This window comes from Ostrinia furnacalis, unplaced genomic scaffold (assembly GCF_004193835.3).
Source record: "Ostrinia furnacalis isolate ACB-3 unplaced genomic scaffold, ASM419383v2 OfSCF0723, whole genome shotgun sequence".
NCBI classification, from domain to species: domain Eukaryota; kingdom Metazoa; phylum Arthropoda; class Insecta; order Lepidoptera; family Crambidae; genus Ostrinia; species Ostrinia furnacalis.
The window spans coordinates 4,078-76,166 of NW_021130962.1; the positions used below are offsets into that span (position 1 = coordinate 4,078).

The 72,089-nt window shown below is 35.0% G+C and overlaps 1 protein-coding gene across 1 annotated transcript; it reads left to right on the forward strand.

Moving 5' to 3' along the window:
- The first annotated feature begins 15,478 nt into the window (after positions 1-15,478).
- LOC114349909 (glutamate receptor 1) lies at positions 15,479-54,763 on the forward strand. Its single transcript, XM_028300499.1, has 14 exons — positions 15,479-15,558; positions 19,673-19,804; positions 25,514-25,714; positions 35,316-35,423; positions 39,937-40,165; positions 41,308-41,402; positions 46,820-46,984; positions 47,141-47,275; positions 47,926-48,014; positions 48,377-48,527; positions 48,607-48,797; positions 48,964-49,066; positions 49,137-49,403; positions 53,203-54,763. Exons 2-14 carry the CDS (start codon positions 19,676-19,678, stop codon positions 53,269-53,271), a joined length of 1,932 nt encoding a protein of 643 aa, XP_028156300.1. The 5' UTR covers positions 15,479-15,558; positions 19,673-19,675; the 3' UTR covers positions 53,272-54,763.
- The last annotated feature ends 17,326 nt before the right edge of the window (positions 54,764-72,089 follow it).

Below are 72,089 nucleotides of genomic sequence, written 5' to 3' on the forward strand. Positions count from 1 at the left end.
TAATTTTAATAATTTTAAATAAGAATGCAATTTACGAGTTCATTTCAAGTGTTTATTATTTAATCAAAAAATGTAATACTTCTATTATTGTTTGGCTGGCATACATTTAGTATGGAGGCTGAAAACATTAAATTTTCGGATAGATCCAGTTAATTCTGTAACCTAATATTGGTACCGTTGGATAGAGCTTGTGAAGCACTTTCAGGATTAGTAACCAGTTTTTCGATATCTTGTATAGTTTAAAATAATCGAATGAGATCACTTATCGTTTCCACCCTGTATACATTCCATACACTTATTAATTACTAGCGGCCGCCTGCGACTTCGTACGCGTGGATCTCGTTTTACCCCCTTCATCTATCTTACGCGGTTTAGATTTTTTTCATACAAATGTTTTTTCCCGTTAACTCCCGTTTCCGTGGGAATTTAGCAATATCCTGTTGTAACTAAGCTTTAAGTTCACTATGGTACCTGCATGCCAAAATTCAAGCGTCTAACTTAAGCGGTTTAGATTTTTCATACAAAAGGATTTTCCCGCTAATTCCCGTGCCCTTGGGAATTTTGCAATAGCCTGTTGTAACTAAGCTTTAAGTTTACTAAGATACCTGCATGCCAAATTTCAAGCGTCTAACTTAAGCGGTGTAGATTTATCATACAAAAGGATTTTCCCGCTAATTCCCATTCCCGTGAGAATTCTTGAGTATACTATAACCTGCCCAGGAATACGAAGAGTAATTGTACCAAGTTTCGTTAAAATCCATCAAGTAGTTTTTGTTTCTATAAGGAACATACAGGCAGACAGACAAACATTTTAGTGATTGCATTTTTGGCATCAGTATCGATCACTAATCACCCCCTGATAGTTATTTTGAAAATATATTTCATGTACAGAATTGACCTCTCTACAGATTTATTATAAGTAGGTATGTGTATAGCTTATGAAATTAAACGCTTACCAACAGTAATTGGTTTATTGTTTGTATTATTACTATTTTCTATTTAATAAAATTTAATTTAAAACCTTATTGTACGTAACCAAAACCGGTTACCCACAAAAAAAAAACTTTAGCTATCACAATACTTATTTCAAGTGTTTTCACATCAGCAATATGTCTTACAAAATGCAGTAACGGTAAAGTAATAAATATTCCGTGATTTTCAAATAGGTAAGTTTTCACGTGGATCCTACTAGAAATGGTTCTATCGACTTCCAATTTATTCAGCGAGTTTAATGTATAAAGCCCGGATTTTCCGCTCCTAACCGCTTACCGTGGATTCCTTGCTGGACCCATAATGAATTTTATTGCTTTCGCATTAAAGTTATTCCTGCGCAATTTTATTTTGTAACGAATATGATGCATGAAAATGTTACTAATCAGGATAATTCCCGCTGACCTGATTTGCATTTCCAAGAACTTTCTTGTACTAAACACATAGTCAACTCGTCACAGAGAAAAACATGGTGTTTATCACACTTCATGTATTTTTCGTGGCAAGTTTCTTATCACATAAAAACAGAAACTACAATAGCCGAACATCGAAGATGCTGGACTAGGCGACACGAGATCCGAAGAACGCTGGTTCTTGAAGAATTGTGGTGAACCCACTCTTAGCTCAAAAATATTTTTAACTTAGTACGACGGGTTAAATCTTAATAAAAATACATCGTATATTAATATTCATTAATATTTGAAACAGGGTCAATATACCCATGTCATTAATACATAGAAAATATAATAAAACATTTGATTATAATAGAAAATTCATAAATGAATTGCACATTATTTGTTATTCAATGGTTAATTTACCATTAATGGATCTCATGTGCATCAGTTCCATTCTTCAGAATCACTGTCACTCGATATATTATAGGATGACTTAGATTCTGTTTGTTTGGTTGTAACTTTTGAGGGTGCAGGCAGGGTCATTTTTAGCATTTAACTAAGGTCCCGTTAACTGTGGAGTTGGTCTTGGATTAACTTCACGACCAGTTCTTTTAAAAGTTTCTGATTTTAAGAGTCTTAATGTCTCATTTATCTTGGCCAAAGCAACATTGATCTCAATGGTAGGTCGAACAATTCCAGATTGATCTTGATTTAATTGATCATATTTTTGATTATCCATTATTTCCCTTGCGGTTGTGTCTAAAATTTCTCTCTTCAGATCATAAATGTTATAAAATTCAATAGATGTCTCAGCATTATCCACAATCAATCCTTGATTACTATATTGTGAATTCATAAATCTTAAAATAACGGGACTTTCTTTAAAGAAAAAAGAATGCTCCTACTTACTCGTCAGAGATCAAATATCACTGAACGAACGCAAGAAGGCAGATAGTATTTTAGGGGAAAAGGGAATTCGTTACGTGATAAGATTAAGAGATTAGTGCGAATACTCTCAACAAAGTGCTAGAGTCTGTCTGGGGACGGAGGTTTTGCGCAACAAGGGGTAAGCATTAACATTAGACAGATCTTCTCTGACGAAGAATATTATTTACTTATTCATAAAATATCCACTTGATTTGGGAATATTCTTCGTATTCTAGCGATGAGCTTGTACTCGTAGTTCTGCTGTTTCTAGCCTTTACTCCTATTTTTCAAGTCCTCCGAAAATGTGGTAAAAATGCAGCACTTTTACATCGGATAGAATAATACTTTCAATTTGTTTGATTTCAAGTAACATTTCAATAACTAACTTCCCATTTACCGGAATAATACTTTCATCTGGTGTCTCTTTAATGAATACGTTTTAAATAATGTTTAAATGACTTCATATTTTTCTGTTTTAACACACACACAAAATAATTTTGTAATGTGAAATGTCTTCGTCAAACATCAGAATATTTAAAAGTGGATACACATTAATTCGAATTTATAACGAAATTATAAGATCTTAACATTACCAAACAGACTGTTAAAAGCTACAAATTGTAATTACTGCTTAAGTAATTATCATTTCTTTTTGTTACATTTTTGTCATTTCCTACCTGTTAATTTTGTATCACAACATTTTACGTCGTAAATTATTCTGCATTTTGCTTTAGAAGCAGAGGTAAAACAATTGCGTTCCATTTCATAATCGAATTTTATTTCTTTCATTCTTCTGTAGAAAAATTAAAACGAACCAGTCAACAGATTCCAGGAATCGTCGCGTTCAGTCACCTCCCATCCTATTCATTGAAGGTGCGAAAGTTATTCTCATCTACAGTAAAGTTAAAGTATTTTCTTATTAACTATCGAGTTTTAAGAACGACTCAATCTTTCTGTGACTCTGTGTGGTATATAATTGCGCTACCTCAGAAGACGAGGACACAACGAGGATTTGATCTTGATGTGTTTGCATGACAGCAAGATTTTGTATGGTCAAAGCGATTTTGGGTGTAAATAGGTATTTTCTAAAAATAAAATAGCATTCCCACTATGCGTGGTACAGTCAGCGTCATAAACTTCGTGACATCCAAAGTAGCCAAAAAGTTGACAACACAACTCCAATTGTAACAAAGACGTGTTGCAATCTTTTTGGCTACTTTGGGTGTCACGAACTATTGGACGCTGACTATACACATTACACAAAGCATTGCCTTGTTTGTGACTCTACGATGTCCTGTAAATATCCGAAATAATAGATGACTGTTATAACAATTTAACTATTTATTAGATTAATGTAATTTGAATCTAAGGGACCGATTTTGATTCTCAGACGGGTCAAATTAGAAACACGATATTTACTAAATTATCTAGTGTCTGCGTACCCAAGTATAGGTAAACCCCAGAGTTTACTACTTAATCATACCTTGTAATTTTAATACACGCATTAAATAGGTTTCTAGTTAGCTTAAATTTTAATATGGCCTAAATATAAACCTTTGTCCAGCAGTGGACGTCTTTCGGCTGAAACGAACGAACGAACGAATAAATCTTTTTGTAATTAAAACAGGCGTAATATTTGAACATAACAAAAAAATAAATCCGATCAATCATGGTTCGTCCTATAAATAATTAGTAATTAATTATTATTTTACTAATTAGTGCATGTTTTTTGGAGTCGGTTTTATTTTTTTGTTAAAATTAAATTATTTCTTGCTTTTTAGTTACCTTGATGTTACCACTGAAGATAGGCAGTACATTAGACTATATTTTTCACGTTAAGTGTAAAATAATTTTCCTTACAAAATACAGGTTACTATAAATATCGGCAACCTAAAAAGACCTTAAACCGTCAGCCCACCTTAAGAACATGAAAGAATACAACTGTCGGTCTATTTGTACCTACAACTCCTCCTCCAACTCCTAAGCGTTAAAGAGTTGTACCTACCGTCACCAGTTCATCATGATGAGCTGATAACTACCTGATGCAAACACTTGAATAACTTTAGCAACTATACGCATCTATAAAATTAAAATAATTATCCTCTAACTCCTAAGCATTAAGGAGTTTTACCTTCTATCATCATCATTTCAATATGAGATGGTAATTTCCAGGCGCAAATACTTGAATAACTTAAAAAAAACATGAAAAACGATATACGTGCCTATAGAATTTAAGGGTTTCCCTCGATTTCCCTAGGATCCCATCATCAGACCCTGACTTGGTGACAGTGGGATCACCTCGGGAGTACACCATATCGAACAAAAAAAAATTTTGAAATAGGTTTTTTTGACGGAGTTCTGCGGTAACATACCTACAGACATAAAAACATAAACTCGAATTGAGAACCTTCTCCTTTTTTTTAAAGTCGGTTTAAAAAACTGGTAAATGGCATAGTGATTGTGCTCATAGAATCATAGATGAAAGATTAAAGAAACAGTTAAAACTAAATTTTATTTTTTTTAAGAAAATATTTCCTAGGCCCAAAGATAGGACTATTCTACTTTCTAAAATGCCATTTTAAAATCGTTCCATAAAATGCAGGTGATTTACCTAATAGTGCAATTATTTTAATGTACATTGCGCTCGTACACATTTACAACTTCCTTTTTAAAACTAGGAGAAAAATAAAATGGATGCAAGGTTTCAGTGAATGTAAGTATGTATATTGCAAACGTATAGGGTGAACTCATCTAATTTCGTGATAAAGGTATTTGATTAATTAAATATCACTTAATTATTTGTTAATTTCATTCAGACTGCATAAGTTTTAGTCGGTCTTGTAAGGAATATAGGCACAATTAATCACAGCCTTACTTAAATACATACTTTAGAGTTATACCAGATTTACTAAAGCAAGTCAACTAGCAAGTACTCTAATTCTGATATAACAGGATTAGATAAGTTAACTTGATTAAAGTTATAAAAATTAATGTCATTTAAAAATACAATTGAAAAATATTTGTCTTTAAACTTCGATGAAGCAAATACCAGTGGATTTACAACTGCTCTATTCAATGGACAGATACTTACCCGCATTTTCGAATCCAGCTCGTATGTTTGATGGCGTGAAGCTTTTTTTAAACGCTGGACGAAAAAAATTATGAAAACCATATCGAGTTGAGGTGTCGCAAGGATTTTTAAATTTGGTAGACTTCGAGTGTCGTACTGCTACTTTCAATGGTCGATGAACACTGACATCTAGAGATTGTATTTTGTGATCTAGCGTACTCCAGTACAGATGGCATACTGGAGTGCTGCTAATTGTACTAATTATCAATAGAACAGGTCTTGCTGGAGAGATACACCGAACAAATAATTTTAAGTAATCTAAGAATAGTTCACCCGTGATCCATCCTTTTGAAGAAAAACGTACTTGGGTGTTTGGCATAAAACCATTTGTCAGTAGTGGCATGATTCTTACACTTTTAAATATAATAAAAGCAGAAACGTAACACCCGGTTGCATCTATGCATGCCAATAATGTTGTAACCTTTTTCTGCGTATGTTCTGTTACAAACATATTTAATTCCAACACTCTTGTCACTTACAGTTCCATTCTTTCCATATTATTGTTTATTTATTATTATTTATATTCTTTTAACGTCGACCATGGAATCTCATTTTTCTTAGAAGCTTAGTATTATTATATGTGTTGGTTGTCATTTTTGAACTCAAAACATTTTCAACGGCGGTTTCGAGATCGAGAACCGAGTAATTTCTGTTCTTCTTGTTGGATTTGTCTTAAACTTTAAAGACGCATTAAAGCTTGATTACCGAAGCTTTAGATAGTATTTTAAGTTATTGATTTTGCTCATATAGCTTTATATTAGCCCTCAAAGCAAGTATCACAAAATTAGGTGAGTCACAGAATTCAGTACTGACATATTATTTTTATCAGCCTAGTAGCGTTATAAAAAAAGCGGAAAATATTACAAATACATTTGCCATTATTACCATACCAACCTCATAGACATTGAGTCTAAAATAGCAATATCTCCCGCTAAATATTTAAAGTACCTAAATGAATTTATTATTAATACATTATTTGTTTGAAATATTAAATTGTTAAAAATAAATGACGATTACGAAAAGGTATCATATATGTATGTATATGTCAACGTGACGATTACATGAGTGACCTAACCCTTAAAAAAATGAAAGAGAATGTGTCAATATCTTTAAGAAAGTAAAATGTAATATAGTGCAATATCCTACCTATAATACCTAATAAATAATATAATATATAGTATATAATTGTACAAAATAATATTATAATTTATATTAATATTAAGGAAAATTATTACCATTAAGCATTATTTTGTAATTGTTAATGTTAGATGTTAACTAAGTATTAAATGTTTGTGACTTTGCTACACCCTCACAGGGTCAATGTATGAATGCATGTATATCTGTATGTGCTGAATATGTTAATGCAAATGAATAAATAAATAAATAAATTGTGAACTCTGTCAGTTTATAATATAACGCGTTAGATTGTAAACTAACAGTGGGTTAGGTTAGGTTAGATCATAATCTGACGGAATTCACAATTTTACGGTGACATATACATTGTATCTTTTCGTTATCGTGATTTCTTTCTACGTTTAAAAATCGTATTACAATTTGCGCTTGTTACTAATACGTATTAACAAAATATCATTCTTGGAACTACGAGTAAATAACAATTCATAGAACTAATTCTTAACACCTAAATGAAACAATAATATAGAGACATAATACAAGAATTATATATCCTGTTTGTTTCATTGCTTACACAAAGAGGAAAAATAATTCTCGCAACCGATTATCTGTTATCTACTTGATTTTTTCCAGTGAATCCTATATTGAAAGTTAAAGTAACAATATCGTTTATCTTTTATTATTTCCTTTTCCACCATGGGTACCTCAATATTTATTTACCTGGTATTAGTGACACTACAATGAATTGTTGTTTTTATTGTGCGCTCTGATTCACTGGTGTCCACTGTAAGCACGATTCGGGCAATTGAAATTTATTGACTATAACACAAGTGCGGGCTGCAGCAAAATCTGTATAGATAGAAGCATTTTCTGCCCCTGAGTCACGATCCATGAGCAATTGACTTCTTGGCCGAGACGGTGGCACCATTCATCGCACACAATATAAGAAAAGACGTAATCATGTCTGGAGAGGAATCACGTCCTACGAAGACAACGCCGGAATTCCGTCGACCCGACATCCTCTGCAGTCGTCTCAGATAATTTTCTTTAACAAAAAGAAACGGATTTCTTGCTTACGTTTTTCTCTAAAATTAGGATAACAAGCCGAAACAGTTTATTGCTTTTTCTTGTTCGAACGGTGAAACGTATTGGAGATAAAGGGACAATGTGGGGGAATCGGTGAGTGAATCGCTGAACATAACGAAGATGCGTGCGTAGTCGGACCTATACCTACATTGTTAACTATAGCTCGATTGGATTCCAAATGCCAGAGAACTGTCACAGGCTGAATTTGCTGATTGGCATTATATTAATTTGTATTTTACCTGGACATTTAACAAACCATTTCTTTAAATTATAGTATGCATTATACAAATAAAAGTCTTAGTATGTGTGTACTGATCCCAATACAACGCCCTTAATTTAGTTAAATAGCAGTAGTTGTAACACTTTTTTTTGGCGAGATTGAATACTTACCGATTTCCACAAACAAACATTCCAACGAACCGTAAGGTCACATATTACAAAGTGCGCAGTATTTCCTTTGTCACTTGATTGTGTCATTGTNTTTTGCTCCGGCAAATTTTCATATTTACATAGTTCCACATAGGAAATTGTTATTTCTCCAACATTAGAGTAGGTACGGTAGAGTAGAATAGATTTCTAAAACAAATCGTACTTATTCGAAAAAAATCAACAAGTCAAACATTCTTTACTTAGAACATAAACTTGAGCCGGTCTCGAGATAAGCTCCTGAGTCGTTACCAATCTGGACTTTTAAAGATAAAGAAAAACTTTTCGATTCGAATTTGGCAGATGCTGCAAAAAGACGTTCCAAAAGTTAGTGCAGTAGCGACGAACGGGCAAGTCCACCTCCAAGTCCAACTCCAAACATCTAAAGACTTTACAGAATGAACGCTTTTTAAATGTAGCATGGACAGGGAACACACGATGTTCTGAAATAAGTATATTATTTTGTGTATCATTAGATACGGTAAGGATTATTTTTTGTTAACTGCAGGTTTACAGTACACCTACCTAGTAATAAATCACGTGGGTTGTAACAACTGACTTCAACTGACTGCTCAATGTGCTGTCTGGTTTCCAAAATAGTTTTCTTTTGAAAGTTAATAAATATATGTATAATCATAAAAAATCATGAAAGGGGTTTTATAAAAATATGATTCACATTCAAAGTTGAGTGTCATTGTACTTTATATTGCTGAATCAAAAAATAATACTGCGAGGTGAGAGGTGGGGCAACTTCAACTCTTCCGCAATTGCCGACACAAATTGAAAATCCATACTACCTACTTAAAATAGATTCAAAGATTTAAAACTTACAAACTATCGACGGTCGTCAACATAAAGGCTAGTCAAACTTGCAGAAGTTTCAGATTGAACATAAAGTAGATGCAGAGAAAATGCTTTCGAGGATATCAAGAACCATTTCTGAACAAAACGTTCTAACATCTAAAATACGTGACCTAAACCCTTAGAGAGCTCACAGACGAGCGACATTACTTGCGATAGTAGTAGGCGACGGTCAGCGACTGTAGGCGACTGTCTCCGACTCGCTCCTTTCGCAATCATGATATGTTGACGCTCTGACTATACGTTAGTGACTGCACGTCTTCGATAGTCGCGATGCATCGGCGACGATTGTCTTATTTGAATATCTGTCGTCGGCGATTATCGGTGACTGCCGCAAGCAGTTGCCGATATACTTTCGTTCCCTAAATTCCCTGAGCGGGAGCGGATAGGGATAACCCTCTCAGAAAAATTTGTAATCGAGAAACAAAGAAACCGATATACTTTCGCTCGTCTGTGAGCTCCCTAAACCTTACAGAGAAATATGTAACCGAGACACAAAGAAATACCTGATAGTCGCTCATAAATTGAATGCTAACATCTTCATACGGGATACATGGTTTGCTTTAGGCATTAGTTTAGTTAGGTTTATTTTGCACATAGGTAATTTTACATAAAAGTATCTGAAAACTTCGACAGAATTTTGTTAAAAAACGAATGTGTAGATAAAAAGAAAAATGACTAACCGCATATTAATCGGGACACGTAACGTTAAAAGTGTGTGAAATATAGACAAGGAGCGTTTGACGAGATATGAAATTGCAATGAGAGGCCAGCCGTCTCGGGCCGCCCGACAAATCCCACTAACGCCTTCATTACCCACACGTCAACCCTCTTCTGCCGTCTTCGTCACGGCCTCAATCTTTTCGCGGATATTACCCTTAAATTATGACAAAAGCGCCACATCGGGAGCTGCATAATGAATCCCGCCAGTGATGAATGGCGTGTTTCATCTTCCATTGACATTTCCATCAAATACTTTTTACGTCGTTACAACCGGGCGCTCCGACGCTGCAATTTGAATGTGATGATACGGACTGGACATAGAAATAGGAAAAGATACATTGGCTTGGATAAAAACTTTCAGCTTCTTTGTCGAGGTTCCGCATACTTATTATGTAATTTATATAAACTAAGAAGAAAATATCTATCATGGATTTATATTCATAATTAAGTAAGTCTGCTTGACCTACAAGCGCTGGTGGTAGCCCCGTGTCAACACTCTCCATGCCAATCCAGACTTATTTAAATAGTAACCTCCGACCGCGACCCCGCCTCCGTTCCCGCTGATCTAGAGGCTGTAAGATTTGTGATTTCGTCCGGTAACGTAAGTCCTCATCAAATGAAACTGACAAATTTTTTACAGATAAAGTCAGCTTTTTTAACATTATTACACAAAAAAAATTGACATTGTTATTTTGTAATTTGGGTACCTATACTTAGACTTTATTGCCAATTGAAGTGATATTAAAAGAAGAAATTTTAAGTGGGGCAGAATCATGAGTACTTACAAATATTGAGTTAACGCGGTTTATAAAATCCACATCTAACTCGCACATCAGGGTTTAACATCATATTCTGTCAGAAGCGCAGAAATATGAAACATATTATTGCAAATCTTCATTTCAGTAACATTTCAGTAAGTCACAAATTAATTTAAACTACACAAACGGATGGACGCCCCAAGACGACAATCTGACTTGACAAGTGTAAACGTCACGGTCTCGTGAATCCATTCAACATTTAATAGCGCCAGTTACTGTTTTCGGGTAAACTTGCCGACACGTCGGCGTATTTGCATTGAAATAAATATTAATATTTCAAACAATTTTATCGCTATTTTAAAAGCGACGATCACTTCATTCCTTGCGCCTTATAAACAAATTGATATAAGTAGTTCTTTGGAAGCTAAAGTTATACAAGGTTATTTTTAGTAGGTATATACGAAACCTTAAAACTATTTGTTCAGAAACAGTAATAGAATCCATCGCAATATTTTTTATATAATTTTTTTTTAGTTTTAATTGACAGGATGCAAACTAGCAGATGGATCACCTGATGGTAAGTGATTACCGTCGCCCATAGACAAACTTAACAAACATTGCGTTGTTAACAAAAAAAGTGCCCCGCGTTGTACGATGTATATGTTACAGGAAATGTATGAAATCTGTCATTGTATACAATTCCTAGGAATTGTGTATAAGTCCTAAAATCACCCGGAAATGTGTGATGTAAATTATATTAGACACATTTCCTAGGAAAATTACACATTTCCTAAACAGCAATCGGAAATGTAATTAAGATATTTTTTTTACACAAAATTATTTTTATTACGCCACTTTTTGTTCTCCGAAACTTAAATGGCGCTACCGCGCCGCGGCAGCTGTGTATGTGTAAGGTCGCAAGTCTAACCTAACCTAACCGAGACTTTGTTATCCAGCTACAGGAGTACTAAAACCTTCATGTCAATAATAGTTTAATAAAAGAGATGTTAAAATTAGAGATTTCCAATACTTCAGCGTAATATGCGTGATGCCGAAAGAAAGGTATAATAGTGCGAAAACAACTGTCAGGCTAAACAATAATAATTGTGAGTTAAAAGTACCTATCGGCCAATGTGGTTTGGCTAAATGAAATTTTAGGCGTACCGAGGGACACCCGATCACGCGACCGCGCTTGTGCCGCTTAGTTTTATACATTTCCTAATACAATATTGGAATTCTATAAAATTCCTAGGAAAAGTATACATTTCGTAGGATATGTGCGTATTAAAAAATCTCTGAAGCAATATTTTATACATTTCCTAAATAGCTTCGGAATTGTATACATTTCCTAGGAATAGTATACAATTCCTAGAATTCATACATTTCCTGTAACATATACACTCGCGTGCGGATAATGGGACAACAAAAAAAGCTTGAAACTTCGTGAGTTTTCAAGGTATCATTTTATTTTTTTATATACTGATTCTAAAGATTGAAATACGTGACACGTGTTTCGGCTTTCGTATATACAAAAAATAATGTTGTATAATTCGCAATTCATGTAACATAATTGGATATTGGTTTAATTAGAACGCTGGTAATTACTACGACACTGTCGCAATTTGTGCGAGTTTCATTATTACTTATCAGTGAGCCTCAATGAAATTATTGCTCCATTAAGGTGAGGTATAATAGCTCACGAGTAGTTTCCAGGCCACGTTTTGGCAAACTTTGAGATTATATTTACTTTAGAACAGACTGTTTGTCACTAGTAGAAAACTGTAAATATCTCTTTATCCGTGTAGAGATTAATCTAAGGTGATTGATAACGCCTAGAATCCTAAATGGATTGTCTTGATACAAGTGCTTCGTCTATTGTAAAGTGAGGCAAAAAGTCATATTAATTATTATGTCATCCAATGTCTTAATATTATTACGTGTAGTTGTTGCAATTCACGAAGGCGAGTGAGCTTTACATGTGTGGTGGCTCGCTACTGTTCGTTTTTCAAAAGTTTTGATAGACATTACACTATCGTTATTTGCATGTACACGTACACACACAGCTCATTCGCCTTCGTGAGTTGCAAGACTATACGCTTACGCTAAAGTTTGACATATGTCAAAGAACTGTCAGAATCAATAGGAAAAGCTAAGCCAGTTTGAAGTGACCCACCCCCTTTTCTTGCGCTAACTCGGTTTCTAGGCGTTTATATATACAACTTAAAATATTTCCTTAAGTAGCTCGTAATGTAGCTACATTGAAATTAAAATTAGAATAAAATTATTACGGTACGACTTTTACTCATTTCGAAAATTCAATAGACAATTGACTAATCTATGAATCCATTCAGCTTACTGTAACCATTCATAAATTTTGTGCTGACGAATGAGCTTCAGAATTAACTCTTCGAGTAGGTACTTTCTTGGAAACATTGAATTTTCATAGAAATGAAGAAACTGACAACAATTCGGGAGTATGTTTTTATAAATAAAGTTGAATGAATACAATAGGCTTACCAACGTACCACTAGGCTTCATTAAATAGGCATACATTGTAATGTACCTCTTAATTAAAAATAATCATACCCAGACATACTACATTAAACTATGATATCGCGACTAAAACGTCAGCATGACTTTTCCGATTGATTTTTTTACAGACGACAGCAAATCAAACTAAACGATGCAAGTTTGCATTAAAACTGGATAGGACGATGTGCCGTTGACAACTGTACGATGATTGCTTAGGCCGAGTTGTATCACCTTAACTTTAGCCGTAAACTATAATTTTAACCGGTGTTTTTGTATGGAGTTTTACAGAGATTTGTCATGATTAAGATGGTGCAACCTAAGGTAACTTTATTACCTACTTTGCAATAAAGAACCCTTTATTAACACCAATACAATAAAAACTTTCAAGCTCTCGTATGAAGCTGGGATAAATTCCCGATATCATATTTCGCGTCGTGTATTTTGTAAAAGTTGGTAGAAATTTATACTGACACCGCCGACGACTTGAAAAGAAAACCGTAAACTTAAAACGAGCTGTCAAGAAACTTGTTGGTCGACAGATGTACCTGCTTTTATTTTGTACTGCAGAAAGTTGTCTTTAATAATTCTTCGTGCATTTCATCAAAGAAAAAGTTTTTTGGTGGCGGGGAAATTGCATTAAAAGGTGGTTGCAAACCGATATAAACTCAAGGCCTTCGTTTATCCTACTAATATTATAAATGCGAAAGTTTGGATGTCTGGATGTTTGTTAGGCCCAGAACACACGGTGAAACGCAATTTACTATTTTGTTACTTTTAAGTTGCAACTAAGTTTCTGCCATAGATTCCGTTGAGAGACCACACATGACGCAACCAGTTTGAAACCGGTTTGAAATGGTCGAAAGTAACTAGAAGTTGCAGTTTCGTTGCAGTTGCGTTTCACCGTGTGTTCTGGGCCTTACTCTTTCACGCTTTATGACGATCTGTGACAAACGAAATTTCACGCGGGTGAAACCGCGGGCAAAAGCTAGTATTGTTATATTCACCAAAATGCATACTAATTTTGGATTTCAGTGATTAAATAGTGTTCATTTAGTGCTCGGAACAAGCTCCTCTAACTTATAGTTAACATGAAACTACTAATTACGAGTATTAACGTAGATATTCCGAAACCAAGCATACTTTTGCTTTGAAGTATACTACGTCTACTACTAACTCTACTTAAATTAATCACTTTAAAACAAAGTTACACATACAAAGTAGGTATAACTTTCGACTTGGACTTCGGTCTTATAAACATTTTTGCTTCTAAAATACCACGAGCGTTTTGTGTTAAATACACAAACATTTATTGTAACAAATCTGAAACGAAAGTAAAAGATATTATAACGGCATCCAGCTGATGTTTGAAAAGACAGCGACCTTTAAAAAAGGTGCCTATCATAACAAAGTTTATAACTTTTGGAATGAATAATTTCGTAACCCTCGAGGGTCGTCCATAATGAATATTATAAAATCTGATATCCTTTCACGATGAAAAATAAAGCCCGTTAAGTTTCATCGCGTGTGTCTAAAGCAATGGTTTAATTTGATATCACACTTTTTATTTCCATTCTGTTAATTTGGGAAGAAAAATATTAGATACCTACCTACATTACTTGCACAGTGAAATGACAGAACAAAAGGAACAATCTTATGCTCTATCGCTTACATCTATCTACTTATATGTTCCATTTGAACACGAATTTTGAACTGAGTGACACTCAAAGGCATTTTATAATATCTTGTACTGCTTTTACCCTTTGGCGGTTGCACTGGGACGAAAGCTCTCAGCTCTTTGCGGATCGCGCGGCCGGCAAACTTCCTGCCTGGACAAACAATTTCATTCTTGTTTAAAACTCGTTTTGTTACCACTTTTTTTTTTCAATTAACGTAATATGAAAAACGATTTTTATTTTGGATGCTGTAGTATCCGAATTCCAATTGTTCTCAATTATTATGGCTACCTACCGCTTTGTTAGTTCTTCTTTGGTATATAAAAGCTGCAGTTGCGTGTTTGAACCCCGTCAGGGACAACGTTAAAAACATTTTATACGTCCTGGAGTCATAGACTTTATATTTGTTATTTATTTATTTAAGGATAGTACACAGCACTTTGGGGGAGGCCTTTGTCCAGCTATATTACAATGTATTTTAGTGAGATTTTGTATAAATATTCATCCCCCCTGAACCCACTGGCGGGTAGATCAGTAGGTGCACGGACTGTACGGGTCGTGGCAGATCATCGTGGCAAATTTATATTTAAGGCTCGCAATAATTTACACCTTCAAAATATAATTAATATATTCAGTCGATGAGGTTAATAATGATTGTTCTTTTGTTCACAGGTCTGCTCCGCCTGCAACAGCTGTACCAGAGCCTTCAGCCCGGCAACGCCACCTTCCGTATATCGAACGTGAAGCGCGTGTCGAACTCCACCGACGTGGTGGACTTCCTCCGAGCCATCGAGCGCCTCGACCGCTGGAGCAACAAGCACGTCGTCCTGGACTCCGCCACACAGCTCGCCAAAGACGCGCTAATTCTGCACGTACGCGACGTGCACCTCGGCCGAAGAAACTATCACTATTTTCTCAGCGGCTTGGTGAGTAATCCCCAGACTCCTTGTTAGTAAACTGAATTCAGGCGCCCCTACTTTCTCCTGTAGCGCCGCGTTCCGTTGGATTTGGAGCGCACTAATTACCTATAAAGTCGGCTCACTGAAACACTAGCGCATCTTGACTTCTTGTTTCCGATGCTGGTAATGAGAAATAGTCTGGAGGTCGTAACCTCGATAACTTTAGTAGTTAATTGCAAAGTACCTGTTTGGAATAAGAGTATGTGCAGATTAGTTTTAATCTTAATTTTCTTCTATAGTATATTATGAAAGCATCACAGGAAATCCAAGGCCCCAAACTTAGTAAGATACAGAATGTTTTTTCAAAACATTCAACACACTATAAGTTAACTAAACTAACTATTTGCGCAGTACGAAATATAATTAATTATCCAAATTAGAGTACTGAAACTCTCTAAAAACTTGGTGACAAGAAAAACATATCAACTCCACCGACGCAGGTTTGAAGCTTTTCAAACGAATACAAAGTTGTGAAATGGCATGCGGAACTATAATTTTCATAAACACGCTCACACCAGCATCTAAAGTTAGGGCACTAGACGAGGTTTTGCTACAAATAAGTTAGGCAGAATACTGTGGTGTTGAAAATGTACTGCAATGGGCTTAATTTAATTAAATACACTTACACGTTCATATCGCGGAACAATAAACTGTAACCGCCTGTAAACAATATTTTTGTATGTATACATACAGGGTGGAAACGATAAGTGATCTCATTCGATTATTTCTAAACTATACAAGATATCGAAAAACTGGTTACTGATCCTGAAAGTGCTTTAGGTACTAGCTCTATCCAACGGTACCAATAATAGGTTACAGAATTAACTGGATCTATCCTAAAATTAAATGTTTTCAGCCTCCATACTAAATGTATGCCAGCCAAACAATATTAGGAGAATTTTTTAAAATTAAATAATAAACACTTAAAATGAACTCGTAAATTGCATTTTTAATTAAAATTATTCATGGAAATCATTGGTTTTAGGCTTGATTTGAAACCAATGATTGAGTGCCATGACTGTGGCTGTACTAAATGTATGGAAGCTGGAAACATTGAATTTTCGGATGGATCCAGTTTATTAAGTAACCTATTATTTGTACCGTTGGATAGAGTTCGTGAAGCACTTTCAGGATCAGTAACCAGTTTTTGAATATCTTGTATGGTTTTTAATATTGTTTGGTTTTACTAAATGTATGAAAGCTGGAAACATTGAATTTTCAGATAGATCCAGTTTATTCTGTAACCTATTTATTGATACCGTTTGAAAGAGCTTATGAAGCACTTTCAGAATCAGTAATCAGTTTTTCGATATCTTGTATAGTTTAGAAATAATCAAGTGAGATCGCTTAACGTTTCCACCCTGTATAATTACTAGCTGTGTGACTAGGTAAGTACGCGTGAAAAACTTATCATTTCTAAGGGTATGAAAAATTGTTTACGCTCTATTGTCAGACCTACTTTTCACGGTTTTAGAGTACGGTACACGGTATTTCAAATTCTATGTAAGAATATTCAGCAATAAAAATGCAAACAATAGTTACAAATACAATCCAAATAGACGGAAAATTAGTTTTCACAAGTGAGCAAACCCAACATCGTGTTTTCTCAGAAATACAGCTTTTTCAATTTTAATATCATTATTACAGCCTTTGTTGAATATCTTAATAAAGAAATTCCGGTTGTTATGATCATAGCCGAGAGTAATTTAATTGTATCTTTTAGGTTTTAAATGGAATTGAAATATCCGTCGATAAACGGATCACTTGAACAGCTGAACCAATTCGTCTATTGAATGTTTTAAAATATTCTTTATTAACAGGTTTAGTTTTTACGAATAGGAAAATTGGAAATGTTTCCTGGAAATTCTCAATGTAGTAAAAACTGGACGTCCTCTTCTGTACAGTACATTCTTGTACGAATTCAAGGCCCACCTTTCTATAGATGGATATGCTTGGTTTTTTTTAAGAAATACCAAAAAAAGATCGAATGTTAAATTCTATAAGACTCCGTCATTATGCTAATACACTTAACTTTACACAGGTAGGTATCATTTAATTGGTATTGAACAACACAACGTCTGTCGTTGAGTCTGATTAAAATATCATCGAATGCAGTCGCTAGTAGTAGACATTTCGTTGACAGTATATTTGAACGGCAGGCAGGATAACTATCAATATTCACGTGCATGTTTGAAAAGCTACTATAAATGAAGAGGAAATGAGGATGTCCAACGTACTCGTATGCTGCAAGCGCAGTCCTCGCATGTGTTATTACGTATCACGCTTCCTGCGCTCTGTCATCACATTAAAACACGCGGAATGTTAAACAGCATTCAATGAAATGCTAGCTGTGACGTAGCTAGTTATTATTCTCCGCGTCGAGTTCGTTGTATGAATACACAAGCTTGTTCTTTGAAAATAGCCTTATGTGAGAGTGTATCACTATTATGGAACAAAGGTTTTCAAGGGATACGGGGAGAGTATGACATGTTGTGACCCGTTGTCCTAGCTGAGCGACGGAACGCGACATGAAGCGAAGCAACTCGATGTAGTGCGACCAATACTTCACGTGACGTGTGTCATATCCAACGTATAAGCCACTATACAACGACTTCGCAATGGGTCGCGTCGCGTTGAATTGCGTTGCATCGCGTTGCCGCGTTTGTTTGTCAACGGGTTTAGCAACAAAACCTAAATTCACAAGAATAGTAAATAAATACACTTAGGACTATTATTTTTTAATTATTTCAAAGCATCTAGCCTTGTGCTTTCGTCTTTTCCAACCGATAATACAATGATCGGCCAGTTATTGTGCGTTATCACCACAGTCACTCCAGGCATAGAGGGACGCTCGACCGTAATAAATGGCTCTCCGCTCCATACCGAATTCTGAATATTGGCTTTAAGCCCGTTGCATTCAATGGAATAGGTACGTATGTTTTGACTAATCGTTCTATACAATCCATTTATTTGCAACGTTAACTTCAATAAAAGCTGTCCAGCTGTAAATGCTCAAAGTTAAGGTATACAATAGACATGTATTTCTTCTATGTAGTTGTTGATATTTTAAATAATTTGACCTTACTTAATTAATACAGAACAACGCAAATTCTGAGAAATTTCAATTTGTATTTGAAATGTCCAAGGATATTTATTATTATTATTGTTAATTAATTGAAAGACTTTTGTGATAGGTAATGGGTGTTATTTCTGCACAGAATAAACTTAATATTGTTCATAATTATATTTCTTTAAATACTGTCTAATTACTAACTGTATCACTTAAGCCCAATATTGTATTAATATGGACCATTATGGGATACATTAAGTATACATTATGTACTAAGTAATCCATCGGTATTTACATAATTAAATCGAATTAATCCAATAAATAGTTAAGCGACTATTCACACCGACAAACAACCATTGTACAACAGCCAGTTTTTTTCATTTGAAACATTTAACTACTAAATATACAGTATATTTTTAGTCAAAAATAATGAATAGCGTTGTATAACTTTCTCCCGGGACAAACTTGACCTTCACTGGTTGGGTTTTTGGCAGTCAAGCTGTAGAACCTGGCTACACAGGAGTTGCAGCGGTGGGAAAGAGAGGTGGGCATAGTCCCGTGTTATGGAAATAGTTAGTTTTAGCATTTTAATGTAAAAGTCCCAACCAACTAAATCTTAGTTTGTAGAAAGTACTGTTCTGAATCACCTACGCTCTGGATTTAGAAACTACTAAAAAGAATTATAGATTTGCTATTCAAAAGTGACTTAGTATAAAACCAACTGTACAAGAGCGCGGGTTTTGTAAGTTTACTTATCTTTTGAACTGAACGAAAGGAGCGCATCTAAAAATACTCGTAAAAGGTTAGTTAGAAAGTTAAGTTAGATAAGTTGTTTTGTAGTTATAAATTATATTTATTACTTATTACATAGACTGAGTTGCACCACCTAACTTTGACCGTAACTCTGACGATAACCGTTGTTTTTCGTATGGAGATTGACAGATTTTTGACGTTTGTTAAAGTTGATGTAAGATGGTGCAACCCAGCCTTAAATATTTATTATTTTCGCAGGTAATGGACGATCGCTGGGAGAAAGAAGTAACGGAGTTTGGCGCTGTCAATATAACCGGATTTCGACTCCTGGACACTTCACGGAAAGTTGTTCGAGACTTTATTGATGTCTGGAAAAAAGATTCTATCTCGGTAAGTTTAAATAAGAAGTATTAAGAAGTTCTTTTTTATTTTGTTCCTACAAAATGGAGTAAGTTCGAAATCGACATTTTGGGTGTATTATAATACCTACTTCTACTAGGCTATAAACATTCTAATCAGCTGCGACAAAAATGACACAGCTTGGAATCATAACATGAAATGAAAACAAAGCATTTCGATTACGGATTATCGATATACGGACTGGTTGTTGTTACATATTATTATGGAACAATGCCTTAATTCATCTGCCAAGTGTGTAAACAGATGCAACAGAAAATCAATGGTCTTCAGCCGCCAGCAATGCAGTGCTTAAATGACCTATGACTGTTACGGCTGAGATGCAATAGGTACATCCGGGACACGGCTTAGCTTACTCGAGTATTGTAGCTCGTATATGCCCCGGATCATTTGTTAGGAAGAGAATCTGCAATAATTTCCGGAATGATCCACAATACGCCAGTTACTGCCAGCTACGAGCACTAAGTAAGTACACAAACTACTATCTAGTAAATTTCTCATCTCGATCTTGTCTTGAACCTGAAACTTGCTCAGTCGCTAAAATTCAAACAGCAAAACGAAACTAGCGTAAGCGATAATAATGACTAGGTTGGCAAAATTAAAAACACGTTAAAATTCATGAAACTTAAATAGCGAAATATTTAGTTTCGCGTCATCAAAAATCTGTATTTTCAGTGATAGTGACCTAATATTTTTGCAGATTTACATGCATAAAGTTCTGAGTTTCCTCAATAATGCTTCTTCAAAACTGAATTCAAAACCTAACCTAAAAACATCGCGACTGACACTATTGATATTTTAAACTATTATGTTGCATTTTTACTATAAAATTATCATTTATTTTTACTATAAAATAGATATTGTTGCAATAAATCCCGTGAAGTGATAATTTGACACTATTGATGTTAGATATAATAACCGAAGGTATTTCCTTATTCCCAATTTCCCATATTATAGTAAATAGACTCCGTGTAGTTTATATTTTCACTCAATGCTGGATACAGAATATTTTCCGACTCAATTTTACTGGTTGGATGTGAAGTGAAAAGATATTTTGAGCACTTTGACTGTGAGGATAATTTCACCCCTATACTGTAAAGGTATTTTTAGACTCACTCTTTAGATTCAAGCTCTAGCTAGAAAAAGTAAGAATACCTACACTTTGACCTCAACGTACCTAATTATCAAGGTATGCTATTTCACTACACTCGAATGTCATTCATTAGTGATTTAGGGTCCTAATTAGACAAGAAACTATCAGTAATAGGACACACAAAACAAATTATAGTTGTTGCTACAGTTATGAGGCTTCATTGCGCGTTATTTTTGTTTTCTCTTCTAATTCTTTCAACGAGACCTCATGAACCGTTAAATTTATTTGTCTGTGATTAATTACCGATCACCTCATAAAGGTAGCAGGAAGGTGCTGTATGAGACCGCCAAAAACCGGCCATTATGGAAATCATTGGGGGAGGCCTATGTTCAGCAGTGGACGTCCTATGGCTGAAATGATGATGATGAGTAATTAAATACGAGTACTTATAACAAAAATCTGACGCAATTCAAGGACCTTAATTGGAGCTGGTCGAAAAATGATTTCGTTGGAAAGTTGCTAAACATTTGCAAAAACCGTTACGAATGCCACTATTGCTTCGCCCGCCATTGGCCAAAAGCCTTATCAGCACATCTGCGAGTTTCCTTCATTATTCTTCTCCATTGCACCCTGGAAGTAACCGAAAAGGTTTTTCATTGAAATTCGTCAACTTGAGACGTCAGCCTCCGACTCCCTCGTAGCTCGAAGGGGGCGAAGTCCGCCATTACATATTTACGTGATGGCAATATCAAGTCCGCTGCAAACGGGACGATTTCCCGTCGAAGCACGCCCCCGAATCATTATGAATCTCTAATTATACATTCAGAAGACGAACTTGTTAAACCCTCCTTTTTTAAGAAAAACATCTTGTTGGCGGCTTCGACACGGCGATCGCTATTAACTTAATTTTGTAAGCAAATCGCCTCATCTCGTTTAATAGCCTTTTATAATTCGGTATTTTATAAGTTTTTTTTTAGAAAACCAGCGTAACTAATGTCTAAACTATTTAAGTATAATATTCAGGTTTAGTGTACGCTTGAGTTCTCCACATAAAGTTTATTTGCTTTAAAAAGTGCTTTGAGTAGGTATGTGAAGCTTAAGTTAATGAAATCAGGGAGCTTGAGCTAAATGAGATCATATCTTTACATTTTGTTTGCTTAGTAGCTCTTTTGCAGTTTATTGCAGTTTCTAAAATGCAGCTTGATATGAATTTGTTCAACATACGAGTTACAAGATTTTTAATTTTAATCTAACAGACCAATGTTGCTTACTTTCATTTCATTGTGACATACTTGATGTAGTATGTATGTATTAAAACATATATTATACAAGAATCAATGCATTTTATGGATAGTAATCAATTATGGGTTTTCTTTGGCAGAGCGCAGTTCAAATAACAAAAATTGTTTGGTTGAACTGTTGAACATGTTTAAATGAATAACATATTATTATGTATTTGAAACAAACAGGATGTGTTGTTTCAGTAACTAGTGCAAATAAGTGTATTTTTATTGCATTCCAGGTAATTTAACTATGCGAGTATGTAATAAATACTCGTAAGTGTTGAAGTAAACAATTGCCAACCATTAAAATCATTGGTGTAGGTTAACTTTATATTTATTAAGCCCTAACCACATTGTGGGCGGACACAATGTTAATTATAACAGTAATAATTTTATTGGTCTCATAAAATTAAGCGATTTATTTGCAAATAACATACTTAGAATAAAGTTGTTCATTACACAAAAATAACATTTAAGTAATTTAGCTTATAAAGAAAAATAAAAAATATCCTAGCGACAAAGACCGCCTAAATTGTACCGTTTCGATTTAGTATTTCTTTTATACTTGTGTCTGTGTGTGATGTAAAATAAAACATAATAATTACGAGTAAGTAGGTATCTATCTCTCTAATTCATTTAATATGAATGACATCCCAAAAACAATACAAATACAACGTCAAACCAAATAAGATTTGAAAGAATGATAGCGTTCATGAGCTGTATTACGAAGGCCAGATTAAATTAAACTCACTGTGCATAAGTCATGACCTGACGCTGGTTTTTGGTGGGCCCTGGAATGGAATGGACCATGGCATAGGTACTTGGCGTAAAATTATTAGACCATATCCGAAAAATAGCACCGCGCTTCGGTGCCTGAAAAAAGCTGCTCAGTAAAAGTAAGGGATTAATCGCAAATCTAAAAACCTTAACGCCAAAATTTACATGCGGGTGTCCCTTTGCAGGAAACGGACATGTGGTAGACCCAGAGTACGGTAGGGATAACTTTAAAAACATCTTAGGTAGGGATCCCTTTCCCTACCTATATTGATAAAGCATAGTGTAGAGACTTCAAGTTATCTCAAGGTAGCTTCTCATAGATTTTGATGTCCTTGTTGACGACCACTAGAAACTTTTATGACGACTAAGAATAAGAAAAGATAAAATTGTCACCGTAGTCAGAAGAACAATTAATTAAATCTGATTTTAAAGGCAATTGTAGATCAATGAAATGCGTTATTATTTACAATAATCTTACGTTATAACACCGAGATCTTACAACTGAAGTCTTCTATTGACTGTTCATACAAATTAATTTATTTACACGGACGATTTAATATGAGGTTACCGAATTTTTAATCCGACTTCAATATTAGTCCCATGCTAATAAAATAATTCCTACTGGTTTTTCCAATTTCGAGGCACATCTTACATACAGTAAATCATACAGTCTTTACGCTGTTTGGTCATGAACATTAGCTTATATACTATATTTGTTACATTTTATTTATATTAACCTGCAGACAGTGGTGACTGAGTTTGTTGCTGCGCTTCTTCTCAGCACTTGCCAAATGTTGGTCTCGAAGCGCTGGTAGGGTAAAAAGATTATGAGACATGTAGAGGCTCCTTAAGAGCAAAATGACGATTTGTAAGAACTATTTATTCATCAACAGCCCTTTACAGTCCACTGCTGGACTATGAGCCTCCTCCACTATAGTGGAGGGTTTTGCCATAATCTCCACGCTTGGCAGGCGGGTTGGAGATCGCAGTTTAAAAGATTGATGTTTTTCAGAGAGCGCTGCTGCCCATTCTCTGTTTGATGTGTAGTCCCTAAGTCGCCTCTTACGACACCCGCGGGAAGAGTAGGGGTTGGTGACAAATGTATTCTACTCTGCCGTCACCACACGGCACTAGATAAGAATAAGAACTATTTATTAGTCTAAACAAATAAAGAAATTTTGACTTTGACTTTGACTTTGATCGTTGCATATTTCTAATGTTACTAAGACGTGACAATATTTTATGCCACGAACGTTATTTGATGCAAACGACTACTTTCTGAGTATTTATTCAACCACACATAGTGCACGGTTGGGTCACATACTTGTATTTGTCAATTGTAATGTTGACAAAGCTCTCGCGGTCACGCGCCCGTAATAAGTTACGGGCGGAGTTATAATACTGTGTGTTGAACATATTTGCTTTACACGAAATCAAATTTAATGATGGTTGAAAATGAATTTATCAAAAACTTTTGCTGAGAGTATATTGAAGTGAATAAATACGTCTTTTAATGAGTTTGAGGGTTCAGCTAATTTATTTTAGGATATGAGTGGGTAAGTTCCCCCTTCTTTGCACTATTTGCTAGCTTTTGTCTACGACCTCGCTATTATCTATTTCCATCAATCCCGAAGTTTTCCATGAGAACAACAAAAAAACCGACTGATGTAGGTATTCATATTATATCTGTGTCAACTAAAGACCAATATAAAATGCTTGATTGTTTGTAATATAATATTCTTGAGATACATAGCCCCATTATCAACAAAGGCAAATCAGGTGTGCACCTAGGATCTAAACTTAGGAGACTGAAAATTTTGGATTAGGGTGATCGCTATAGTAATTAGCCAATACATAGTTACTGACCAACTTGCCTAAAATAAAAAGAAACAAGCCTAATGGAAGTGATTAAGAGAGGAAAAGAGACAAATATTTTTTCTGAGCAATACGCAGTCCAATGTAGTAAATATTTTTGTCTCTTACTTATTAACAATCCAATATACCAATAACTATGTATAGGCTAATTACTATAGCAATCACCCTATATTTAAAATTGTTTTTAAGCACCTTTTCCGAATACAAGAATGATCGCCTTATTGAACAGACTGGTTTGAAACAGTTAATGGAAGTATTAGTAGAGATTGACTTTAAAATTAGTGAGAGTGGAATTAGTAATCATCAGGTCATTTCATCAACACAGTGATGATTAAAGGTGAAAGCTTCATCCAGAATCATCAACCACAGAGGAAATGGCAAAACAAATGGAATTGTTATTATGGCAAAAGACTTAGAATTGTGATAGTTACTCAGGCGAAATTAGAACAAGCTGTTTTGGGCTGACACTGTGTAGGTTTGTTGTCGACATGAAAAGAAGAACAAGCCGTACCACCAACCGAACCGAAACGAATAGAAAATATTGCCCCCACTAGGAATCGAATCCGAGACTATTAAAGCAAGTGGTCTTTCAACTAAGAAGATCATAGAAGTTAAAGTTAAAATGGCGGTTTTCAATGTGACTTCTTGTTCCAGGCTCAAGCAGCTCTCATGTACGACGCAGTGCAAGTTCTGATAGACGCAGTGATGAGACTCATGCGCAAGAAACCTGATGTTCTTCGCAGCACCATCCGCCGCAACGCCAACCTGAACAGCAGCAAAACCATGGACTGCAGCCCCAAGGGGAAACTGACGCCATACGAACACGGAGACAAGATCTCGAGGATGATCAAAAAGGTAATGTTGAAGTTATTTACTTATTAGTTTAAGAGATTGATACTCGTAAATTCAAAACAAACATTTTCTATCTGTCTATAAATCTTCTAGGATCTACATTGTCACAATTCTCTCAGTAAAAGAAGACTCTTTAAGTAGGTAATTAATTATGATCATTAAAATGTTAATATAATTAAAATGTATGATTTGAATTTATTATGTGGTCTGTTTAATGCAAACAACATTAAATTGAATGAGCATTTTTAACGCCTTTGTGATCAAGCTTATTGAATATTCTCGGAAAATGGATAAAGGGTGGATATATTTTTTTTAATTCAGTCTGCTTTCATTTTTATGACGTACTATCGACCATAGTTCCTGCTACCCATTTCCGTTTTTTCACTCGCTCTCATCAAATGGCGAGTGTCTGCGATAGAACGAGACGACATGACCGGAAATAGGTAGCTGTAACTGTGAGCGATAGTACACTTACTCCGCACATTAATTTCGTAATTTTCCCTAGTAGAATTAGAAGTCTCCATGCGATCTCTTTATATTTTTTTTCGTGAAATTCAATTAATTAAACGCTTGATCCATCCATTGCTCCGGCCAAAGAATAGTTTTATGCTTAAAAATACATAGTATTCTCTCTGTAAAACCTAAATTACCTGACATCAATTTACAAGCCCTATTGCCCCTGCGAGTGACTGATGCCAATTCATACATTCAATTACGACTGCTGGCGAATGCTTCGTTATTCATGCGTGCAGGATGTGTACAAATACTTTGTAGGTAGATGACGTCATTGTGAATATGTAAAATTTCACGTATCATGTGCGTACGTAAGCGTCGCTATTCGTTACGTTGATATTATGTCGGCGCGCGGCGCACGGGTAATATCGGGTTTGACGTCTTAATGGTGTGCGTCGAACTAAGTACCGTTTCTCCCTCAAGCGAGCCGCTAACTGAATTATAATATCATATTAATTAATAAACAGAAACCCCTGCACAATCTCACCAGGAACGTAGTGCAGGTTATAAGATATTCCGTTAAGGCGATTACATGGCCGAACGACCTTGAGCATTAGAGCGAGACAACGCGCCTCACGCCGCGCGCCCGCGCTTCTGCCCGATACCAAAGTGCGCTCAGAATACAGATGCNTAAAATCGCTTCAGCCGTTTAGGAGGAGTAGGAAATTTCTTTGGTGAAATTAGAAGAAAGTTAAGAATTTTTTTTGTCAAAACTAATAGTTGTAACAAAAAAAACGAACAACAATTTTTTAGTTTAAGATATTATACATCTCACACATATTTTTTTTTCTTGTTTGGATCATCCATTTAGGAGGAGTAGGGATTCAAAGAGAGGTCTATTTTGCAGTTTTGCCTCACCTATCGCCTTAATAGGATTCCAGCACGATTTAAGTCGGCATAAAACATCAAATCCAATTTGAAATAAATTAAATCTCTTTATAAATTTCTGCGAATGCGTGGCTTGAGGTCTTTTTATCTGTCTCAAAGTTAATTAAATCCCAGAAATGCCGTCCACCCACTGACACATTTTACTTTAAGCGTTGGAAATGATTCGCTATGGAATATTTGAGACGTTCTGCATGAAAGATTTTTTATTTATTGCAAAATTCACACATAAGTAGCTTTATTCGTCTATCGAAATTCAGTCGGCTGACTTTTCTGAAAGAGAAAAATATAAAGCGATAAAAATTACAAATAGAACGATCTCTACAAGCTATTCAGGGTGTTAGGTAAATGGGTATACCTATGAGCCGACACTAGCCCATGTTAACATAGTGATATAATAAATGGTATGGTGAAGTCAGAAATTTGATATCATCCTTTTATTTTTTTTAATTTTCATACAAAATAATTTTTATAAACTCCGATTTGAATGAAAATTAAATAATTAAAATGAAGATATCAATTTTCTGAATTCACCATACCATTTATATTACCATGTTAACATGGGCTAGTGTCGGCTCATATAGCCATTTACCTAACACCCTGTATAAAGAGGACACAAGAGTTCCTTCGTTGCTACATGCATCGTGTAGTAAGGATATAGCTCAACTCGCGGTTAATAGTGCGTTTTCAGTCAACCCACTTTTTCTGAAATCGGTTGCGTGACAAGTGTAACATTCGCCCTGTGTCAACTTGAGTGCTCGTTTTCAAATATTTTCGTAGATTTGACATTATTTTTTTTAGTATTTCGTTATGCACCACTTAAATTACCTAAGAAGTTAGGAAATATGTATCTGCTACTGACAATGTTAGGTATAGGAATTATCCTTAAAATATTTAACAGTAACATCCAAATTAATCCAGGATTTTCAACACATAGTTCTATACAGGGTGTTAGGTAAATGGGTATATGAGCCGACACTAGCCCATGTTAACATGGTCATATAAATGGTATGGTGAAGTCAGATATTTGATATCATCATTTTAATTTTTTTAATTTTCATACAAAATAAATTTTATAAAATCCGATTTGTATGAAAATTTAAATAATTAAAATGAAGATATCGATTTTCTGACTTCACCATACCATTTATATGACCATGTTTACATGGGCTAGTGTCGGCTCATATACCCATTTACCTAACACCCTGTATATTTCATACAAAATAAATTTTATAAAATCCGATTTGTATGAAAATTTAAATAATTAAAATGAAGATATCGATTTTCTGACTTCACCATACCATTTATATGACCATGTTTACATGGGCTAGTGTCGGCTCATATACCCATTTACCTAACACCCTGTATATTAATTTTTCTTTGGTGTTTTCGAAGTAAGTATATAAAATAAATAAATAAATAAATCTTTGGACAATTTCACACAGCGCCAGCTAGCCCCAAAGTAAGCAACTTAATGCTTGTGTTATATGGGTGCTAGCTTAACGGATATACTACTTATATACTTTTTTTTTTAAATACATAAATATTATACATAGTCACACCCAGACCCGTCACAGAAATTAAAATTCATCATTTCAATATCTGCCCGGCCGGGAATCGAACCCGGGACCTCTCGGCATAGTAGTCCGTTCTGAACCACTACACCAAACGGCCGACCGAAATATATGTGGGAATAAGGAGTTTGGTTTAGTTTTTATTTTTAATTATGTTCTTTATGGTGAGATGTCAGATTTGGTTTTAGATGACGTTAGCTGTCTGTAAAAAGATGTACGATTTTGTAAGACGATTTTATTAAAATGAAGAACGAATAAAACCATTATGATTTTCAATTGAACAATCTCACAATCCCACAACTTTTTTGGGGGCTCGTCCGGGATAGAGAGGTTAGAGCAGGTGATCATGGGGGTCAAGCTCATCATTGAAAATTAGTGGTTCAAGACGACGAAAGACGAAGATTCAAGACGTACAATACGACGAAAGACGAAAGATGTTGCTTTGTTAGACTTGTTACGACGGTGATTATTGATGGTGATTGATGATTTCAAGTAAAGTATCTTACTTACGACGACGACTTACGACGAAGACAATTAAGACGAAAGATATTTTNACAATAATCCTTAAAATACATATAAACTTGTGTCATTCTATAAAAGACGTATAGATTACATACCTTGTCACGCTGGCAATACACGCAAAAGCTGATAAATGAACACATGCGGCTCTGGAAAGATGAAAATTTATCACGATAACTACGATGACGATTCACTGAAGAGAGAGACAGAATTTAAAATGGATCTTGTACTCATAAAGACCGATAATTTTACCACGTGGTAAGTAATCATTGGGACGAATTTTTGATAAACACACAGTCTTACAGGGGTATTTAGTGCAAAAAGGAGTGGATTGGATACTTAAATGACTGAAACTAAGTTAATTTGTGCTTTGTTAATGACTTAATTACATCTAAATAAATGTATCAATATCGGTTTAAAATACAACATCGCCAAAAGCTTCGCAAAATATTAGCAACTAGACTTGCACAAAGATATCTACGTAGAAAATAACGTATCAATTGTTATATATTATAATGCGAATAAAAGCTTCGTGGAAGAATTAGGCATCTAGACTTGCACAAAATTACCAGCATAATGTGCACAAAAGTTTCGTGGAAAAACTACGCAACTGAACTTGCACTACGATACCCACCAAATAATATCCTAAAATAAGTATGCAACAATAGATACGCGAAAATGTTTTTTAAAGTCTTCGTGGAAGATNGAAGAATACCACGAGTGTCAACAAGATGTTGGGGTTCAGATATCGTTCCGAGACTTAGAGAAGTCAATGAATGTTTTTACTGGCGATGATACCTATCCTGTAACGGAATTTATAGAAGAATTTGAAGATGTTGCTGATTTGATGAAGTGGACTAATGTGGAGAAGTTAGTTTATGCGAAGAGATTGCTGGGAGGAACTGCTAAGTTGTTTTTGAGGTCTATTGGTAGAATTAAAGACTACAGTAATTTGAAGAGAGCGCTCAAGGAAGAATTCGCACCCAAACTAAATAGCGCGATGATCCACAAGAGACTAGCTGCACGGAAGATGAAGAGTGATGAAACTTACCAACAGTACTTTTTGACGATGAAAGAGATAGCTTTGCACGGGAAAGTTGAAGATGCTGCTCTGATGGAGTACGTTATAGACGGAATTAGAGACGTTGAGACGAATAAAGTTATACTTTATGGCGCCGCGGATATTAAGGAGTTCAGGAAGAAACTAGAGATATACAGCGAGTTCATGAAGAAGTTAGCGAAACCGACACCTTCGACGTCAAATTACCAAGGAAGTCAAAGTAATCGAAGATCGGGAAATGATGAGCATCCTAAGAAAAGGTGTTATAACTGCGGAGCTTTCGATCATCAATCCTCTGCATGCGAAAAGGGAATTAAATGCTTTAGGTGCAATGACTTTGGACACAAGCGTGATGATTGTCCCAATAATGAATCGAAGAAGACGTTGAATATTCTGAAGGTAAGAAAAGATGATGTACCGTTAGAGAAGATTAAGATTGAAGTAGTGGAAAAAGATGATCAAGTTTTAGTATACGACAAAGACGACTCTAAACACACGAATGAAATTCAGACAATGTTGGAAGACTGCAAGCCTACAAATGAAATAACGAAGAGTAACGACTGTCAGATTGAACACCGACCTGCACCACGAATGAAATACGCCGACGCCCTAAGCCGTTTGCCTACATGTTTAGTACTTACCGACACGACTGCACGACTGAAGAAGGCACAAGATGAAGACGAACCTATTCTGATGCTGAAAGAATCCTACCAGAATGACATGTTGCCCAAAGAGAGAAATGAAGATGGATTATTTGTAGTACCGAAGAAGATGCATGACGGAATTATAAGAGAGAATCATAACCAGGAAGGACTGTTTGACCCGAATGATAAAGGAGATGATGAACTTGTTAAGATGATAAAAGAGGAAAACGTAGAAAGAATGAACGAGACAAGACGAGAGTTAAGAGAAAAGGCAAGAGAATTTGTAGAGACAATTCAAGATGGAAGTGTTAGAGTTTATAACAAGAAAAGAAAGAAAGCTAGAACATACGAGAAAGGTGATTTGAGAATTGGAAATACAGAAGACCCTAATTTTATGAAGACGTGGATTGCCACCGAAGACGAAGGTATTTCATCTGGGACAGATGAATAATCAGGAAGGCCGTGTGGGATTAAGGAGTTTGGTTTAGTTTTTATTTTTAATTATGTTCTTTATGGTGAGATGTCAGATTTGGTTTTAGATGACGTTAGCTGTCTGTAAAAAGATGTACGATTTTGTAAGACGATTTTAATAAAATGAAGAACGAATAAAACCATTATGATTTTCAATTGAACAATCTCACAATCCCACATATACATAACTGCGACACCAGTCCATAAAATATGCATAAATATATGAACTAGATAAGAACTCTTAGTATCCAACATTTCTCAAAAGTCTACATCCTATTGTGTACAATATACACTAATGACGCTAAAATACGCGCGACGGTCACGCTTAATCACAATAATTACAAAGGCGTCACCGCACAATCTCAACGCATACGTAAGCTGGGAGAATTTAAACCCAAACGGAATTACTGGTACGCAGGTGTTGAATACCGGGTCCGTCTTTTATATCGAAGAGGACAATAGTGCCGCCGAAAATCGATACTGTCGATATATCGCGTACCATTATCGCAGACGATAATTGAAACTTGTGAATCGGTAAATTAATATTTTAATATAACATAACACATTAAAAGTACACGTAACTGGTCGAATCTGTTTTGTTAATTTATATCATTTAATTTACGCCATTTATTGTTGTATACTATGTAAATTGTTACTGCACTTTAGATGTTAAAGAAGATGCACCTAGCTGTACTCGTAAGCAGTGACTCCTCTGACATCAAAGGCACATATGAAAAAAAAACATACGGGTCGAATTGAGAACCTCCTCCTTTTTTGAAGTCGGTTGAAAAGCACTTTCTTGCTTCAAATCTGGACTGGGAGCGGTGTAACGTGAAAGTTTCGCACCCTTCCTGGAATAAGTACGCAAGTGAAAAATGCCAACTTTTCAGGAGCGTAAAAAAACTGTCCTAAAAATTTATAACCATTATTAAAAATATGTGTTATACATCAAAAGATAGCTAAAAATGTCTGTGAGGGGCCTATGTATTTATATTTAAAATACACTTAATAGGTTTTGAGAAAAACTTAAAAAAGAGCGTTGCGTACTTATTCCGCGAAACATATTTAACACCTTGTTGTTGTAATTATGAATATTGCATTGTTGACATGTAAAGGAATACATGCTGTTTGGTATTATTGCAGAGAACCACTTATTGGCGTTCAGATTTAGTCGTGCATTCAACGTGTAAGTGTAGTTTACGTAGTTTTTCCTCGAACTATTCGTATTGAAATAAATTCGTAAAAAGGATAACGTACTTTTACCTTGTGAAAAATTACATTACTTATGGTTGTATTTAAAATTATAGCTTTATTCAAAATTAAAAAGTTACAATAATTTTGCATAACTATATTATAATTTTCGGAAATTGCATTTNCCAAATAGTATCCTAAAATAAGTATGCAACAATAGATATGCGAAAATGTTTTTTAAAGTCTTCGTGGAAGATATACGTAACTATTAATATGCTATTATTCATACGGAACTTTATTAAACAATTAAGTGCAAATGTATTTACTTCGTTTTTGCTATGGAAATTTAGATGTTTTAATGTTGCAATATTTTACATATTTGTACATAATGTCTTCATTTTTAAGAGAAAAATTATGAAAAAAATTGACAATATGTATTACCTCCTCCTCGATTTTTTAGTGCAATAAAAAAAATATGGCACAAGTGGACTTGCATACTTCTTCCAGGGGGGGTGCGGTTTGTCCATTATATTTTTAATATTTAAGTCGCGAGCTCGTTACATCGGATGGTAATGATGTTCATTTACTTACACTAAATTCTCCACGGCGAATTCGAATAAGTATACATTAATACACGATTTTCGCCAAATCCATTTTTGAGGTGGATTTTACCTTACTTACTCATAGTGCACTTTATTTGCTTTTAGTAATGAAATCTTTTGATTAAAGACTTTTGAGTGCTTTAACGGAAAATGGCTTATTAGCACGATGATTACCCGTGATTATACCATACTACGCCATAGTTGAGGTGAATATTCTACTATGTAGGTACATGTCGACACCCTGAGTAATCCGAGCCGATTGAGTATCGATTCTTTTCTCGATTATCTGGCAGCCCTAATCCACACCCTTGGTTTCGGGACGCCGACGATTAATTAGGTTTTCTGGGTGACGCCTAATTAACCAAACTCGCTAACCGGCTCGACCTGTCGGAAATATGAGAACCCGCGTTTTCATAATTCATATTCAAATTTTTTACCAGCTACTTATTATGAATGGGGTTTGAAAGCTGAGCGTATTATGCCTTTAGATTTTTAGCCGTTATTTACCTCGTTAATATGTGGTTTTAGGTACTGCTGTTGGAACATAAGTGTTCTTAGTACCAGTATATTCATAAAAGCGCAAGCTGTGTATGAGTATTATCAAACTTTGTTCCGTACTTACTTACTAGTTTTTCTCTTAAACATACAAAATACTTAGTTATAGAATTTTAAACGTTAACTCCATAGCGAATAGTTTCTTTTTCCTGTATTTTTAAACTGAAATTGAATTGTCAGTCAAATACGTGGTGCTACGATATTTTACCAGCAGATTCTTTTGAAACTAACTCTGTCACACGCGGTGATTTCTATTGGACTCGTTTAAGCGAAAAATTATGAATTAGTTCTAAACCAGTATAATATTTTTTCATTTCAGCAATGCTCAAAAATTATTTAAAGTTAATTTATTCGTCAGAAATGTGTTAGTGGCTGACGTATTTTTATTGTCTAGAAAAAACTTATAAGATGTCACCATTTTCCACTACATTTCTTGTGTTTGCTCGTGAAATTCAGTAAACAACAGTACCTACCACGATGTGAACGAATATGTTTGATATATGTTGCGTCCCTAAATTCCACCGTATTGAATATTTTAGCAGTTAGAAAAAACTTTATATTAACTCGCAACTTTGCCAAAAAATACGGTGAGAGCAACCCACATAATATCGGTACTTACGAACGCCAAATACTAGCTACAAGGTAAATGCCAGATTTTAGGAAGTTTATGAATTTTTGATAAGCAGTTGACGTGTCTGTGGAGTTGACTTGTAGTAACTACGAGTACTACATTTTTGCAGTCAAATGCGTAATACAACTTCATAAGATAAAGCAGGGTTAAGCTTGATATGCCGTCGTATGTACTTACTTCTTCTTTGTAATTTTAATAAAAACATACTTACATAATAAGTAACGATTTAATACTGTATCCGTGTAAATCAAAGATTAAAGGGATTAGCGCAGGTTAACATGCGAGCGTTTTCAATTGTAATTGGGATCACAGCGTCCTCATGTCAAGTTGAATTTTTGTTACGTAAATACACTGCGGGCCTTTTTGTAATCATCCTCTACGCCTATTCGAAAGTTGTCAGGTAAACTAAAACTACAATAAAGCTGTAAATGTCAGCTATCTGAAACTTCATATACTTAAACCTACGTCTTTTACCTGAACTCTTAACTGTAACACGTCCACGTTTTCCTATACAGTGCTGCTATACAGGGTGGAATTTGGTAATGCCACCTGGATGGGAAGTACCTACTCCTAATCCTGTAAATAGAAAATTTTACTCAAAGAAAACATTCCTTTATTTTTGAAAAGAAATAGAACTGCATTCAAAGATTTCCAAAAATTTGCTTGTCTCACCCGGGAGTCGAACCAACTACCTAATTGATATTAATTAGTCAATAGTCCATGGTCATGTGAAATAAATTTCAGCATCTATTGTTTCTAAACACACTGTAACGTCACACATTTATAACAATCCGAGACCTTATGTAAAACAAATTGAAAGTATAAGTAGGTATTTTATTGAAAGTCTCCTGAATTTCACTAATCATAGATGAAAAAGTTCCAAAAAAAACCGATAAATAAGGCTTTCTACATACAATGACATTATTAAATTGAGAGACAAGAGTCTTTATTTGCTTCAGACGGAGATAGATGGTTTGACTGGCACCGTCAGGTTCAATGAGGAAGGTCACCGACGAAACTTCACTCTACAAGTCATGGAGGTCACTGTGGATGGTGACATGAAAAAGGTAAGAAAATAAGCTGCGTTGTACAGTCACGGAATGAAAAGGTTCGTCAGTTTTCAAATTGATTCCTTCAACGAATCGCGAGCACATATTACCTTTTGAAACTATGTTACAGAATAATCTCGAGTTAGAGAAAATAATCTTTAACTGTTCGTCAGAAGTTCTAAATTATTCGGATCAAAGTTGTTTGACGATTTATCTTGTCAAGAAGATTATTATGATTGATAAACTAAAACCTTCTTGTTGGTTCAACCTGCCATTATTATTTCTATAAATAAAAAAAACTATTGTCAATTGGTCAATGTCATCATTGCATTGCACTGATGGGATAGAAAAATAAACAATCAAAACCTTATTTGTTAGCAAACGTCATATTTATTTAAATGTTAGCAGCCCTGTTTCTTGCACTGTTATGTTGGCAGGTTTGACTCTTACAGTACCTAGTGCAAGCGAAAACCGACACTAAGGTGACGAACCTTTTCATTCTGCGACTGTACATCTTACTTCAAGTATAACAAACGTCAAAAGTCTGTCAAAGTCTGTACAATAACACTGTTTTATAGTTACGGTTAAACTAAGATGGTGCAACTCAGCCTAAGAAATTTTACAATATTATTATGTAATGGGTTTTCCATTAATAGAACACAATTTGTACCTACTTACTTTGCTGAAAAAGCCTGTTGCTCTTGGACAAAACATACAAAAAACTGGACACAGATGTTATAGTTCCTTGTCTGTGTACCTCTTTGGTGAAAAACCCCTTACTTAGCTTTATTAATTTACCTCCTTATGTAATTATAACATATTTAAAGAACCGTATGGATACGTAATTCCAACAATACAAAACTTATAAAACTTAAAAATATCTAAAAAGTGCCTAATTAACATTTTTGGAGGATACTCGACAAACTATGAGGGGTATATTTTACAAACCGCGTGTCGTGAACAAAATTGAAACCTTAATTAGTAAACCGAATCTGGTACGTAATGGCGTAGTAAAGGTCTATTCATAGCTATTAGCACCTTTTCATCTAATTAATGTTTTAATATTATTCTATCAAATTCTCTCGCTGCGGCACAAACACATTTTAGCTCAATCGGTGTTGCAGGAATTTTTAAAACAACAATTTTATTATGCTGCTATAAAAGTTTATGGTGTGATAATGAACTTTTTTCTTTTGCTCCTTGAAAATGTATTTGTCAGTTTTGGCCCAAAGATTAAAGATCAAACTAATTGAATTGAAAATACCGACATTATATCCACCTCACACCAACACATAAAAAACGACAAAGGAATTCTATACCCTGCAGAAAGCAGCTTCCAGAGCTGAGAAATACTTGAAGACCATTATGACAGCCTTAATAAAAAAAGTAATAAACGTTTTAAGTATTATCCAAAAATAGCATAGTCAATCTTCTTGGAAATAATGCTTTATTATTCCTGTGTTTCCATGAAGATAAGTCGTTTCAATTTGCGGATCTTAAATGGTTTTTGTAAAAAAAATGCCGCCTTTTTCATACTAAACTGTTCTTACATTAACTTTTTGTTGCCTTGTAAATCAGTAGATTTACCATGAGTTTACATTAAACGTCATCGCAAGCAAGTGCGTCAAAAATTTATGAAGTCTTTAGTGCTTGAAAGTAACTGCAACCGCTAGGCTGTACAACCTGTCTTGCATTTCATGTCATTTTTACGCAGTCGCTAGCGAGCACACTTAATGTAAACTCATGGTAAGCACCAAATGTGCCCGAACACAATGTTACCTGAAATGTCGTTTAACACCAGCTGACATATGGAAACGTCAATACGAGTATATGGTGGCGTAACGAGATCTTTGGCGGCGTTGCACAACATCCCCTTATCCGACTAGTGTCTTCGCTCGTTAGTGAGCACAACACTAGATAATACAATAATACATAGTACAGTATTCTATCCATATAGGTATAGGCCAATTGTTTACGTGAAACAGGTGTCATCGATTGACAAGCGACAAATCACATTTGGCATATTGTATGATAGCATTAAGCGGATAGGTACACCAGCAACATCCAATCAAAATTCAAAATCAAATATTAATTATAAAGTAAAACAACTAAGCATACTCAAAACTCTACATAGACGTAGGTAATCCCAAGATCCAAATATCGCTTAAGTATTCTAACTAAAATATTCATAAATAAAAAAAGTCTGTCAACGCAATCGAAGTCAATCATTGAAATATCATCGGTGAAATTAATTATATTGGTTCAACTTTGACCAGTCTGGCACTAACAGTATCTCTTTGGGTTTATAATGGCTATCTGTTTTTTTAATATCCTAGAGAGCTTAGAGGTTGACAGTCTGGATGTCAATATTTTCGGCTAAACTGATATAATAACCATTCGGAGTTTCAGATTGTAAGTCCTCGCAACTTCATAAATCATAAATCATCACCAACGAATTAAGCTGTAAGTAGTAGGACCTTCATTTCAGTAATACAGATAGCAAGCTGATTAATGCCATAAACAAAGTAATTAACTTCGTGTGATTGTTAACCTCACCAATTGATCAAACACGTTATAATGATAATGCAAATAATCATTACGTAATTGTTAGTGATCTTGAGGTTGCTCTACATTCTCGTAGTTGACCTAGATCTTACTATAAAAACTCGAAATTGCAAAATAATAAATAAACAATATTGTGATATCAAGACAGATTTTGTACTTTATGCATTGATTGATTTAGGATAAGGGAGAGTCCGCTAATTTGGACCAGTTTTTTTCAATCCCATTTTACACATAGTTTTCTTTTGTTTTTGCTAATGTCCATGGTATATAATGAAAGATACATTATTCAACTTACTATTTCATAAGTATTAATTAACATGATTGTTGTATATTTAGCACAAATCAACAAAGTACGAGTTCAGAGCTTCGGTCCAATTTAGCCAACCGGTTCGATAATTTGTACCACAGGGTTACTAAATTGGATTTCAATAAATTTCAAGCCTATAAAAAAACTATGGCAAAATATTATACGATACATTCTTAACAAATTAAGAAACGAAAAGGAACAGTAGTTAATCACATAGACAATCGATATTGTTTTACACGTTATCACGATTTTGAGTAGGTACAAGTTTTGTAATTCCAATTATCGTAACGCACACTTGTACCTAATCTACTTTGCCAGTCTTTTGCTTTCATTTATTGTTAGTCAAACATAACTACGCTATTATAACTTCAAAATATGATTTACTAAAAAAAAGTTCAAAATCCTTTGGTAAAGTTCCATACAACTTGATGTGGTACAATTTAGCCGACTAGGTGATAGTGCTTTTAAAAAATCGGTAAAAAATATAGTTTATAAATACCGAAACATGTTTCAAATAATTGTAATCCATACTAATTTACGCTTCTAAATAATATATTAGAAACACCCTGTGATTAAATTTAACAAAATTACATACTAAACATGTATTGTCAAAAGTTACTTGAAAACAATGAAAAAATACTTTTCAAAATAAAACACACGTGTTTGTTGTCACGGCAAAAACCACATGGCCGATATTAATTGATTTTAGTTGTGTATCGCTGAGTGTTGCAGTTACAGACATTCAATAAATACTTTACGAAATATGAGGGTGGTACAATTTACCCGGCGGTACAATATACCGAACTCTCCCCTATTACTTTAGGATGGCACATAAGTACCTACCTACTGTTGCTGGAAAAGAAACTTGAAATTCATTTAATTAAGGCAAATATTAGATAAGAAATTTATAGTTACGTATAACGGCTTCTGTTACATTCAGGAAATGTTCGATATTGAATAAAAATAATTGCGATTTCTATAAATTGTATTGTAATGCAACCCTCTTGATAGCATTTAAATCGTTGATTGCTCACTTGACTGACTTTAAGCTTACTTTTCCCATATTCCATCCTTGTCCAAATCCGGATATCAACTATTAAACAATCATTTTTCGATCAAATATCCACAGCTTTTGTGCGTTTACACTTTAATATTTAATTGGTAAAATAGTATTTTATTGTTTTTACATTTACAATATAAAAATGTAAAAACATCGAAAACCGTAGATATTTTATTCAAAAACATATTGAAAAACAGTTGAAGGACGGATTTGGATTCGGATTAAATATAGAAAACCAGCATTAGAGAACATCTGTAGCTGATTAAGGTGAAGTACGAACTATGCAAATATTTGTATTAATGGTAAACATATTAAAACATTTACATAATACTCGTACCTATAAGAGTTACTACTTTACAGGTAGGTAAATTGATTCAAATTACTGATTAACAGTCCGACAAAGGTAGGGTTAGCGTATCTACATTTAATGGACTTGCTCTTGATATTTACCTACTTAGACAATTAATATTTAAAAAATGCGGACTCAAATTCATAACGGCAGGCTAAACAACTTGACTCGAAAAGGGATGTAGTTAGTTGAAGCTGTTTGGTCAGTCGCTTTTATTATTTCCTTAGCGGCCAAATGGTTCTGTCCACAGGTAGCGACATGGTACGACAACAAAGGCTTAGTTCCCGTCTCAGCGAAACTGCCGTTGAGCCTGCCCGGAGCCTACGACCGTAACAAGACGTACGTAGTGTCCACAATCGAAGAGCCGCCGTACATGATGCGGAACAATCCAGACAATTCGGCGTACTCGACTAATGACCCGTACAGGGGTTTCTGCGTCGATCTGGCCGAATTGCTATCCGATAAATTAGAAATCAAATGTAAGTCACTAACACTATGTAATCTGAATTAATTCTATAGGCTGTAGTCTCCTATAAGCGCCATAGGCCGGGTCACAATGCTTATAGAAATTTACTTTTGTGGTGTCTTTCAGACGTTGACGTCGGGGTATGGCATCGATAGGAACGTACGCCGCATATAGCGTTTAATAAGCGTAGCCAAAGCTTCGATTATCTAAAATAGCGGTGCCGTTACGCAACGAAGTCTTCAAGTTAAATGAAAGTATTTTTCATTGTTGTAATGACGTTATTGGATCGGAAACCAATTTCTTTGCTCTTTGATTGTTTTCAAAGTTTTCTACTTAAATTAATATTTTTTCTGCTCGCCTAATTTCCTTCACACTGATTTCCATGTCGGAAATTTCCATATCAAGTAAACAATTTCATTTGAATAATATTTCTCTTAATACTTATATTTTAATGTTTTTAGACTTTTTATTTTATTTTAATTAAGTTGGCCGCTATTTGTAATTGGCATTCTTAGTCTTTTCTTCCGTTTCCAACATTCGATCTTCGTCCGATGGTTCGTCTCTTCCAGGACATCACTTATAATTCATATAGTGGACAAAAACAATCTATCTCGACGACGTTCGACGTTACTAAACGATCGCTACGAGTATTAGCGTTGGTAAATTACGGCACCGCTATCATATAATTAAGAATAGATATTTATTTAATCAACTTCAAACAAAATTACAAAGGCCAGATGAAGTATTATAATTCTCTTGGGGTACTTGAAAGACCATTTTAATGGTTTGTGATTTTTTGACAATGATTACAAACTTTGAGTTTAAACAAATTGGTCAGAGTGAAATGAATTTCGTGGTAATAGTACTTAATTAACATTAATTCTAAGAACATTATTTTTTAATTTTGCGATTCATTTAGAAACGTTTGAAAGTCAAAACAATAAAGTCTCAATATTTATTCGAGACCCTTGAAGATGTAACTTTATTTAAAACTTCCAGATATTGATCAATCGAAAACTTTGTTATGTTCTTTGTCATTGATGCTGTTAGGTGGGATAATTACAAGAAGTTTCGAAGTATGTAATATTAGATTTACACTCCTAAAGCGAGTCTCTTTTATCAGAACGAGTACGTAAATATATCTTTGTTTTACAGATGAATTCAGGTTGGTAAAAGACGGAAAATATGGAAATGAAAACCCAAAAATTATAGGTGGCTGGGACGGAATGGTTGGAGAGATTTTGCGGAAGGTATGTGAAAACTTTTGTTATTATTTTAAGCCATAATGATCATGAATTTCTTGGAATCACAGCCTATATTTAATATTACTTTAAATAAATTGGACGAGTGATTTCCAGCTGTGCGGCGACGGATTATTGCAATGAGTAAAATACGGGTATATTGACTATAATATCCCAGATATTAGAGAGAAGACAAAGATATAGAAATCTATAGTGTATTTAGACGCTCCATTGATTCAAACGTATCCTACTAATATTATCCTACTAACATTATAAATGCGAAAGTTTGGATGTCTGGATGTTTGTCACTCTTTCACGCAAAAAGTACTGAACGGATTTTGTTGAAACTTTACAGTATTATTTTTTGTAACCCAGATTAACATATAGGCTATAATTTATACCGATCTGTGACACTAAATTTCACGCGGGTAAAGCCGCGGGCAAAAGCTAGTCTACAAATAATCGTCTCACCTTTTACATGTTACTTTTACGTCAAAGTCCACTTAGTACCATTTGAAATGTGTGTCTTGCTATGGGGCTTTTTGTAAGACCTTTTTACTAAAGTCTTTTTACGTGTACGTTTCGTATACGTAAAATTAACATTGGAGTAATTAAAATTTATTGAAAGTGCAGTGGTCAAGACTTGCCCATCTTCGTATTGTCTAAACACAATACATTTTTGCGATGAGCTTTCCGTAGTGTACTTACTCAACTCTTTATCGCCAGCTTTCAGTACTCAATACTCAATACTCAATAAGTTTATTGCTTCCTTAATAGTACATTTAGGTGTTACATAGTTATATTTGGAGATCATTAAGGTCAGTCTACTCGTCCTTACTTCAAAGAATTGTGAAGACGAAATAAAATTGTGCAGATCAGATTTATTTAGTACAATCCCTGTCTTTATATTTTGCTTCACATCATTTTGTTTTACACTCTCTTCAAAGTGATACGAATATATCTTCCTTACTATAGGATTTATATTCTTATAGGTACATAACTCAAAGAGGGTCTGACGCAGAATATGCACTTCGCAAAATGCGCACTTCTCCAAACTTATTTATAAATAATAAAAAAAAACTTTTTTTAAAAACAAGCTTATCCTGAAATGCAGTTGTACTAAAACGAAAAAAATAATTGTATGCTTGGTTCAAAGAATTTCAAAAGCTTGTATCGCGCATGGAATTTATTCCTCTTTTTTTCTGTTTGCACTACAAGCTTTCGAAATTCTTTGAACCAAGCATACAATAATTTTTTTCGTTTTAGTACAACTGCATTTCAGGATAAAACTTGTTTTTAAAAAGTTTTTTTTTTATTATAATTTTATTTTACACTTTTTAGTTGTATCTCAATCTCTGGGTCATTATTTAGAACCAAAGTGCTCGAGAAGTCGAATCCAACGAACCCCAAACTCGATGAGATTCCGCCGTTTCGTTTAGGAGTTCCTATGGCCACCTCCTGACTCCATCATCAGGACCCTGGACATCATCTAGCACTAAGCTGCTCGAAAAGAAAAATCCAACAAACCCAAACTCGATGAGTTTCTGCCGTTTCGTTTAGGAGTTCCTATGGCCACCTCCCTAATCCATCATCAGGACCCTGGACATCATCTAGCACTAAACTGCTCAAAAAGACAAATCCAACGAACGCAAACTCGATGCGATTCCGCCGTNTAAGCTGCTCGAAAAGAAAAATCCAACAAACCCAAACTCGATGAGTTTCTGCCGTTTCGTTTAGGAGTTCCTATGGCCACCTCCCTAATCCATCATCAGGACCCTGGACATCATCTAGCACTAAACTGCTCAAAAAGACAAATCCAACGAACGCAAACTCGATGCGATTCCGCCGTTTCGTTTAGGAGTTCCTATGGCCACCTCCTGACTCCATCATCAGATCAGCTCAATGGTACCATAACATTGCATTGTCATCGTACTTACATAAGTATACCAAATTTCAGCTTAATCGGTTGAGGAGAACTGGTCTTAAATTCAGTTGCAAGATTTGTCCCACACATACCAACAAGTGAAGTCATTATAAAGCTTGTAAATACTAGCTTTTGCTTGCAGCTTCACCCGCGTGAAACTGTCACAGATCGTCATAAATTTTAGCCTATATGTTATTCTGGGTTATAAACAATAATACTGTAAAGTTTCATCGAAGTCCGTTTCAGTAGGTAGATTTTGCGTGAAAAAGTAACAAACATCCAGACATCCATACAAACTTTCGAATTTAATCATATTATTAGGAGTATGATTAGTAAGTAGGTAGGGGATATTAGTAGGATTAGCATGTAAAAATGCACATTCTGCGTCAGAACCCTCAAAAAGTCAAGATGTTAAAAGTTAAGACATAATTTTATTATAATCAAGATTACATTTGCAGTCATCTTCTTCTCGTCTAAAGATGGAATAAAATAAATCTTAATAAGCGATTATGAATAATACGCGGTACCCATCATAATTTTTTAGAACTGTAATCTACAGCTGCTTAAATTATAGTTCATTCAACTTATGATGGTGATTTAGACAGACAAAACGTTTCGTTTTATGATTCTAACTTTCTACCAATAAAAATATTGAGTTGTAAAAATCAATTACTTTTGTGTGTTTTCATCGTTCCAAAATATCAATCACTAATCTTTCTCAATTAACCTAAACAAGAATTTCTAATTATTTATTAGTTTATTATTTAGAAAAAATTGTGAAAAAATATTAAATGAATTGCTTCTGCGCTAGTCGGAACTTTTGCTCATAGGGATAGGACATAAACAATCGCAATAAATCAGTAATCGGCATGGTGGTCATCTTAAAATCGAATCACGATTATTATCTCAGGCAGGTCAAAGCTAAGTCAGCCTTTGAAGACGGTTTGGTTTTATGCGATTTCTCCACGTATTGTTTGTTATTGTTATTTTGATGTTTTATTGAATGAAATGCACTCGACTTGGTGGGGGCACTGCCGTGCCCCCAGATATATTTAATTCTTTGTGATTTATTTTGTACCACTAAGAATATTTACGTTTATTCCATTTCCAAATAGTTCAAATTCATAGATATAATTTTGATCAAGATTAAAAATCAAACAAATAAAAGGCTATTAGATTTCTATAGAAAATATTCTCGATTCTAAAAAAAAATATCGATTAGGTTTATAAGGAGCGCCTCACTAAATAGAACTGTCATAATCACCATCTTACGCTGAATGGACTATAAATATTATGAAATGTTAAACTCTCGTTTGCAAGGATAAGATTTTATTAATGTTCATCCCTTAGAACACCATTAGACGCTTCACGGAAAATCCCGTTGTTGTTATAAACATTTCGTTTCGCGAAGATTTTAATTAACAATTAATGACTTGTCTGAAAATTTCTTACGAAAAACTTTTAATTAGACAGGTAAATTTCTGTACGTAAACTAAGACTTTGATTAAATCAGTAAGCTTCTTGAAATTCGATCTAGGAGGTAGTTATTATTTTTTTAAATAAATTATGATGTTATTAATCCCTCCTTCTTTTTTGGAATCGGTTAAAAAATAAGTTTCGTTATTATGGTTCCAATAAATAGTTTCCTTTTTCATGCGAAGTTACGCGGCATAAATCTCGAACGTCGTTCCCTTATCGCACGCATCTATAAGTTATGTACCAAAAGCTTCTGAAAAAATATTATAAAGGTATATTTTCTTTTCCCTGGTGACTTAACTTACAAACCGTTCCTTACCCTGCTCGTTACCGACTTGAAACGATATTATTAAAAGAAAGGTTCTATATATAATTGATCAAACTAATTATAATACTATTCACACATAATTCTAGGTAAGTCAGTACTAAATCTTGTCAAAGCGAAATTGAATTGATAACTCTCCAATAAGGTTTATACATTCATGAACGTACTAACAGTTTGAGCAGGACATAACTTTTCGTACATTCGCCTGATTCCATGAAATACAGAAACTGTATATTCAAAGCGTCAAAAGCCCGTCGGTGTTGTACTGCGGATTCGAGATTCGACGAACGCTAGTTTGATTCCCGCCGATCGCTAGACTTTGTGGTGGTTCCACTTTATACAAGCTTATAATATTTAGCAGAAATTTAGTGGTTAACGGGAATTTCAGAAATGCTATTATTTTTTATTTAAAATATAAGTTCATATGGGACCATAACTTGGCTGATGCTGGATAAAATCTTCCGACATGAGCAAAATTGAGAGTTTTAACTTTCATCAAAATCCGTTCAGTAGTTTTTGCGTGAAATTGTAACAAACATGTTAACATCCAGACATCCAAACAAACTTTTACATCTATATCTATTATATAAAAGAAAGTCGTGTTAGTTACTCCACTTATAACTCAAGAACGGCTGAACCGATTTAGCTGAAAATTGTCAGGGAGGTAGTTTAGAGCCAGGAGAAGGACATATGATACTTTTTATCCCGTTATTTATTGCCATTAAGGCGGAACAAAGTTCGCCGGGTCAGCCAGTTTATAATATTAGTAGGATCAAATAATCGAGACCTATGGGAGTAATTTTCTACTACCTTCATTACTGGTAGGTAGTATCGGGATATACACTTACGAATGAAAATTAGATGTATTTCAATTTTGCTCATTTCTTAGTGAATTGGATTTCCGCACAAACTAGGGTAAATCTAGGGAATAAAGGACGGATGGAAAACCCAGTTTCACGTGAAGTTATGTAAAGACGCCTATAGCATATTGACATGAGAGCTCTCATTTGATTTGTCTACATCTCCGGAGTCTCATAGTTTTAAAATAAGCACAGAGGCGGGATTTGTATATTGTCTTCCATTTCCTGTGGTTCTGCAGTTGCAGTCTCCGCCTCATAAATTGGAATCAAATGTTACATTTCTTGTTCATTTCTATTTTTCATCTAGCATAATATTGCGTGGCATGTTTCATATGACTGGAACACAAAATGAATGAAAAATAACCATGCAACGAATTTGTAACCTGATTGAACTGTCTGAGTTTGTCTTTTTCTTAAAACAAATTCAATAATTTTTAAATAACACTTAATACATCCTTCGAAATTATTACCAAACATAACAAATCAAGGAGCCACTTCACAAATAACGTGATTATCATCTGATGTCATCAACTGCACAATACCAGTCATGGAATTCCAATTACCTATCAAACGGCTAAATAATTGTAACGGTAATTTATATGAAACTAAACGTTTATTGTAGGTCTAGCGTTTAACTCAATCAGTGATTGAAGTATGGGAGCGGCACGGGAGGGGTGACATTGACATTAATTAAGACGTGACAGAGCATAAAAATCTGAAGCACATTTGGAAGTCCCACTGACATTTCCCAAAAACAAAAAAGGTCCCAAAAACACCCTCATGTACCGCTCCCATACCTCAGGCACTGACTGAGACTCTAATATTGCATTTAATGTTTTAGGAAGTGGATATGGTGATTGCACCGCTAACGGTCACGATGGAAAGAGAGGCAGTGATCGACTTCAGCAAGACGTTTTTATCTTTTGATCTGAAACCGGGCGCTAACAATATCAAAGAAGATTCATCTATATTCAGTTTCTTACACCCACTTTCCAAAGAGTTATGGGTGAGGGAAATTTCAATACATCCTAACGTCTTTCTTTAACGTTTGTCTTTCATCTTTATGTATACCTACACTTTGACTATTCAATGACTATACCTAATATCTTTGGTACATTTTGTTATTCATTTTTACCGTTTTTAATTTTATCCTTGTTTTTAGGTGTGCATCCTATTCAGCCTGTTTGCTGTAAGCGTGGTCTTATTCTTGGTTTCACGATTCTCCCCTAATGAGTGGCGTATTGTATCATTTCCCGATGGTCAATCTTCGGAACATAATGAAGTTACAACAACTAAGGTAAGGGCTGAATTGAATACAACCATTTTTCAATAGTTATTTTTTAAGACACGCCTCTCAATCTACATTTTTAAAATAACTTGAAAACATCGATCTGCCAAAGGGAATCGAACCCACCACCTTTCACTTGAGGGGCGACTGCTCTTCCATCTGAGCTACTTAGACAAGGGATGAACCGGTCGAAAGTTTCAAGTGTAATACGCTGATACAGACAGCGCTTATTTCATCAGTGTTGGGTAGTACTACCCTTAAAATAGGTACTCAAAACGAATATTATAAAACTCTATAATTTTTTCGTTCAAAATTATTAAAAATTTTACTAAAGAAATAAATCATAAAATGCAAACACCCAACGAAAAATCCGGAACAAAGTTTCTTTTAGCAACAAACGGATTCAACGGAATGCAATATAATATATCGCAATCGTGTGACAGCCAATTATAAAATTGTTTTCCTTCTCACGACCGTTTATTGTTTTATTGTTTGGCGATACTTCAGTTGCCAGACTTGCAATTGTTTATTGTGAAAGGTGTAGATAGATATTTATTGCTTTAAAAAAGAAAATAAAGTGACATGAGTAATTTATAGCATTTATTTAAAAACAGTGGCTGCTTGCTGTAACTTTTTTTTAACTTGCTCTTTTTTTTCAGGCGAGTGTCGTTAACGAGTTTAGCTTTTGGAATTCGATGTGGTTTTCCCTAGGTTCGTTCATGCAGCAGGGTAGCGACATTACGCCGAGGTCAGTGAATATTTTAATATTTGATTGTCTTAAGTATATTAGTTCTTATAATTTAGTAAATTCGAGAAAACCACAATCTTATACCTCACAAACAGTTCGAACGGATCTGCAATAAGAAAATGCATCTCTATTCTATAATTCACTCAATGCGCCCACGGTAGAATGCATTTAGATATATTGCACACAATTTCTTGTTGCACTTACAAAATTGTATCCATTTAAATAAACGACCCAATAAACATTGCAGCTTATTAACTTAAATTATCGCTTACAAAGTGTCACAGTGAACATTTAATATAACCTTCATGAAATAAAGGCGACGTTAAATAAGTAGGCATTACAATAAAATTCCTTTGTTTCAGATCTGTATCTGGCAGAATTGTAGGCTCCGTTTGGTGGTTTTTCGCTCTGATCGTAATATCATCGTACACGGCAAACATGACGACTTATTTGACTATTTCTCGTATAACGGACCCGGCTCCATCGTTCAGCAAAGTAGCAACATGCCCTGAGGTATAGTGAAATAATGAAAAATATGCCTAAATTCTCAGTACTTTCGTTGAAACGAGGTATAAAATTGTAAATTTTTTAGGACTCTACCATGGGACATGGGAGCACGCCTCTGCCCCAGGACTCTGTTGAAGAACACGGCTGGCTGGCGTTCCTTCTTGATCGATCGTCTGCGACTAAAGATAAACCGAGACCTTGTGAAATGCTCGTCACCGTTACCAGCTCCGGAGTGAAAGATTTCGCCGTCGCTCTACCAAAAGGATCCAAGTTGCGGTGGGCATATTTACTGTACTCGAGTACACATAACCTTGTCTTTGCATTAGCGAGCGCTGCCACGCTATTTAATTAACTGTAATTTTGCGAAGCGAATTTCAGCGTACTCTGCGAATTAAAGTTAAGCGAATAGCACAAGTAGCTATATGTAAGGTTTCTTTTCTAGGGAGGGCATCAACCTCGCTTTGACATCGCTTAAAAATGACGGGGAATTGCAGAAGCTTATTCGGAAATGGTTCACGCTTGCAGAGTGTGATTTGACGGATAAGGCAAGTTTGATTTTGAAAAATGCTTTGGTTGGTAACGACTCGTTTTGTTAACGGAGTAATTTGTTTACAGAGCGTTCAAGGGTCGGAGCTGACGCTGAGTGAAGTGGCTGGGTTGTTTTACGTGTTAATGGGTGGTTTAGCGCTGGCTCTGGCAGTGGCTTTGTTGGAGTTCTGCCAGCACGGGCGGGCTGAGGCCGCGCGGTCCAATGTTCCGCTCGGGACGGCCCTGAAGGCCAAGGCCCGCATGGCCTCTCGGGCTGAGCGTAAGGCCGCACAACAACACACCCCGCAACGCGAGCACGACCGCCTCGGATGGAATGGTGGAGCCTTCACTGGAGTAAGTTGAATTAATATTATACTTATTCATTTAATTTAAGACAGGGAGTCGACACTATTTTTCAACCGACTTCAAAAAAGGAGGAGGTTCTCAATTCGACCCGTATGTTTTTTTTTTTCTATGTTTGTTACGCGATAACTCCGCCAATTATGAACCGATTTGAACAAATCTTTTTTCGGCGTATAGGTAATACCTCAAGGGTGGTCCCATTTAAATTTAATAATAGAAAAAACAACCCCCAAGGGTGGAAAATTGGGGATGAACTTTTTTATACGCAATATCTCCGCCGATTATAAATCAATTTGAACGATTATTTTTTTGTTGAATAGGTATTATGAAAAGGGTGGTTTCATGCGAATTTGAAGAAAATATTTCACCCCCAAGGGTGGAAAATTGGGGATGAACTTTTTTATACGCAAAATTTTTAATTTTTAGTTTTTTTTTGTGTTCACGCATTTGAAGTCGGTTTTATTTTTTTTAAAAGTTAATTATTCTGTGTATTTTTTGTTTATGTAAGTTTATAGACTAGACACTCTATGCCTACAAAAAAAAAGAAATACCTACTGTAAATATACTTTGATCACCTATTGAACATTTGCACCTAAAAACCAACATGTGTTTTGTACATCATTTAATAATATTAAAAGATAAGATCGTAACGAAATCTTCAAAGTTTCGTGAATTCGGAAAGTTCTGAGTAATTTTAACTACAGTTTTTGATGTTTCGTACTACTAGGAAAGAACAAGTAACTTGTATAATTAGCTAGTGTAGACTGTTTGAAAAGTATTTTACTTAGGTATAATCCGTACTACTAACTCTCCGATAAAACTGGAAGTTCACTAACGGGCATTGTTTAGGATTATTATGCTTCCAGAGCAAAGTTTGTAGTCCTACAATATTCATGAATGCACTTCGTTGTACTGAACTTCATCGATAAAGTGATAATTGAAAATTAATGGACCTGTTATAGGTCTGTTTTCTTGTTAAAATGTATTTGGTCTTGATTACGAAGTCCGAGAACGTAGATTTTTTAGCGGCAAAAAAATTCGATATAGGTACTTATTTAACTATGTACCAAGGCTTTGGGCAGTTTTCCCGATGCGCAATTAGCTCTAGTTTCTAAATAGTTATTACTCGGATATACACATAATGTATTGCGATTCACATAAGGACGCATCCCTCACGAGGTTTGTATAATCGGGAGAGAAATATAAATGAAAGAAATAATAAATGTTTCTTTCTTTCTTTCTTTCAAATAGAGCGGTGTTCCATCAATGACAGAATGAGGATCATTTCGATTTTTAGCTGTGAATGCAGATTTATAGGGCTAAGAAATCCTTAATACACAGTCCAAAAATTTTTGTTCTACGACAAAAATTGACGAAGTTATGGCCAAATTACTAAAAAAGTTCACTGACCGCCCGGCGCGGGACCGTTGACGTCATTGTATCCGATCCGAACGCTGCCGGCGTACTGCGTGGATAGAAAATATTTTTTTCTAGCCAAACTATCAGTTTGAGAGAAAAACTTGTAATGACATATATTCATCAGAATAAAGTAAGCTATCGATAGGTAATTTTAAAAATAGAAATTGTGAAAAATAACGCAAAAAATCCATACGCTCATACGATTCAATGGAACGCAGAGACGCGATTGGGGTCTCCGCGGTGGTATATTTGGCGATTTATTCAAATAAAGTGTTCATAAGTGTTGTTAGAGTCATATCTTCTTCCAAGTAAAATATAAAAATGTATAAGTATTAATTTATTTACTTCTAACACTAAGGTATAGCTGAGGCAGATACACTCTGCCTAGGCTACAAGACATTTCTATGCAGATCATTTCGATGTACACGCAATACCTACCTGTTATTTAGTTTTTCTGAGTTAAACCTACGTACCTACCTATCTATTCGCCGTTCCCATGGGCGGACCATTTTTTTTATATTTTTAAACCGGCAGACAGTGGTGACTGAGTTTGTTGCGGCGCTTCTTCTCAGCACTTGCCAAATGTTTGTCTCGAAGCGCTGGTAGGGCAAAAAAAGAATGAGACATGTATAGGCTCCTTAAGAGCATTTGACGATTTTCAAGAACTAATTTAATTAGTCTAAACAAATAAAGATAATTTTGATTTTGATTTTGATTTTGACCAGCTGCTGCAGGAAAGGACAGCTGCTCCCTCCTGGAAATCTATTTAATCTTAGCCTAGAAGCTGGGCATGACTCCCCCGCCCCCCTCCTCTCCCTAGGTCATAAGCTGGGCATGACTTCCCCCTCGGCCAGAAGTTGGGTATGATTTACCCCCCCCCCCCTTTCCGGCAAGGCTAGCCCCTTCCCCCAGTCCATAAGCATAAGCTAGGTATGACTCCCCCTCGGCCAGAAGCTGGGTATGACTTACCCCGGCCAGAAACTTGGCATGACTTGCCTCTCCCCCCCTCCCACCAAGGCCAGAAGCTGGGTAAGGCTTGCCCCTCTCCCTACTAGGCTATAAGCTGGGTATGACTTATCCCCCCCCTCCCCTATGAAAATGTGGTTTTTGGACATAGCGATACTTAATTTTCACAATTTTTATTTTTTTAAATTACTGGTCGATAGGTTATTTTATTTTGATGAATAAATGTTATTAAAAGTTTTTTTCTAAAACTGATGGTTTAGCTGGAAAAAAATATTTTCCATCCCAATAGTACGCCGGCTGCGCTCGATTCGGATATAATGACGTCACGCGGCCCTGCGTACGTTGACTTTTAGCGGCAAAAACGGCCTATGTTTATTACTTTAAAAAGATATATCTTTCTTATGTCTTAAAGATTAACGTAGATACTAGTTTTATAGAATTTTCTACAACAGTACTAATCCTCATTCTGAACTATCCAAGTAGTCTACACACAATATTTTATAACTTAGTAGTTAGTGATATCGCGGAATTGATCACTACATTTTAATATCGGTTGGTTTTTCCTGAAAACAGCATTCGGAGACTAAAAATTAAATGATGCAGCGCAATGGACACTTCAGCGATGTCAATAAACGATAATGATTAAATTAACGAACAGTTCTACGATAACCGAAGATAAAATATGAATATCAATCATTTCCAAAATATTCCGGTAAATTTTGACGGTATTTCAGTAGCACGTTGTATAAAAATAAATATTTCAGCCATCTATACTATTGTAATAGTATTTATAGTAGTTGCGCATAAAGTGAATTATCAAGTTTCTTCCAGCGTATTTGTTTACTCCGTGACATGTTAACTGATGCTGTCGTTCATAACTCTATCGCGGCAATTGTGAACGCGAATAGAGCCGAAAATACGAACACTGTCCCGCAGCCCGTTGATTTTGATTATAAAGGGTGTCCTAAAATTAGCTATACATCACACTAGCACCGGGGGTAGGTTGGCCTAAGATGCATCAAAGAAGTCAAGTGTCAATTTTAAAACCTAGCTAAAATTGGTCATATCTCCTAATTCATAAAAGTTTTCTATGGACATTAATACCTACCTTAATGGTCATGATCAGGTCATTTAAAATGTTATCTCAAAACTCAGTTAAACGCGTCTCGATGCGTCTCAATGGACAAGTTTCCAATTTTTTTCTTTTAATAAAACTTGAAAATATAAGTAAAACTGATCATCACTTACTATCAGGTGAGATACAGGCCAAGAGCTTCCTCGTTGTGGGTATAAAAAAAACTAATAATAATTGTGAAAGAATATGAAAATATCTCTACAAATACCTCTGTAATGAAATTGCAGTTTGTCGAGAAATAAAATTATTTTTCTTTAATTTTCCTATCAGTACTACAGCCCGGCCAACCAGATCGGCCAGGAGGAGACGGCGTTGCATGCCAGCTTCACGCAAGTCTGATGCTCGAGCCGGGACGTCGGCACCATTCGCCGCCCGTCCCACTCCAAGCAGATGTCGACCTCCGTCGATCTGTACCAGCTGTAAGCTGCTAAGGTCTTCAGCGGCGTCCCCTAGGTCAGTTTCAAAAACTACCCTAACGTGATCACAAACGACCAGGCTATTAACGTTGCTATTAAAAGATCTTACCTATTGTACGCGGGAAGAAAACTGTTCGGCCACACACAAACATTTGGAATTGAGGTACGATGTGTGTGGTATAGGCACGAGATGAAATCTTTTGAAATTTTAAGCCGGATTTTAAAATCCATGTAATCAATAGCAGTAATTATATATTTGTCTGATATATCTGTTCTACATTTATCAATGGTCTTAGTAGTGTTTACCGTTGAGCTATATTATTTTACTACACCATTAGGTCCTACGAGACATGTCGTAAGTCACTTGCAACCCTTAAGTACGGGAATTTACCGGTAATTATTAAGGTTCCAGAGGTCTACCTCCTTTCAACCGTTAATATCCTAAATATTTCCTTTGGTATTCAAATTGTTATGTAAATATTTATTATTATCCTAAACAGTTCCTCCGAGAATTAATTACTTTTACGAATTTCATACTGCTAAAGGAATGATAGAACATTATCGTAGACGTTTTAATTAACTGCTCTTTGTCGTTTTAGATATATTTAAATGCAAATTTAATAATATTTTGTTATTGTATTGTTATATTAATTTAAGATTTTGCCTGTATATTTTTAATGACTGTCAAACCGACGGAACCCAAATATATTTCTGAGCTAATCACGCTCAATGATCTCCAGCGAATTATGATCGTTTCTTCATTTCTAATCGAATACGAACCGATCCTGATTCGTGCTATATAAATAACTATATACATTTCTGTTTTGGTGTTTATTACCAAGTAGATAAATATCAGGGTCTTATAATACGTGTTATACTAAGTAAAACATTCAATTAGGTGACATAATTCAAATTGGTGTAAATTTTAAAACGTAGTTAGCAAGATAAACGTTAATTACGGGCCGGAAACTTAGCTTCAACATATTATCTGTTTTACTACACATTTATACTCTCGGTGTATTTAATAAGTTAAGTGCATTTACTTAATGTTTTATCATATAATCATTAATTGGAAAATGAGTGAATAATAGCTCGACTAGTTGTAACAATGCATATTATAGAACCCATTTACGGGATTTGTCGGTGTTTACAATTACTAAATGTTACCTTACCTGAAACCTGCTTAACCCCAGCAATTAGAAAGTTAGTAAATATTAATAGAAACCTACCCCGGAAAAATCCGCCGCAATCATCCACTTTTCATACATGTTTAGTATTTATATTATTATAAATATGAATAATTTGGTGTTACATGTTTACAATAAGAATAGCAGCTTCACGTTAAGCGTTTAATGTTTTAAACCTATTTTATGTATACTTTGTTAAAATTTTGTTTCCATTTTAATTTACTTCACTTACCAACTGTTTAGATTTAGGAAATTATCTATAGGTGTCTAATTCTAAACCTACTATAAATTATTAATTGATGTGTGATGACAGGTTAAAATAGTTGTATCATTAGGGTATACCGTATTAAATTAAGAATTTAGCGAACTTAGAATAACTATGTCACTTACTTACACTTATTTTTGTTTTTCGTCGATAATCTCTTGTATCGCGGATTTCTTAATCAGTAATTTATTGAATATACGTATACTTCATTCTTTGAAAGAATAAATTAAGTTGACATATTTTATTTTGTAGGTCTAAAAATTACTATCGAATAAGATAACGCCAAAGGCAAATTATATCATATCAACCAAAGATCTTTAAAAACGTATGTAGAATCATTTTCAAAAATAACACATTTCAAGAATACTTACCTTGAAACCGATTTATTAGTTGCATTTTGTTTTAGCTTGTTGCTCTAAACGCGTTTACTATGCTTCCGTCCTACGCTGTTTTATAGTTAAATGAAATAAGTATGGTTATCATTTTTATGTGTGCGGCCAAATAAAATGTACTCTGAACAAGGAGTACCGACTGATATAAAATACCCAAGCTCATATGTTTTTCATTTATGTGCCAAAACGTAATGTTAAAAACGTCGTATGAAACTCGTGTGCATTGGTTTATTATACTCTCAGCTATAATATCAATCTTTTACCTCTTGTCACTTTAATTAATGTCTTGCCCTCAAAAAATCTAATGAAATTAGACTAGCTGATAATTACTTACGTGAAACTTGCATTGATTATTTCTTAATCACCTGGCTATCTTGCTTATTTTAATGATAATGTACAATGTACATACTTCAATCAAAGTTGATTGTAGGTGTTTAAATAAATGAAGAGTGCTGCTGCGGTCACATCCGTCCGTCAGTTGAAGGCTGAATTATGCTCGTGGCGTAATTTATTTAAATGGGTGGAAGGGAATTTAAAAACTACGGCTAACGAGTCGTAAAAATAATATTAATTACATCATTACTGCGGTGTGCCATACGTGTGCTTCCTCACCTCACACCCGCTAAATGGCCGGTTCGTGTAAAGAAATATTTTATTATTGGCAGTTTGAAAAGAACCTGTAATGGCCTATTGCATTATTTGCACACACAAAAAATATGTAAGCGTAACGAATTGTAGGTAAAACTTCTCAAAATTAAAACATGCCAATAAAGGCAAATTTAATTCAGGCTGTTTTTTTTTTCGAATTATAAAATAATATAAAAGAAATTGGTAAACTTTGTATTGAAAAAATTAAAAAATGTAAATGCGTACATCAGTGCTAGCTTTATTCTGGACGATTAACAGAACCTCTCCCACTAAATATAATACAGATGCAAAGATAATAGAAATCAGTTCAAAATATGGCCTCGATTCGGAGTATAATTGTTTACGAATGGTTATATTCCTGCACTCCTAATAAATTAATAACATAATTAAACTTGCATTTGCAAACTCACTAATTTAGATTTTACCCTAGTACTAAATATAAAGACATACATTAAGTTATATTATATTCTTCAAATGACTGATTTACATAATCGTTTCATCGTAGATTCTAGGATCTAAGTCATAAGTATTGAAATATGTTACTGTTGTTAACTTAGGTTATGGATAATTTACTGATGAAAATAATTTACTTTCATGTGCTTGATATTTGTAAATTTATGTAGCAGGTTGAATATACAGGGTGGAAACGATAAGTGATCTCATTCGATTATTTCTAAACTATACAAGATATCGAAAAACTGATTACTGATCCTGAAAGTGCTTCACGAGCTCTTTCAAACGATATCAGAAATAGGTTACAGAATTAACTGGATCTATCCGAAAATTCAATGTTTTCAGCCTCCATACTAAATGTATGCCACTAAGCCAGCCACACAATATTAGAAGTGTTAGTTTTTTTATTTCAAATCATAAACACTTAAAATTAACTCGTAAATTGCATTCTTATTTAAAACAATAAAAAGAAAACATTGGTTTTAGGCTTTACTTGCTATAATATTATCAAGGCATGAGTGCCATGACTGTGGCAGTAGTAAATGTATGGAAGCTGGAAACATTGAATTTTCGGATAGATCCAGTTTATTTTATAACTTATTATTGATACCGTTGGATAGAGCTCGTAGAGCACTTTCAGGATCAGTAACCAGTTTTTGGTTATCTTGTATAGTTTTTAATATTATGTGGTTTTACTAAATGTATGGAGACTGGAAACATTGAATTTTCAGATAGATCCAATTTATTTTGTAACCTATTATTGGTACCGTTGGATAGAGCTCGTGAAGCACTTTCAGGATCAGTAACCAGTTTTTGGATATCTTGTATAGTTTAGAAATAATCGAGTGAGATCACTTATCGTTTCCACCCTGTATGAATATCGATTATAATTTACAATTTAAATATGATAGAGATTTGTGGCTAGTCAATAAAGTACAATCCAAATAGCGGAATGCTTAATAATTTTATTGACAGACCGACATTGTGTTTTTAGAGATACCTATTTTATTTAACTCTTTATTATTGTAACTTACATTCACGTTATGTTCGATGGACACTTCTTGTAACCTCTTATTTATGTATAATAAATACTTATCCGTATGTGGAGACTACCTAAATAAACGTTTAATAAAGTACCAATAAACGTAATTGTGGTTTTATTTCACTGCCTGACATTATTCTCCAATTTTCAGTGAGTAGGAGTTGACACCAATAAATTTTAAAGCTGCCACTACTTTAAACCCTTCAATATAACCTCGAACCGATAGTTTTAGATTTGCTATTTTGCCTGATTATTAAATCTAACTACAAACAGTCACATGATAAAGGCAACCCTGGTCGACTGATTTTCTATCATACTACTCCTAATAGTAAAATCGCCGCTTGTTCCCACGAGTCAGACACAAACGAGTAACCCTGTTACTGATTACAAACATTAAATACCTTTAATCTATACTAATATTATAAAGCTGAAGAGTTTGTTTGTTTGTTTACTTGAACGCGCTAATCTCAGGAACTACTGGTCCGATTTGAAAAATTCTTTCAGTGTTAGAAAGCTCATTTATCGAGGAAGGCTATAGGCTATATACCATCACGATACGAGTAATAAGAGCAGAACAACAATGAAAAATGATGCAAGAACGGGTTTTCACGCGAACGAAGTCGCGGGCACAGCTAGTATCAAGATAAAAGAGTTTTCATTATAAAGAAACAATGTATAAAAAATCAAAATAATTAATTATGAAGTAATCTAAAGCTTAGGTACAGTAAGAAAATACAGGTTAACGAGTAGGAGTGTGACAGGATAGGATGTTTTCCCCAAATTGGTGTGACTCGTTGGGAAGTAACGAAAACCGCTGAACATACATAAGGGTTCAATAGATAGTTATATGATACACACCTTTCTCTTCACATCGGCTTGGCACCACACAGGAAACATCCTGTTTATACGAAAAAAAATTTGATTTCAGTGGAACTGGTAGAACACAATAGAATTTAACTTCTTTTTAAAACTATGGCATTTATCATTTCTTTGATGAGCAAATGTACGAATCTTGCTAATAATATACGTTGTGCTGTGGTTGTTGGAGTAGAGACTATTTAAGTTCGAGTATTAGCATTCAGATTGTCGCGTACGTTTTGCCCCTGTATTTTACTTTGTTTTTAAACTTTTCATATAGTTGTCTTCACTGAGAATATGAGATCGTGACTTGCCGGAAACTCGCTCGTTAAAGAGTTTTCTCATATGCTATTAAAAGTTGGAGAATTCAACTTGAAGAGAATATTATTAGGTGAAAAAATTGTTTGCGATCAGGATCAGTAATCCTAATTAAAATCCTAATCGAAAGTTAGCAATTATTCGTTGACCATTAAAATTAACGATATTTTAAGTTAACTAGCATGGGGATCGCATAGGACAGACGAAGTAACACTAAAATGATAATAATACTCAATTTAACTGGCTGTTAGAGCAGAAAAGTTCTTTATTGGCGACCATGTACTGGAAAATGTAGTGCTAGGCTCAGTGGATCTTGTGAAAGTTGCAAGAAGTACCTGGATTTGGGCAGCACAGGACTATAGTCGTCGGAATCCACGGAGGAGGTCTTTGTTTAGCAATGGACGGCATTTAGGCTGGTTTTAGAATCGCGCTGACCGCTCGCTGATCGTCGGCGCTGACAAATTAAAATGTATGTAATTGAAGGGAACGTTCCTGAGTGACGCTGATCGCTCGGCGCCGACGCTTCATACATTTCGGCTGTCAGCGCTGACAGTCAGCGTGCGTCAGCGTGATTCTCAAAATCAAAAATCAAAATCAAAAATATTTATTCAGTTTAGACCACAAGTGGCACTTATGATACACTCTAAAACCAGCCTTATAGGTTAAAACGAAGAAACAAATTGAATCGAATATTTAGTAAGTGCCATAAGTAGTTGCCATATCCGCCTATGTTCTTCTGATTGATTTCGTTGCGGGTCCCATGACAGTTTAACTTTCCCCCGGTCCCGGGTCAAACTTGACCTTCATTGTTTGGGTTTTTATGGCGGTCAAGCTGTAGATCCTGGCTACACAGGAGATGCAGTGGTGGCAACGAGAGGTGGAAATAGTCCCGTAAAGTGCCATAGTTGATGTGACACCTAAAATGACCTAGGTCTTTATTAATATGTAAATAGGTACCCTGTGTGTAAGTAAGTAAATAAAAATCCTAATACAAAATCTACGTGAGATGCACGTAACAGTGCACAAATACTCTCATATACGAGTACGGTGGAAATTCAATACAATCGTGTTACTCGTACATTTAATAGATTGTCTCGTAATCTGGCACTCGATTAGGTTCAATCCGTTACCTCCTAGAGAACAGGTATCCTTTTCAGGGAATTCTTCGGCATCTGTACATCCTGCGCTCCTACGATGATACAAAATTAAATAAGGTCAAGTGATGTTCTAGAAATCGAACTGTAGAACACGAGTGACTTTTCTGCCTTCTTATAAGTTACTTTTTTCCTGTGATGCGGATATCGGCACGCGTGCGTATAAAATCACGCTGCTGGTTACACGTCTAGGACAGGAAAAAGAAGACTGAAGATTTCTTATTGTGTGCCCGCTGCCTATCCGCGTCCCGCGTGTGTGTAGCTCGCCTGATAGGACTAGATCCGCACACGTGCGGAAATCTGCATCACAAGAAAAAGCACTAATGACCGTTTTCACCATCAATCCCTAATTATTAAGTGACCCCTATATGTAAGCAAAATTCCTGCTGTGTGTTACCATAGTGGTCACTTAAAAATTAGTGATTGATGGCGAAAACGGCCATAAGTCTAATAATGCAATAATGCATTTATAACTTTGAGGAATGCCCTCCACGATATTAAATTGAGTTCAACGTAAGTACGTTTCTCTATTCATTAACGTCGAAAGTAAAAGTTTGAGTTAAGAAATCCTATATTTTTCAATTATTAATTGTTTCACAAACTTAGTTGTTATAAAGAAATAATGGAAGGGTTCGTTAATACATATAAGGGTTACTTTCAAACTTTGGTGGTATTGATTGTATCAAAATGTAAGACGTTCTAAAATTGATGAAAGATGTTATGTATTAGAAATATTATCTTAGTAAGTAGGTACATTATGTAGTATGAATTTTCTTTACAGATTATTAAATAGTAGATTTACCGTAAGGTCGTCCTTAGATTTGAACGTGAACCCGATTTTACGATATTTATTTTTATCGAGGGATACTATCTACACAGTAATTAATCAAAGTGATATGACATACGATCTAGGACATCATAAATATAGGGTGTCAAGGGCAGTTTTAAGAAAATTAACTCTATTTTTTTGGGAATGAAAAGCTAATCTTTTCCGTTTTAATTCTTCAAAACTCACACACATCTACGGATTCCGCATTAGGTATATGTATAAGGTCACTTTGATGAGTTTAGCTATTAATTAATGTTTTTCGTTCTAATGAAAATTAATGTATTTATTTAATTATAATTATTTACGATGACAATAGTGGTTAACCTAACGAAAACTCATATAAAATATTATTCTATAAAAAATCTACCGATTACGTTTCATGGGATACAACCCGCTGACAGACAGATAGACGGACAGCGGAGGCATATTAATGGGGTCCCGTTGGCACCCTTTGGGTACGGGACCCTAAAAATAGGGTAAAACGTATATTTTCCTGGAAGATTTCCCGCTGGTTTTCAACTCTCGAATCATGATTTGAATTCGCTATTTATAACTTGTCTCTTACGCCCTGTATTGGCAAACAGAAACTCCAATGGATACAACTTAAATGTCTGTCTTATATTCAATTACATTTACTACTATCCTGTTACTTGGGTTTTTCTGGAAGTTTCGGGGATTTGTGAATACATCTAGAGTACCTACAAATTGAAATTGGTCCTAAGCCTTGATGGTTTTTTATATTTTATCTTTTCTGGATTGATTTAAGATGAAAAGAGCACTAGATATTGGATTTAAAATGAAGAATCTCGTAGTATAGCATATCTAAGCTTCATTATTATCATAAAATAGAGAAACACTGAAAGATACTCTGTCAAAACAACGTATAAGCTTTTACGAGTTTCGGTGAAAGAATCGAAATGGGAACATTCCTAATGTAACCTAAGAATGTAATGACCGGAGCTGCCCGCTCCTGCTTTGTGATAAAAGGATCCTTATACTCGCATTTTATTATCAAACAGAAGCCCAGAGACCCTTTTCGCTTCAATTGGATTAGTTTTTGATAGGGTTCACTCATTTATGTTGATTAATTCCGGTTCTAAAACTAAAAATACTAATAAATTACATAGTGATGTAATGAAATTTCTAAAAACAATAGTGCATTTTTAAATTCCGTTTATTTTATTTAACACTTAAGTGTGACTGTTAATGCAAATATGGGGCATTCGTATTTTTTCTGACATACCCGCTGCTGTCTAATAATTTTACCTCGCTATTATCAGAGTAAATACAAATGAGTAGGTCATCTTCATAGAAACGCCCGAGCGCAGTTTGTATGTGAGCGCGCCAATACGTATGCGGCGCGCACGCACACATTGACAAAATTTAGCGTTGATTAGCGGTGAGTTGCCCCGAATTTTGTCAGTGTGTGCGTGCGCGCCGCATACGTATTGGCGCGCGCTCACATACAAACCCCGCTCGGTGTGTTTCTATGTATAAAGATGACCTACTAATTTGTATTTACTCTGCTATAATTATTCGTTACTTTCTATACAGTCTACGAACTGACGTGGCTCACTCCGTACTCGATCGCGCCGCATCGTAGTCACCGCCTCTTCTTTCTGGAACCTTCTATCGTAGAAGTCCACACCGCTGTACTGTAATAGGCCTGAACTGCTCAGCCAACGCTGAGAACCGAAATATTGTGGAGTGTACTTTGTGACACTGATTGACTGAGTTGAGGCTAGTCCGTCATCATCTTCCATTTTCGAGGGCAAACAAGAGATTGGGAACCGCCGTTCACCCCCCTAAAACTGCTGGTGCTGGTGGATTGCAGATCGGGTGAGTGCGCTGTTTATTCGTAGTTTTTTTTTATGCATAACAAGGCAGGTAATTGACCACAATCGCACCTGATGTTAAGTGGGATGCAGTCTAGGAAGGTATATACCTGCCCTGTAAGTGCCTATTCACTCTCGCCTTGAAAAGGCCCGGATTATAGTTTTCGGGAAATACAGCAGCAGGCAACGAATACCAGTCCCTAGCTGTTCGCATTATAAAAGAGTCATCGAAACGCATAGTGCGAGCTGGTAGAAAGCAGCAGTCTTCCTTTTCTTTATCTCTTTTCTGAATCATAAAATTACCACGACCAATATACCTACTAACTTTGTTTTAATAACTGACACTATTGTTATTTTATCTATAGTAAATTGCTGTAAAAGTAATAAATTAAATAATAATTTGACGTGGTTTTTCAATTATTACTAAAACATTATAGTCCTGATTTTTTAAAATCTAATTCGATTTTATTATTTGCAAATTTGCAATTACACTTTTTTTTTTCATTTATTTGGGAAGACAAACAGCTTCACAATATTATACATAATAATAAATAATATTACTTACACTTAGCATAAACTTACTCCCGTCGTTAAATCAACTTCTAGTTAGGTTAGGTTAGTATGTAAGTTTTTTTATACTTTTTGTTATTGTATGTATTATGTATTTATTATTTTATAGACTGCTAAAGAAATAAATTCATTTCACTTACTTATTTCCAACAAGTGGGTTTCATTTCCGCGCTGCCACATGCAGATGTCCGCAACGTCTGCCTTTTGCATCTTGAGCGAACCTGATCTGATCATCTGTTTTGACTACCGCCTAGGTTGTTTACTTTAGAGCAGTGTTCCTCAAAATTTTTGTGTTCACTTTACAAGTTTACACTAAAAAAATATTTTTTTAAGTAATTACCTTTATTAGTCTTACACTTGGATACTTAGGTACTTACAAAAAATAAGTTTATAAGATAATCTTTTTGCGGAACACTGCTTTAGAGTTTCCCAGTTACCTCGAGCTAGGTAATATTCTATCCTTCCTAGCATTTATAATCATCACCATCATCATCATTTCAGCTATAAGACGTGCACTGATGAACATATGTTTCCTCCAATGATTTCCACAATGACCAGTTAGTAGCGGCCTGTATCCAGCGCCCTCCTGCTTTATGAGGTCGTCGGTCCATTTTCCGGGTGGGCGAGGACGTAAGAGTAGGAACGCTTCTTTCCTAGCATTGCGGCCTAATAATGATGGGCGAATGATGGTAAATCTAGGGCAGTTGATAACATAGGAAATACATAAGGTAGGCCACAACGGCTGTCAATTTGTAAAAACATCACAGCGCGTTGCACTCACTGCTGTCGTGTGCCTCCAGCCAGGCACACTCCAGGTGTCACATTGTATACAGGATGACTTTGCAATCAGTATCCATTTTTTTAATAAGCTCTTTAGAACAATATAACCATACAACTTTATCTTAATTATTACTAATCGTAATATTTTTCGCAATAAAATATTGAAAACGTATTCGTGGGTGCCCATATCTTAAGTTTAAAAGGTTATGGCTTATTTTATTTAGCTCACCTTTTAGCTACCTTTGCAGTTAACTGTGTGTACGTATTTTTCTATGAACGAAGAAAATTATTATCCACGTGAACCAATTTTGAAACGGCGCGGATAAAAAAAAGAATTAAATTTATGAAAAAAATATATGTTATATTTCCTGACTGCGGCGCTGGGGGTGAAGTTTTTTATTTTGTAAATAGTTTTTATCATTAGTAATTTTTAAATTTTAGTTTTTAAGTAATTTTAAGTTTGTGTAAATATATTATAAAATTATTGTTTTTTTCTTTACGTAAATCGATTAGGTACTATACTGATTCTGAGTCGCTCCTAAAAATTTGGACTCTGAAAAATCATCCTGTATAAATTAAAACCTGATTAATAATTATCGATATTAATGAGGTGATCATATTATTATTATACGAGGGCGTCAAATGACGAACAATGCCCTGATTGATATAATTTCAGTACCTACAGCAAATGTCGAATTAACTAGACATTGACTGATTGGCTTGATGTGTCTATTTATCGTTTAACGTGTATGTTGCCCACTCAGTACCTACCGACTCGATTCGATTATCGATAGTGTAATTCGCCATCGATGGTATGGTTACATCTTTTCATACAATACATAATCAAATATTAGATTTAATATTTCGCACACTTGGTTTTGAAAAGGTACATACTCGTACTTTCATGAATCTACAATAAGTACTTAGATCTCTCCCATTTTATAATCTAACTTAGTAAGTAGGTACTTACCAGCTCTTTAGTCTTTACTTATGTAGTGACAAGTTTGATAAACATCGCTATGTTGATTCTCTTTGTAGGTTGCACCTGGTGTTTGAATTAGACCGGACACGGTTAGTATTTTTGAGCCTAATTAAGTGTTCAGCCACTTTACCCATTGATGACTCACAATGTTGACGGCACTCTTAAAAACACCCAAATGTCCGTTAAGCTTGTTGACTCCAGCGTTCGTTTTAACTGTTCCTCCAGTGCGCACTCTCACCCGTAAACAGTGCTTTAACAAAAATCTTTTTTCCGTAAAAAACTTTCGCCCTGCACCGCACCTAAATCCTTCTGAAAACAAAACGCTCGGAGAACAGCGTAGCTAAGCCATTAAACTCCGTGTTACATTGTTACACGTTTGATTTTATCCACTTTACGCTCTGCTTCCCGTTTAGGCATATTATGACAACTAAGCTTAATTACATAATTGCGTTTTTAAGGATCAACAACAGGTAGTTTGTTGATTCATATTTTTATGTTCCGAATAAATCATTCGCTTGATCTTATAGTGGTCATGATCAAAATATCAATAGGTATCAGTACATTATAATAGAAGGCTATTATTCGACCGAGCTACATTAATTTTGTGGTAGATTCGGCTTCCAAGACAATCGTGAAAGGTTCAGAGATATGCAAGTTATATTTAATACCACACATTTAAATACAAGCAGTTAGTGTATCATATCAGTTTAAGGATTTTAAAAGATGGCGGCAAATCTGGGAAATTATAGGAGATTCGTAAATCACAAATTTATTTTTTGGTTAAGCGCCGGTCTAGAAGGGTTAATGGAAAACCTGATATTAACATAGTAATTAAGTTAAAATGCATGACTTACGAGTATGTCCGATTCGATCAGCTCGGTGGTATTCTAAACACGCAAGGAGATGGCCTGATGATGGCCAGAGTCCAATGAATAACTAATGCCACTAGCACGTGTGCTGGTTTCCATTACATGATAAATTCATTTGCATTTTAGAGCAAAATCGATGACCAAAAGCCACTCCGGTCGTAATGCCAATCAAATCACCGGAATATGCTCATTGGAATAACGTTAATATCGCGCTTGTATTTCTATTTAACATATCTGTCAAAGCTAACTAGGTATACCTAATTGTTTTCGACACAATTGTTTTGGACGTCGTTATTAATATATTGACACGCAATAATTGATACCTGTCTACCATACCTAGCGTAATTTAATTGTTTTACTTTATTTATTTAATAATTAATAGAACGTTAGTACCAATTACACTATTCAAACAAGTAAGGATCAAAGTTCAGAATAACATTTAAATGTAAAATATTAATTAAGTATCTAAAAATCTTTACAGGGCAAATATACCTTATAGTTTATTAATACTCAGCGAGAACATAAAAGAATATGCAATTATTTATTTATTGACAAAACTCTTATAGTTAATTTGGTTATACAATTATACATACATATTACAATAATATTTTATAGAGCATAACATATACTGTACGAACATTATGCATGTCATGGAACTCCTTATTAGCCTTAGTGCCATCATTGTTAATTTTTTTTTCTAAAAAATGTAATAAGATAAGGTAGCTGCTGAGTTTCTAAATAAACTAAATAAAAGAATAAACTTAAACTATTTAGACTAAATATTTACAAATAAAAATTGGTTCTAAATCGCTGTCCATACAACACGACAAACGAATATTAAAATCAAAGACGACAATTTATTTACATCCCACATTCCCTGTCAAGTACCGAAGTACTGGAACTTATTAAAGTTCTTAATTTCAGAGAACCACAGAGAGAATAAAAAACATCCGATTCATCGTAAGTCGTAAATTCATTTACTTTACGACAAGAAATAAAAGCTATTGCAAAGTTTTCCTGCATTCAAATTGTGCCTGGAAGCCTTTTCAATTGAAGTTTTGTAAAGAACAATCCACGATAGAACAACTATAATATACTAAGATGTTACAATTTCAGTTTTTACAACGACACCAAATCAAATAATACGAGAAGTTGTTGCTAAAAATGGGAAGCAAAGGTTACGCGATAAAAAATAGGGTGTTTCTTCCTTCGCAGTCGAGCTTGTATTTAACACCGTAACAGAGTGGGCAATTTTTTGGCTGGCCAGATAACAATTATTCACTGTGTGAAGAGCATCGAATTAAGCCGAAAATTTACGAGATGGTAGGAATGCAATCAAGATGAAAGCCTCGCCATCATAGATGACGGCCTCGCCCGGGTCGCCCGGACCCGGGCCCAGTCCCCACGTAGTAATCACGTAGCAAAGTATGACAATATTAATTTTAAAACTTCGCTACATCAAAAAGAGGACAAGCCGAATTATTTTGCACCGCTGGGTAAAACAAAAGATTTTAACATTGTTTCGGAAGATTTCACGTTTATTTACCCCACTGTGCCAGAATGAGGGTTATTTAATAACGTGATTTTGGTTTGTTATTTTCGTACGGTGAATTTATGGGGTCAAATCAGAGATAAAAACAATGGTGAAAACCAGCCTTAGTGTGGCAAAATCATAAACCGACACCATAAAACAAAAAACGATTGGCTTTAAGTAAACGTCCTGACACCAAAGCCGTAAAACTAAATTATAAAAAAGTATCAAAAGATTAAAATCCTAGGTACTAATCGATTATCTTTTCTGCACGTTCAAAGGCCACAAAAAACAGCAAGTACTTAATCTTTATAAAACCCCTAGTAAAATCTTATTTCAACGAACCTTACCCTGCCTTGAAAGTTAACAAAACTCAACAACTGCTCCTCTCTATGATTAATGAGCGCATTACGTCGGGATTCATTATTAAATGCCAGCAAAAAGTATAATCAAGACATTTTATTCGGTCGAGTGACGTTTCCCAGGGGAACCTCCGTTTCACCACGTTTAAGGGATAAAGTCAAAATATTTTTTTACTGAAATACCATGTTTAACAGCAACAAACGGCTGCGAAAGATTACTTTATTTTAATGAATAAATTAATTTTATGATAATTGTACGCTCCAATTATGGTCTTGCTCAGTTTTTTCGCCAGACGTTTACAATTTAGTTGATGATAAATGATCAATATTCCAACCCTTGTTTCGCATCATGTTCATTTAGAAACTATAGATCTACACTGAAGGAGTTAAAGTTCAATTTTGATTTCAAAGTTACAATAGAATACTCGAACTTGATGTGCTGTATTGTATTCAGAGTTGCGAGTGGTTCAGGCTGCTTTTCAACTAAGTTTGAGAACACGGTTTACAGATTTATATGTATTTAGGTCATGTCAATACATAAATAACAGCGTTGTACACAATTAGTTGATAATATCCATATCACATTGTAATGATACTAGTTTTCAAATAATCTATACTAATACTAGTTTTCAAAAGCTCAAGAGTTTGTTTGCTTGAACGCGCTAATCTCAGGAACTACTGGACCGAGTTGAAGAAATATTTTTTGTGTTGGATAGCCCATTTTAACTATGTATTTACTTTTAGCCAACTTTTAGGCTATAATAATAACATCACCCTACAGCCAACAGGGGCGGAGCAGTAAAGAAAAATATTGCAAAAACGGGAAATAATATTCAAACTTATTTTCACGCATACCAAGTCGTTAGTTATTTTGAACTATAGTTTATTTTGAACTACATATAATTAAGTACCATGTACTTAATTTGGGGGAGACCTTTGTCCAGCAGTGGACGTCATTTGGCTGAAACGAACGAACTTAATTACCTATTACGTAATACTGTATTAAAATACCACAGCGAGGTAATAATAAATAAGTAGGTAGGTAACCGTAATATTGATCAATAGCATTTATGCTTAATTTGCGTCAGCTAGCTCCGATTTAATAAAATCACACATAACGTGGATCAAGCACGTTTTGCGAAATTAACCGTAAATGAGGTTGTTTGGGCTTCTGTGAATTTCTTTATGAAAGTGAAAAATAAATTTGCGGACTAAAGATGCTTATCGTCTGTTAAGCTGTATTTAGTTAAATTCTAATCTATACTTATAATAAATCTGTAGAGAGGTCAATTCTGTACATTAAATATATTTTCAAAATAACTATTAGGGGGTGATTAGTGATCGATATTGATGCCAAAAATGCAATCAGTAAAATTTTTGTCTGTCTGTCTGTCTGTATGTTCCTTATAGAAACAAAAACTACTCGACGGATTTTAACGAAACTGGTACAGTTATTCTTCATACTCCTGGGCAGGTTATAGGATACCTAGGAATATCCACGGGAATGGGAATTAGCGGGAAAATCGTTTTGTATGAAAAATCTGAACCGCTTAAGTTAGACGCTTGAAATTCGGCATGCAGGTACCTTAGTAAACTTAAAGCTTAGTTACAACAGGATATTGCAAAATTCCCACGGGAACGGGAGTTAGCGGGAAAAAACATTTGTATGAAAAATCTAAACCGCTTAAGTTAGACGCTTGAAATTTGGCATGCAGGTACCTTAGTAAACTTAAAGCTTAGTTACAACAGGATATTGCAAAATTCCCACGGGAACGGGAGTTAGCGGGAAAAAACATTTGTATGAAAAAATCTAAACCGCGTAAGATAGATGAAGGGGGTAAAACGGGATCCACGCGTACGAAGTCGCGGGCGGCCGCTAGTAATATACTAAAATATAATTGTCTGCCATTTTCTTTGTTGAATTAAAAGTGTGTGTTTGATTTGATTTATTAACCACCTTCTTTCAGCTTTGACAGTCAGCCACTGACTGACTGACTGACATAGTGATTTATCAACGCACAGCTCAAACCACTGGACGGATCGGGCTGAAATTTGGCATGCAGGTAGATGTTATAACGTAGGCATCCGCTAAGAAAGGATTTTACGAAACTCCACCCCTAAGGGGGTAAAACGGGATCCACGCGTACGCAGTCGCGGGTGGCCGCTAGTTGAAAATAAAATAATAAACTGTAGGTATGTAGGTACCTACTCTCAAAATAGAAAGGTCTTTTTGTTACAAGAGTACCTACATCTTGTGTACCCTACTTGAAAAGTTATTGCAATTTTGAAATTATGATACTTACTCCCTTTTGCAGGCCAGTGTGTAATCTGTATTACCTAACAGAAATAACTTTACTTTTATGATTGGCCGTTCGGAATTCGGATTCGGATTCGTTACGCAAATGTGTTTCCGGAGCTTAAAACCATCCGTGCATAATGCACTACATTCATTAGCCGCTGAATTTCCGTGAAATCTCATAACACATGTTAAGCATTTGAAGTTCATTTTGGTTCGATTTCAAACCACAATCCAAAAGTCATACGCCCGTATTCACAAACGATGCTTGCATAAGTGAATCAGCAAATCGAACGCACAGCGTTGAATGGAGCTCTGTGATTGGTTCGTGTGTCACCCTGCACGTCCACGCGCACTGGGAGACCTCATTGTAATGTTTGTGAATACGGGCGATAGGCTCGCTGAAACTGAAACAGCGGCGTTCAAAATTCAATTAAAATTCACGTACAGATTTTAGTTTGTGATTGGTTCAAATTGAATGTTTAGAGCAATCCCAGGCTTGAATCTATTAATTATGGGTGCAATTATCTCATACTTTGAAGCCTTGACTATCATTTACAATATCATACTCGTAGTTTTCAAGAAATATGACTATAGGTTAGTTAATATGTATGTTGTTCCTAATTTTATGTGCGTCTGAGATTCTTACATGCTTAACTACCTAACAAAAAAAACGATGAAATAGAAAACGCTAGCGAACATGTTTGATTTTCATATTTTTGTGGACAGAGAATATTTTTTTACATCCCTATTAATTTATTATTGATGTTGCGAATTGTGTTGGATTGCACCATCTTTACTTTAATTTTTTTTTAAAGTCAAAAGTCTTTCAAACTCCATACAATAGACACCCTTTATTGTTATAGTCACGATTAAAATAAGGTGGTGCAACTCAGCCATAATATTGCGAAGACACAGTAGTAACTTTACCGTGCCAATTAGTTACAAAAATACCTACAATATAACTTATATGAGTACCTACCTACGAGTAAGTAGGTACAACAACGGGCGAAATAAGGACATGCATTTTAGGCATTGCACTTTAACTTGTTTGTGGACGGCTTGTGCGACGATCGTGTGCATTGCAAACAGGCTCTATGAATGCAAATCTACAGTCGTGAGTGCGAATTTCCTTTAAGATTTCTACTCTAAAGAGCTTCAACTCCAAAATATAGGTTTGTTCGTAAACTCAGTGAACTTTATCGTTGCCTAATAAAATGTTTAATGTAAATAGACCCTTTCATTAAGAATCTAAAGTAACTTGTCGCTTTCCATCGCTTTTCACGTTACTGACGATAACTGGTGAAAATTCGAAATTAATTTCGGAGGTTTGACCAATTTTAGGCGCGAAGTTTAAATTGGTTTTGTTTGCTAGTGCAAGTCATGGATATCATTAGCTTCCCGTCGATTTTTATATCAGATCATTATGCGCTATTTTTAGAATTATATCGAAACTGTAGACTTTGCATTTTATACAAAGGGTGGATGTTAAAGTAATAAGTAAGGTATGAAGTTGTAGGCTGAATAAAGGTATAAACATTAATTAATGTTTTGGGTTTGTGTGAATTATATAGGTCCTACGTGCCTTTATGAAAACGTATAACGTATTACCTACTTATTTAATTTTTCTTAAAACACATGAAATATTTTACTCACTTTATAATAGAAGTCTGGTCTGTTAGGATTGTTACATTAAGTATTCAATTACAAAATATTTTTTGGTTGACTTACATTCAATTGCACAGTAACAGAAGCTGATTTAGTAAAAATGTTGTGGACATAAAACTATTTGCAATGGCTCTGGGTCTTCAAGCAAAAGTAATCATTTTAATTTTAATGAGGACACTCGGCAACATTAATTTTGTTATCATTAAGAGAAATGAACTCAGAACTGTCTTGGGGTGGTTACTTAGTACATAATAATATTTCATTAGGTTTTTTTAATAGAAGATAATGTTGTTCGCCTCTACCCTCAGTATTAGTGTGACGTGATAATCTTAGGACATCCTGTAACATTAGAAATAAAATACCTACCTGATACCTACGTATTTGTATCGCAGCTGTCTACGTATGCAGTTTATTTCCAGGCCCATGGAGAGTCCCCATGGCAATCGAACCGGCCACGTGTGTCCATTGACAAAGCCGACTGGTCATTCGAATCTTCAATCACATGTTCAATTTCTCTCATTAAGTGCGCCGTATTAACTCGACTACGTTTTAGGTGGCATATAGTAACATAATACAGGGTGTTTGGTGGAAGGTTAGACAAACTTCATGGGTGTATATAGGTAAGGTCATTTAGTAAGGTAAGTTCGCCCATTTGATCTTAAGTGAGCTACTTTTTTTACTTTATATTTTTGTTTAGGGAAG

Excerpts from the sequence above, each read along its gene's own strand:
- LOC114349909 (XM_028300499.1), top strand. The coding sequence starts at position 19,676 with ATGGACGATCGCTGGGAGAAAGAAGTAACGGAGTTTGGCGCTGTCAAT. Across the intron at positions 35,424-39,936 it reads TGGATGGTGACATGAAAAAG|GTAGCGACATGGTACGACAA; the intron begins GTAAGAAAATAA and ends TTCTGTCCACAG. Across the intron at positions 47,276-47,925 it reads ATGAAGTTACAACAACTAAG|GCGAGTGTCGTTAACGAGTT; the intron begins GTAAGGGCTGAA and ends CTTTTTTTTCAG.